Source organism: Eretmochelys imbricata, chromosome 3, assembly GCF_965152235.1.
Source record: "Eretmochelys imbricata isolate rEreImb1 chromosome 3, rEreImb1.hap1, whole genome shotgun sequence".
In the NCBI taxonomy this organism is placed as follows: Eukaryota; Metazoa; Chordata; order Testudines; family Cheloniidae; genus Eretmochelys; species Eretmochelys imbricata.
The window spans coordinates 10,623,842-10,695,186 of NC_135574.1; the positions used below are offsets into that span (position 1 = coordinate 10,623,842).

The following is a 71,345-nucleotide window of genomic DNA, read 5'->3' on the forward strand; positions in this document are numbered from 1 at the left end:
TGGGGGGAAAGGGGGGAGAACGGGAGCTTCCCAGCCGGCTCCGCCAGTGAATGCCTTTCCGTGGGTTCTTTCTTCCCCCTCTTTCTGGGACCGCACACGCCTGCCGGGAAGCAGACCCCTAGAGCCACATGTTAGAAACAAACCGCACCAGGGTTGGCCGCGATCCCTCAAACGTTACGGATGCGGGGCCCGAATCTGAAACCACGTGGAGTTCAGGGACCCCGAGATTTAACTTTCCATTTCCCCTACCTGTGGGCGTGTTTGGGGGATCCCGGTGGAGAAAGGCCCAAACTGCCATTGACCTCTCGGGGCCTGTAGCTCCGAAAGCTTATGCTCAAATAAATTGGTTAGTCTGTAAGGTGCCACAAGTCCTCCTTTTCTTATTGACCTCTCGGGGACCAGGATCGGGCCCGCTACTTTGTCTCTCCCGTCTCCTTTTCATAACCCGTCAGCCCTGGTGGCGTGCGAGGTGTGTCCATCAACCGTACTTTCACGAAGATGGAGTCTGTTATTTAATGTCTCTGTTGATTTCCTGCTTCTTTTTTTTCTTCCCCTAGCTCGTCCTGCCCGATTAGTGTGATTAATTAGCGAATTCGGGCTAATATGGGGAGTTAGGGAAGGGTCCCTTTTTGATTTGTCACATAGTACCATAATAATCCGGTGTAAAGGGCAGCCCTGCATTTATTTGTGTTATAGCTGGTTTCGCAAGGATTCTGCTTTCTTTTTCTTCACCCCTCCTCCCCACACAAAGATTTTAATTCAATAAAGCCCCCTTCCCTCAAGATTCAGATTTCAGAGTCAGGATTTAGCCTCCGCAGAGGGCCCGATTCCGCAGCGGTTCCTCAGACATTTCCACTCGGGACATTAGCTTGGATCAAGTTTCTGTGATCGGACCCCCTATTTTATTACACCCCCGCCCGGCCAGAGAGACGAGTATAATTAAACATGCCTGTGCAACCTCGATTTTTCAGCAGTGCTGCGAAAATTGATCATGTTTAAGAGTCACAGGAGCAAAATCACCTGGAGCTTGGTGTTTCTTCGGATAGGTTTAATGTTTTCCTCCCTTTTGGGGCGTGCAGCGTTTCCTATTTGTTTCGTGTGAAATGCTACGATTTAATACAGAACTTAGCATCGAGTCTATAATCTATAATAGGCATGTATATGATGCATACATTGGGCGTGCATCATAACATTATATTACATACATCTATATTAGAGATGGATGCATCCATTATATATACTATGAATGCACGTAATGGACGTGTATACAACATGTGCTGATGCGCACACACACGGGTATGTAAGGATATAATATGCATGCGTGGAATAATGTATATATGCAGCCACACACATCTGGACAGTGCTTTTGTTGCTAGTCTGTACTGAAATAAGCACCTGATTGCTGGCCTGGTTTTGCAACCTCTTCCTAGTGAAAGACTTTATATCGAGGTCGACTGCATGGTCCAGTCAATGTACCCCGTAACCCTAACCGTTCACAACGTTTAAATACGTTTAAACCTTCTTTTTTTTTCCATTCAGCGGGATCTTAAAAGTTGTCTTCATTGTTCACCAGCACTCAGGAAACCTGGTTTCTTAAGCGTTCTCTCCAAGAGGCGTTGCTGTCCTAATTTCTTCTTTTGGTCCCCTTCCAAAAAGGAATGCAAAGGCCGTGACTTCACCCCCCCCCCCCAAAAAAAAAAAAAAAACTGAACGGGAGTGGCAGACTCATTTGTCGAGTTCGGTTGCAGGAGGTCTCGGCCCCCAGTTTCATTGTGAATGAAAATGTATTTTATCATGGCTAGGGCGTAGCCAAGAGATTCCATCCAGGGAGAAAAGTCATTTCTGTGTTAATCTCCCTTGTAGAGATACAATTGCTAATGAATCATATTTGTCAGCACTTTACAAAAACCTGAGAGGCAACGCTATATTTTATTCATTAACAGGCCGATTGCCCCCTCCGAGATTATCCAGAGAAAACTGCCCACCTTATCGCTGCATTGGATTTCTCTCTCTCGTCAGTATCAGTCGTTCCTGGGATGTAAAGTGCGAGATATTTTATAGGGAATTCTATTTCCCTTGACAGAGCGTTCGAGTCCAGCCCCACACAACTCCTGTAACATTTATTTTTGTTATTATTCCTGAAATACTCCCGAGCACGCATCTGACAGATTGTGAAAGTCCTGGAACAAGTCCGGAGATAAAGCGAATGCAGACAGGTCCTTGAAATTTCCCCCGCTCCTGGCAACCACGGCAAACTCGTTTGTTTAAAAAAGAAAGCATTAGTATTAAACAGAATCTCCATCAGCCTTAATAGACTCAGGTCCCAGTCAGGCTGCGGAGAAAGAAAATACTCGCTTGGGTTTCTGAGAGCAGGGGGGAAAATCCACTGAAAAGGCAACTATGTCTTCGTTAGAAATATATTACATATGGATACACAACTGCTTCAAGAAATACGCACAGATCTATTTGACACACACGTACACATTATCTCTCTCTCTGTGCGTGTGTATGTGTGTATATATATATATATAATATTCTATATGCATAACATATAGTATAAATATTGTATATATTTGTATATATTTCTTTATAATTTATATATATACGCACATATATATTGTATGTATATATACACCACATAGTCAAGCGCATACATATATTTATATAATGTGTGTCCGTGTACATATTATTCTATGCATGTTTGTGTAGCTTATAATATATTTAATATATAATAGTATCGTATAGTATAATAGAGAGAGAGAGTTTAGATTATACAACTCTAGATATGTAGCTGTTAGGTACTTATTATGTGGATTATAAATAATTTCTTCAGATTGTACCTGTAAATAGGAGGAAGGTTGTGTATGTGAGTGGATAATATACACACTTCCATGTACAATTTTAAGACATTATTTCTAACCCACGAAATAAGACTAATTCTGAAAATAGCAAATCGAATCAGCGTCTCCCACGGTAGCTCGCGGCGTAGTTCGAAATGGATCTGAATTTCACCCAAACGCTCTTTATTTTTCCACTAAACTAAACAAACAAAATCACCCATCATCCCAACGAGCGAAGGATCTCCGACTACGGAGTTTTCTCCTGTTCTGCTGCTTGAGACTGGTTTTCAGTTTTAATGGAAAAGGTTGTAGGGTGGCTTCAGAGTGAGATTTCTAGTTTGAATCCGAAATGCGTTAAGATCAGTTTGTTTGTTTATTTTTTTAAAAAATCAGAATTTCTTTGGAATTTAATCCGTTTCGCTGTTTTGTGTTTTTTGGATTTTTAAAAAGTTTCATCCTTTTACAGCTGCCCGACCCGTTTACTTTCTTTAGCGTTCAAACGAAGATGTGTACATCCATTCGCTCCTAAATTAATGTCCCAAGAACTTTTAAAACGTGTGTGTGTCTTTTGCTTTGTTTTGCAATTTAGGAACCATTTCCTGGGTTCTTCGGAGAGGAAGAGCGCAGATCTACCCAGGCTGTGTTCTCCGTGCTTCATACACAAGATTGGATTTCTAAAAAGCAGCCAGCGTGGTAAATTAGATTAAATTAGGCTTGCGCCGTTCTTGACATTGAAAGGAAGAAATTTGTACTTTGTCAAAACTACAAGGCTAAACAAAAGCATAAGCCCGAGAGAGAGAGAGAGAGGAGGGGAAAAAAAAAAAAAAAACCAACAACACCGGGTTGCGTTGTAAAGAAAGGAACAAAGAAAGAAGCAGCCGCGGAAAAAAAAGTCGAAACCCGTCGCGCTTTCTTTTCCGTTGCGCAGCGCTTGGAAGCCGAGCAGAAGCCAGTGGTCAAGCTGAGGCTGGTCGCTCAAATCTAGTCAATTTGCTACTCCGCCAGGTAGCGAGAACACCAGCGACTTCCACCGTTTACTAACGTCTCCCGAAGTCACGTTTTCTTTTCTTGCTCTGAGTCCATCTAGCCGCCGGACCAGACCGAATGGGACGGTCCCGTTTGGCGGCGCGGACCCTTTCGCAGTGGGATCGCGGTTTATCTTCAAGAGATGGACCTCATGTGAAACAAAACCCCCCAACTCAAAGCCTTCTCCCCCACCTGAATGGGATTTTCTGGGCGGTGTGTTGATTATAACCTGCCTGGTGGGGATCAGATCCCTGGCTGGGAGTCTGGTGGTTTGGCTTTAACAGAACCGATGTCACTGAGCTCTCAAGAGGCTGCGGCGGCAGGGGACACAGAAATATGTATGTGCCTGAGGAATTCGCTTACTCACTAATACAGGCTTGGTTTGATATAGCAGGTCTTCCCTTTCGAATAGCAACGCTTCCAGATATTGGAAATCAGTCATTTGGCATGATAAAATGCTAACCGCGTGGAGGCCCGCTTGAGCCAGGATCTATGGCTGCGGCTGTTATCTGAACCCGAAGGCTAGGTGGGAATAGATGGCTATTTTTATGCAACAATATTGTTCTATGATTGCCCTATTAACCTTTAGACCTGCCGGGGAGGCTGACATGTAGCCGTACATCCATTGCATATGTGCATAGGCAGACATGCGGGGCTTGTCCCACGGAGGCCTGGGGAATCAGGGGAAAGGTTTTATTTGCAGAGCAGTTATTAGAAGAGAGGGTGGACCCAGCTCGGACGCTGACACTAACAACCCACTCCTCATGGCTCCCAGACCATCTTTAGAGTTGGAAACATCCCTGCAGAAATGTCACCCTTTGGCCATACCTCCCTTGGGCGTCACTGCTTTATGTGCTGACCCTAAACTGAAAGCATCCCTTCCCTAGGGGCCTGATGAGAAGACTACTGAGTCCAGTTTCCTGTTCTTTGGATCCGGGCCCTAGGACTGTGAACGCCATGGGAAAGTGGAATAAATCCTAGAGTGTTTTTGTGGCAAAGGGGACATTTATGGCTAGCGGGGAAGGTGTTTTCCTGCCCTCTTCTCCCCATTTCCCAGAACCCCGGCCCCCCAACCTGTGTCTGGATCCTTCATCCCATCTACAGGGGCCTGCACAATGACCCCCCATGTTCCACAGCGTCCAGGCATAAACTGGGTCCCCGGGGAGGGCAACTGACCCAGAAAGCTTCATGCCGGGTCAGACCTTTAAAGCCCGTGCCTCCCTTTGGGAGGGATGCGGGGGGTCATAAACTGGCTCCAGCTGAAAGCCCCTTCCTCTGCGGAGTGGAGCTGCCAGGGAAGAGACTGCTGGACTTTGGCTGCTGTGGGTTTTTTTTTTTTTTAAACAGGAATGAAGCCTGGCGCCGGCTGATGGTGCAACAGAGATTGCCTCCCCCGCCACGTGATGTGGGGAAACCAGTCACCAAGTGGGAGAGGAGAAGGCCAGTGGAGAAAGGGGGAAAGAGAGCGAGCGAGCAGGGAAAGGCTGGCAGGGCAGCACTTGGCCTCTGAGCCAGGAGGGGGAGGGGGAAAGCCCCGCTTGCCAGTGGATCTCAAGGAGCTAGAGGTGAAAAGCCAAGCCAGGGGGTGCCCTAGCCCTCCGACATCCCCAAAGGTGGGTAGTTCTTTTCTTGTTACCTTTCCAGGAGTCTCAGCGTCAGATCTGCTCGTTTCTCGCAGCTACAGGGACCCAGATGCGGCGTGATCGCCTCTCAAGACCCTAGAAATCCGGAGCCAGCCTTGATTCTGTTTTTCAGGCTGTTACAAACGTTGTGATGAAAATCGCTCGCCCTCTTAGGGGCCTTTTCCCTGCTGTGGATTCGTTTCGGCTCCTGCCTCTTTGGCCATGACATGGAAACTGTCAAAGCCCCGTCACATATGGATCCCCCCCACCCCCCTAGGTTTCATTTGTTTTTGACACTGGGGAGGGGGCAGCCATCAGTAGATTTGGAGGATCGGGATAAAGGCCGATTGGGGTTGGACATTTTGACAAGCTCCCATTCTCCAGATTTATTCTCCCCTCCTCACGATTTCCAAAATTTCCTTCGTGTTAAGCTTGGGCCACCCTCGTTCATCTCCCTTGTCTCTCTCTGTCTTGCTGCTTATCTGCTCTTATCTAGGACTTATCTCTTTTGATTCTAAATTCACTCCTTGTGAGGTACGGAGAGTTGTTTTAGGGGGGACAGTGACCTGGTTTGGCAAACTGAAATAATATCAGAGAACTGATCCCCTTTCACTAAATCCATTTTTTTTCCAGTGTGTGGTATATTCGCCAGAACCCTAGCGGAAGGAAGAAGGCAAGGAGACATCAGACACAGACATACCATTTGATTATTCTTTTGGATACACTTTGTAATCTCTTTAGGAATATTTCACTTTCTACTAAAGATTAGCAAACTCCCAGGCTCTTCTGCTATTATTTGTGCCTGTCTCCTACCGCTTTAATCACACACAGAAATAAATGACACCACCAGAGAGGAAAGAAAATTAAAAAAAAAAAAGCGACCCACAGGACAGCTCTGAAGATTCATTTTTTATCTATTTAGATCCAAAACTAGATCACAAAAAGAAGACACCGCACTGCTTAATTTTACCGCCAGACTTTATGTCTCCAAAACGAATTCTTGATCTTCTTTTCAGCTAATTAATAACATGTGAAAAACAATATCAAATTCGGGCTCTTTTTACTGCCTGTAATAAAAATATGGGGGAGAGAACTAATTAATTGCCATTCGGCTTCGAGTGTATTCATTTTTCAATATGCCTTAAACGTATTGGTCGTCTTCCCCTCCTCCCCCCCCCCCAAAAAAAACCCAATAACTAATTTCGATTGTATATTTGTTTGTAAAGGCCGGACAGTCTCGTTCACCAGTTTTCCAAGTTCTCCTTTGTTCAGGAGCATAAAGAATATTAGGAACTTCACGAAAGAAGTCGCGGCAGGTTCTGTTCTTCGGAAATCATTTTCAGAAATATCCACCCATCGGATCTGATTTTCTCCATTTTATCCCCCCCCCCCAAAAATACGGTGTCACTTAAACACCCCAACAACCCTGTATCACTTCCCCAGACACTGTAAAGAGGAGACGGCAACGATCCAGGATCCGTACACCATTTCAAGCAACCCAACTCCCAGCAAACCTGCCCTTAGCATCCGAATCATTATTGTGCTGAATAAAAGTGACTTTCCTTGCTGGAAATGAGGCTGGTGTAAAAGGGCCGGTCCTGTGACTTTTTGGAGGCGCAGAAACTTATGTTTTAAACTAGTTTTATGGTAAAGTAGAGAGCACAATCTCTGTGTCTCAGACCGCTTTCGAAACCAAGGCAATGCTGCTATTCTTCCGCTTTCATATTGATTTTTTGTTTTGTTTTTGCGGCAAAATCCAAAGGGGTGCGTTGGGGGAAAATAGCGTTCATTTGCTCGAGGGCTGGCAGGTCTCTGGCAGCGTTGAAATTACTCGAGCTCTCCAGCGACAAAGCGATTAAATATATTTCTTTCCGAGCCGTCAGAACGCCTAGCCGATTTGCGTTTTAAAATCCCAGGGCCTGAGCCAAAGCCTAGAGAAGGCTATGGAAAATCTTCGCATTCTTTTTTCGCTAGAGATTTTTTGTTTCCTTTTACAGCCGATGAGTTCTTAAGCAAAAGTCTCCCCAAGGAGCTGACCGGCAGTTTTGCTTGAGGATTGGGCCCTTTACTAGTAGATGCCTTTAAAAAGTCGTTTTCTTTTAATCTCGATTACTTATTGCCAAATTATTCCGCAGCGCTTCCTATTAGCAGAGCGGTTGCTAGGTCAATACGGAGAACGGTTTCTTTTGTTTAACACGGATTCTCCTGGAAACCAAACCGGATCATTTGCACTTAGATATAACCACTTATTTCATATTCCTACCGTCTCTCCCGCCCGCTCATGTCTGCAAATTCTTGGATTTATGCGCTCGTTTGCACTGCTGCTGTGTGTGGGTCCCTGTAGGTGTCTATGTATGTATGCGTGTGTGTGTTTGTATACATGCATGTGAATATATGTGTCTATATATGTAAGTGTGTGCACGTGTTGTGTATGTATGCCTGGCATGTGTCTATTTCAGTGTCTGCATGTGTCTGTGTGTGTCTCTATCTCGGTGTGTGTGTGTGTCTCTGTGTCTCTATCTCGGTGTGTGTGTGTGTCTCTGTGTGTGTGTCCATGTGTCTCTATCTCGGTGTGTGTGTGTGCGTCTCTGTGTGTCCATGTCTCTCTATCCTCCGGGGTCACGAGCGACCCCCCTCAAGTGTACGCTTCATTTAATTTCTCCCTTGACAGCTTCAGACTCCTGGTCGCCTGCAATCAGCCCCGCTGTGATTTCAGATCAAACACCGGGCTCGGTCACATTAACAACACAATAGGCCCAGTCGTACCTGAGGACAAAGGTTTTTTGCTCCAGGGGCTCCTGGAGGAGCCTTGGGGAATGCTCCGTCTCTCACCTTCCCTCCGTGACCCTCCTCCCCAGCTCTCTCTAACCTCCTTATCTCCGCAGGCACTAGGCTGGGTTTGTGTCCCCCCCCCCCCTCCTTCCTAACCAGCTTCTCCCCGCTGTGCTTTCTCCCTGCTAGGTGTGGGTGTGAGCCGGCCCGCAGGAGAGGGGAGGAGACTCCCAATGTTTAAACTCCCCAGCCCCGGTGGCTTTGGCTTGATGGATGGAGCCAAGGGGGAGCAGCTAAGGCGCTAGACCCGGCTCCTGCCGAGGACAGACAGCTCCGCCTGCGTGGAGAAGCCCGGCGTGGGAAGCCGGACCCCAGGGAGGACTGGGGCTTGCTGGACCGGACTGAGCACTGCATGGTCCCTGGACAGGAGTGGGCAATAACAACCCCCCCCCCCCCAGCAGTAGAGCGTTGCGCTGGAGCTAACGTGGTAACCTGCCGCCCACTCTGGATTGTGTCGGGGCCCGGCCTTGCTGCGCGCCGCGATGTATCAGAGCCTGGCCATGGCCGCGAACCACGGCCCCCCAGCCTACGAGGGGGCCGGCGGGTTCATGCACGGCGGGGCGGCCGCCTCCCCGGTCTACGTGCCCACCACCCGGGTCACCTCCATGCTCCCCAGCCTGCCCTACCTCCAGAGCGGCGGCTCCTCCCAGCAGGCCAGCCCGGCCTCCAGCCACTCCATCTGGACGCAGCCCGGCGCCGAGCCCGCCGCCTACAACCCCGGAGCCTCCCACCCGCCCGTCTCGCCCCGCTTCTCCTTCTCGCCCGGCGCCTCCCGGGAGGCCGCCCCGTACAGCGGCCCGCTGAGCCGGGAGCAGTACGGCCGGGGCTTCGGCGGCTCCTACTCCGGCCCCTACCCCGCCTACGTGAGCCCGGAGATGGGCACCACGTGGAGCGCCTCGCCCTTCGACAGCCCCATGCTGCACAACCTGCCCAACCGGGGCGCCGCGGGGGCCGCCCGGCACGCCAACCTCGGTAAGTGCCGCGCCGCGCCCAGCTGCCCCCCGAGAGCCAGGCTGCTAGCGGGGGGAAGAGGACTCGGACCTGCGCCGCCCGGTTTTGCGGGCTGCGGTCCAGCGGGGGCTGGCCGGGCCACACCTCCCCTTCTGGCTGGCCTGCACCTCTCTGGAGAGACAGGGGTCCTGGGCGGATGGGGGTCGCGGGACTGCTGGGGGAGGTAGAGAAATGAGGTCCGAATTAGGAGCTGGCTGCTTAAGAAAACAAGGAGCGGCCCAAGGCCAACGCTTTCCGGCTTGGGTGCCCCAAGTTGTTGTTGTTACCTATTATTGAGTCCTGATTATTCTGGCAGGGCCTGGAGACTAATCAAGAACAAGGCTCCAACGTGCTAGGGGCTGTACATACACAGTGTCTGCCCTGGAAAGTGTCTAAATAGACCGGACAGACACGGGAGGGAGAATGGGTATAACACCCCAGCAGAGTGAACCATGTCCAGTGGCCCATGGCATGGTACTGCCGCATTTTTGGGGTGTGTGGGTGAGTTAGGAGGGGATAAGCTGAAGGAAAGGGAGAGGGGAGGGCCCCTTGAAGAAAGCGGGGTGAGGAAGATGCGGCAGGGGAGAAGAGAAAGGGGAAAGAGTTGTTATATTCAGATTTACTTTTCTACATAAGTGGAAGGTGATGAGCACCCAGCTAGCTTCCACTGGCTTCTATGCGAGCTGCTGGGTCCTGAGTGCTTTTGAAAACGAAACCACCAATTTAGGTGCCTAATGTAGATTTAGGAGACTAACTTTAGGCCCCCGGTTTTGAAAAGCTTGGTGACTCCTGCTCACTTTTATTTAGGAGCCTAAATGCTGATTTAACATAAAGTGCACAGGTCTTAAAAAATCCACCTAAGAGGCAAACACTGTTGCCTCTTTATTTTATTTTGGAGAGAGAGAAGGGAGGGGAAAAAAGTGAATCTTCTGTGTAATCACAAGTGTATCATCTCTAAATCCAGTTTCCTCTCCATGTTCTCTCTACTGCCCTATTTGGTTTAGCCTCAGCTGAGGGTGGTGTAGTTTAAAAATAAAACACAGTACTAGGAAAAGGATTTGAATTCATGCACAATGTGCCTGTAGATAATAGTGTTTAGCACGAATTTTCCTCCTAGTCTAGTGTGAATTTGTACAATGCTCTATTAAGATTTTTAAAAACTTTTCACAAATAAAGGGAGTTATTGTTTGGGGACTGGGCATCTCAAGCTCTTGGAGCTTTTTGTTGCCGATACAAAAAAAAGTTTAAAAAGTGCCACCTGGTATTTTAAAGACAAAGCTTGCACCAGCCTTGTGGTGTTATCAGACAGTATTGTTAAGATGTGCAATACACAATGTCTGACATATTTCGATAATCTTTTAGACTGTTCCTAAAAAAATCCCATATCTTCCCTGTTGCCCACAAGTAGCGAGTTAATAATAATTTTAAATACCACAACAAAACCAAATCCAGGAATACCTGAAGGCGCTCTAAATTATTCCATTCCCTGCATTTTTCAGCCCATCTTTCTTCTATGCATCTAACTTTCTGGGCCCAATCCTTACTTCTTAGTACTAAGCACCGAGCCTGCTATCACAGGAGTTCCATTGACTTCAAAGCAGCTGTCCCTAGCAGGAAACACCAAACTTGTTCGGGTATGTAGGTTACAAGCTTTGATTCTAAGCTCTTAGAGCGTGGGGTTGAATTGGTCTCTGGGCCTTTGTACAGTACCAATTATATTGTCCAGCCCACCAACCGAACATTAATGATCTTTTACATTCAGTGCTACAGGAAAGAATTTTAAGTTCAAGACCAAGGCCCCAATTCAGCAAATGGATCTGTGCCAGTAGACCGCCTTGCCTATGTAGTGCTGTAATTTACACGGGGGTCTTCCTGGGTGGATCCGATTGCAGGATCAGGGCCTAAGCGAGTAAAAGATATTTGGGTTTTAAAATAAAAAGTACTAAGTACAAGTGACTTTTTATGTTAAAAAAAAACCCCACTTTAAAATATGCATGCGAGCTGGGTATGAAAAATTTAAATTATGTTTTATAACCACATGAAGTTCAACAATGATTGCTTTAAATGTAACCCCCAATCCAGTGATTTAGGGCAGTGGTTCTCAATCTTTCCAGACTACTGTACCCCTTTCAGGAGTCTGATTTGTCTTGCGTACACCCAAATTTCACCTCACTTAAAAACTACTTGCTTACAAAATCAGACATAAAAATGCAAAAGTGTCACAGCCCACTGTTACTGACAAATGGCCTACTTTCTCATTTTTACCATATAATTATAAAATAAATCAACAGGAATATAAACATTGTACTTACATTTCAGTGTATAGTATATAGAGCAGTATAAACAAGCCATTGTCTGTAGGAAATTTTAGTTTGCACTGACTTCGCTCGTGCTTTTCATGCAGCTTGTTGTAAAACTAGGCAGATATCTAGATGAAGACCTCTGCATACCCAAGGGGTATACATACCCCTGGTTGAGAACCACTGATTTAGGGCTCAAACCTCCATCTTTGCTCAAGTTGAATTCCCACTGGATTCCATGGGAGTTTTGCCTGCAGGCCTTAGCCCTTAGTATTTAAATGGAACAAGGATCATTTCCAGCTGGGTGGCTTTTCTAACCTAAGGGGATACTTTGCGGAGACTGTACTTTTCTAGGTGTTGGTATGAAATGTGGAAAAGTTGTAGGAAGGCAGTTAACAAGCAAAGGGAGAGATTCATTACAAGAGGGGAACAGCTGGTTAGAAAGTCCAGGTGAAAGAAATGAAATTATTGCAGGAAATCAGAGTGATAGGCACATATGGAGGGGAAAAAATTCACTTTATGTAGTAAGAAGAAAAGAAGTACTTGTGGCACCTTAGAGACTAACCAATTTATTTGAGCATAAGCTTTTGTGAGCTACAGCTCACTTCATCCAATGTGAGCTGTAGCTCACAAAAGCTTATGCTCAAATAAATTGGTTAGTCTCTAAGGTGCCACAGGTACTCCTTTTCTTTTTGCGAATACAGACTAACACGGCTGCTACTCTGAAACCTGACTTTATGTAGTGTGAAAGGAGATCAAGTCATGTTCAGTTGTCAGTAATAACATGAGTGAAATGCACACAGTCCAGTTCAACCATAGACTTTAGTGGGATGACTGGGTTCTGCTCTGTGTTTTTACAGTGCCTAACACAACAGAGCCCCTAACCCAGCTGGGGTCATTAGGTGCTGGCAGAATACTTGTATTTATTTGTTTAGTTATTTGCAAGGAGCTACACAAGATTGCCAACGTGTAAACGAAACCATGAGCTGAATCCTGAAGTTTACATGTGCACGTCATTTCCATTACAGTCAGATTTGTGGGGAGAACAACACAGGCTTTATGACATTATGATACAGCGTGAGACCAAAACCAAAGAGCCTATATTTGTAGCATTGATTTTGAAAGCTGAACAATGGCAAGTTGGGTGTAAAAATCAATGACGGATTGGGTAAAATGAGTGGTTTAGGATCCTAGTTGGATTTAGGCTCAGGCACTTTTGAAAATGTTACCCAACATGGTCCCAAAGTGCCTAATTCACGACCTTGAAGGGTACCAACCTCAGAGCCTAAAGAGGGAGGATCAGGCCCATCCGAGACGGCCATGAACTTGATCCAAGCCTTGGTTTGATGAGGCTTTAATGAATTCCAGATTTAATGGTGCGTGAAAAGAACCCACTTTTAAGTCTGTTTTCATAGCCCTGTCAAAGCCAAAAGCCATCTCCTCCTTTTGAGCATCTGCTGCTGCTCTCTCCTCCGCAGACTCTGAAATTAGCACAGCCTTGCAACCTGCAGACTAGGAGCTGGGGGAAAGGGTTGTGGATTGGAGGAATCCACATCATTTAAAGTGAGGGAGACATCTACTGGAGTCAGGCCCCAAGATCCATGCAGGGAAAAGGAGAAACAAGGCCTGGAAGGTCTCAGATCTATGTAGCATGCAGGTCTCAGATCTATGTAGCATGCAACAGTTGTTTAAAAGTATGGACAATGGGTCAAATCCTTACCCTCTCTGCAACCTTATGGAGTCAGTTTTCCCTCTCATTTACACTGGCGCAATTCCTTTGGAATCAGTGGAGTCACTCTGGTGTAACTGAAAGGGGAGTATGATTGCACTTGGGCGTTACAGGGATTTGTCCGCTGGAGGGAACATTTATGTTCTTTTCATTGCAAACCAAAGCAGAAGTCTGGGAAGGGGGTTGTCTGAACGGGCAGATATTCAGCACAGCAGCAGCATCTGGAAAGATCAAAGCCCTGAGCAGAAACACAGCTTTGTAGGCAAATGTCTTCTCTGCAGCTGCTGTTTGAGATTTTGAACCAGATCCTAAGCTTTTCAGCAGGGACACTAAGATATTTGCCCTGTAGCATCTCCTGGGTGGTTTCCATGTGACTCATCAGCATTTGTCACAATCTTTTGCCACTGAAAGCACTGTAGTACAGTAACGTTCCCCACACCCCTTCTACAGAGGTGTCTGCTGTGTGTGTTACTGAACTCTAAGTACCCCAGCTTTACATGCAGAAACTGACTTATTAACTTACAGTGCAGACAGTGGAAAAAGGAAATGTATTTGAAATATGTTATTGCCCCGATTCTACAAGGTACATCCTGAAAGGTGTGGTGCATCCTCAACTCTCATTGATTTCCATGGGCTTGGGCCTTATACCTATATATGCATTCATTTATATTGTGTCTGTAATATACAGAATCCAACCCTCATCTTCCAAAATTAGAGCTCCGTCCTGCAACCCTCACTCATGTCCACACTCCTTACAGACAAGCTCCCATCGGCACTGCTTATGTGAAGAAATGATTATGCGCTACAGGGGTACAAAGCAAATTGGAAAATCCCATTGGAGTGAGTGGGCCTGCTTCATTGCTGTGGTATACCAGTTTTATGGTGGCATGACGCCATTGCCCTTAATGGACTTGCACTGTTGTGAAATTGGTACGACGGAGCCATGAACTGAGCGTAATAAAGGACAGAATTGGGCAAAGGGAGAGAAAGATTTAGCCCAGATATATAAATATTCTTTCGTCCCTAAAATCCCAGAACAGTGGTTTTTTACAAACTTTAAATAAGTCAGTAATACATTTGTTGTTATTATTTATTAATATATAGACCAAAATGGTGCATAACATGACACCATAAGGTAGCCTACATTACAAGTTGTAATCAGTTGTTTGTGTAAACCGATAAAGGGTGAAGGGCATTAAATCTAATACTTTAGTTTAAAAGATAAAATTAGCTCGCTCTGGACACAGGTCTTTGTACAGATTACTTTAGTTACAATAATATTGAGAGGCCTTTGAAGAAATGGATCACTGGGACATGAATCTGTTTGTATTTTTATCATTCGTTTCCATCTTTTTGGGAAAAGAAGACAAAATCTTGTGATTGAGCTACTGTTAATTGCAGGCCGTTTATCGAAGGAAATGTCCCAGGCCTGATCCTGTATTCCTAGCGCACTCCCGGTGATGGGGAGGAATCCTGGCTCTGTTGAAATCAATGGAGCCAGGATTTCGCCCGAAGTAAACAGGGACTGTTTGTCCAAGCAGGATCAGATCTTGCACTTGTGAGCTCTTCAGTCATGAAAGATAGTTTCTCTAAGAATACCCTGCTGTTTGCAGGTGCCTCCTCACAGACCTTTGATGCAGCTAATTTGACATTGATCTCCCAACACTTAGGGTACATCTTCACTAGGATAACGGGTATGTTCTTAGCTAACTTGGGGGCCAAGTTGCTGAGCCCTAACCCATGTGGGTGAGCACTTATTATACAAATGCAACTCATGAGCGTAAAGCTACATCTACACTACAGATCCCATGCCTGCATAGTTCCCTAGTGTAGACGCAGCATGCACCTACAGAAGGAGTTTTTGTGCCAGAATAGGAACACCGCCTGCTCAAACACAATTAGCAATGCCACTTGAAGCATTCTTCTGTTTGTATCACTGCATCTACACTGGGGATTTTGCCATCATAGCTATGTCACTAGGGGATGTGAGGTTTTCAGTTTTAAGTGTAGACCAGGCCTAAGTGACAACGGGGAGTAAGGGCTCCATAGTTTGGCCATTGGAATGGATAACATTCTATTCCAGGGTTGGATAAAACATATTAAAGATTGATCGCTGTAAAATTAAGAATCTTTTTTAAGTGGACACCAGTTCACATGAAAATGACAGATTTTTTTAAAAAAATCATCCTCTGTAAGGATAAGAAGAATATAATTATGGTCGTATTCACTGGTCCTGGTCCTGATTAGGACCCCATTGTGCTAGATACTGTAAAAACAGAGATGTTTCACACTGAAGAAATTTAATACATTAAATTAATCGCTCTGAAACCTGTCATTAAATAAATCAATTACTTAAATTGAAGCAATTAAATAAAAATCTTAACAGGCTCCAAATGTAAGCAATCAGATCTGCTAGCACAGAGCCCTGCACCCGTGCAGGGTGCAGCATCTGATTGCAGAAATAGGATTTTAGGGAGAAATAATCCTGCAGACTTCATGCAAGCAGAATTCCCACTGACTCCAAGAAAAGCTTTGCCTGCATACGGCAGGGGAATAATAGCTCATTTCATGGGACGGCACTTAGTTTAATCCCGAAGTCCCCTGCAATCCACACAAATCTGGTGTCCCTTGTCGTTTCATGCTGAGAGTGTGACATGAGAAAAGTAGGATTATTGCTCTGAGGTTAGAGTGTGTTAGTTGCACTGAAGGAAAGAAGCTCACAGCACTGTGTGGGTTCTGCGGGGATAATTTTTTTTTTGCGTCCTTCATTTTGGATCTTTGGACATTTTACGTCCTACATTTGGGCTATGGAAGGTTGAGAAGTGTGTGTGGGCCTGGGCTTGTTCTTTCCTCTCTCACCCTGCTGAAAAACAAAATTAGGGATCTGTATTCCTTGTGCGCACAGTGAAATAGGCTGGAGACTGGGGTGCACTGAGCATACAGCACTGGGCTGCTAGACTAGTCGGTGTCACTCGCTACGCGGGGGTCAGTTTCGCCCTGGTAATCTCTTGTAGGGCGGTGCGTGTGTGACGCTTGCGTGCCTAAAGAACAAAGAAAATGTTTTGAGTGCCGTATATTTTTTTAAAAGGATCACAACGTTCAACTTAAATTGTGGAATTTTAAGACAATACAGAAACATACATCTCAAACTGTGATATTTAAAAAAAAATCACGAAAAATATTTAATCATAGGTTGTGTGTGGGGTTTTTTTTTTATATAGAAAACCTACATTTTGGAACTAAACTCCCTGCCAAAGAGCCATTAAGCATTCAGCATGTTATTTCAGGCATAATGAAACTGACACGGCACTTTCTGTGAGCGAATTTTTATGGAGTGCTAAGGCAGTGTGGCGGCTGGTAGCTGTAAATTTGTCCAGCCTCAAATGACAAATTTAAAAATAATTATTTGTGATCCCATTTAACTAGATGTGTGTTGAAAATGGTTAGATCATGCAAGGTGCAATTGCTCTTAAATACTCTCTGAAATTCCCGATGTTGCCACTAGAAATAGCACTGCGACTTCCATTTGTGCAGCGACACGGTGGAAAATTTTGAAGGCCCAGTGCATTGTAACAAAAGTGAATCGGCATTTACACACAGAGGAACAGCATTTCACGGGCTCCTTGGGTCCACTTAAATCAATGGGAATTTCTTGTAACCCGTGTAAGGAGTATCCGGCCCTTAAAGAAGCCATTCCTGAAACAGGACTGATTTACTGAACTTCTGACAGTTCCTTTGTATCTTAGATTTTGAAACAAGCAGTTCTTTCTGTTATTATTATTCCTTTAAATACAGTTTGGCAGTGTTGGAATTCCTTGTGCATAGAACTCAGACACCAGGGCTTTTAATGGAAGCACACTCCAATAAAGATTTAGGCTGATATTTTCAAAGCGGGGCATCCAGCGCCCGTATCCAGCTTTGACAATTCCAGTCTTCAGAACGTAAGAATTCTTTGTTTTTAAAGTGCTGTTTTAGGCAGCGTCTGAGGGCAGTGAAGACGTATTTTGCAGAAATTTGCACTGAGGTTTTTAAAGATGGTTGACTCTGCAGTGTAGTTCTGTATCCATTCACATAGGCTTGATCTACACACAAAAGTCTAGGCAGAGATCTGCGTTAAAAGAAAATGGAACCAGCTTTGTTTGAGATGAAATGGTTCCCATTAAAATCAAAGAAGGGTTTGTTATGGACTAGAAGAGAAGCAGGATCAGGGCCATATAAGATAGTCGGGGGAGAGGGAACTGGGATGCAGAAGAAAACAATCCATTGCAAAATGAATGGAGACCTAAACTTAGTTGAGTCTCAGCACACAAATCCCAAGACTAAAGGTAATGGAACTTTCGGTAATTTCTAATCAAGTTGATTGGTTGCCACATAGAGGGGTTTGGGGTGTTGGTTTTTTGGTGGGATATAATCAATATGTGATCAGGATGGTCCCTCCCCTTATTGGGACGAAGTGGATCTGATGTTGCTCTTTGTGGGGGTGGGAAAGTAAGTCTGTTAGAAAATCTTTTACAGAAAGGAACAGTTAAGGTTTCCCCTTTACACATAATGGCCAGACACGATCAGAGGTGGGGTCCAATATTCTATCTCCACCAGGGGTCAGTGCCAGATGGTGCAATAGAATAAACTGCCCCCAAGGAATCTTTCCTCCTAACCCCTAGCAATTAGAGGTTGGCGTCACCCCTGAAGCTCTCTAGGGAAGATCACACAACTGCTCGTAAAAAGCAATCGGTTGCTCTTTTACCTCATTCATCTCCCCCTTGCATTTGACCGGCACAAACCTCTTCTCTGATGTGTCTTATTAATTATTATTATTATTATTAGTGGTAGTAGTATTTGTTTTGCGGCAGCCCCTAGGAGCCCTAGTCATGGACCAGGACCCCACGGTGCTAGGTGCTGTACAAACATATACCAAAAGATGGTCCCTGGCCCAAAGAGCTTCCAATCTAAGTATAAGACAAGAGACGACAAATAGATACAGCCAGACTGATGGGGGAGCACAAGGAAGCAATGGGACAATATCATTATCTTATCTCAATCTTAACTCCCAGTGCACAGCTCTTCTTGCAGCTCATGTGTATCTCATGTGCTCATCACCTCTCCATGTATTTTCCAATATCATTTGAAATGGATCTCCCCCTTGACTGCCTCGTCACTTCCCTCCCCTATGCTGCTGCCAACTCTTTGTGAGATTTGATGATGTTTCTGAAAGCCCCAGCTCCTGGAGTCATGTTATTGTGTGAGACTCTCCAAGCTTTCACTGGGAAAAAAAATCAGTAAGTTTCTAGCTCTCCCGGAGGTGGAGGAAAGCTTGAAAACGAGCCCTAAACCCTCAAAACTCAAAAGACAAATTAAAAAGAACCCAACATTTATTATTATTTTTAAATGTCATGATTTTTAGGAGGCTGGGCTTATGATTTTTTGAATGTTCAGGGCTGGCAATTCTGAAAAAAACCCACTCTGAAAGAAGCCCCAAACCTTGAGCCCAGGGGCATGTAAGGTGCTAAATGTGTTCCTACTATGCAAGGAGCCAGTTCTGCCCCCACCTGTTTGGGGGGAGGCTCCCTCTGCACAGGAGGGACCGTGGATGCTCAGTGAGGACATGCATGAGGGGAGCAGGGCCGAATGTGGGTACCGCTCCTCCCTATGCCCTGCAGCAGCTGCTGCAGCCTGGCTGCCTTGATACCCAGGTTGGTTAGTGCGGGGATTTTGCTCCAGCAAACCCATGCACAGAGCAGAGCCCTTCACTGTGGGCCTTGCCCGGGCGCTCAGCATTCGGCTCTTGCGCTCTGTGTTTTAAAAGATATGGGGCAGATCTTCAGACGCTGTCGGTTAGCTCCGTGCCAACGCACGTCAGGTTACTCTCATGGACGGAGTTATTGCACCACGGGAGGCTCAAATGGACAGAGGCCGCTCAAGACAATGGGATGCCCAGTCTGGCAGCCCAGCCCAATGTACGTAGCACCCGAGGTTGCAGCATTGCTCAGGTTTGGCCCAGCTGCCCCTGGCAGAATCTCCCACCCGAGGCAACCGCCTGCTTTGCCTTTGCTCAAGCCAGTGGAGCTAGGAAGATTTACACCTGCTGTGGATCCAGGGAAGCTATAGAGATGAATAGCAATTGAGGATCTGGCCCTAAAGCTTGGTGTGATTCCCTGAATGGTTATGGCCCCACGTGAATGGAAAAGTCAGTCCATTTGCCTGGCATTGAGAGCAGTCCCAATCTCCCACTCCCTCCGCAGTCAGCCCTCCCTGCTGAACTCCTGAGCTGGGATCAGCCTCCATTCTCTGCTCTTTCAGTCATCCCCAGCCATTTACATTTCTGAGCCATCCAGTCAAACTTTGTCACCTCCAGTCAGGCCTAATCAATAGCGAGTGGGGAGCAGGTTAATTATAATCGCAGAATAAACGCCGAAGTCTCAAAGTTCACCGACTTTAGCAGCATTTCAAAACCAGAGAGGACAATGCCAAGAAACTTTCATTGATCCATCCAAGGCAGGTGTGGGAGTGTGAACCTGTCCGCAGTCCGATCTGATTCAAGACTACTCGATTTTGTTCCTTATCTCAAGCTATTTCCTATCTTATAATGTCTGTTATTTTAGATAAAAGTCCAATCAATTGGGTTAGAAAACCTGCAAGTTATATTTTCCTCTGATAAGTTTTGGTACCTGCAGGTCTGTCAGCTGGGTGCTTGTCAAGGTCTGAATTGACCTGTTCAGATATTTAATCAGTTACTGTGAAAATCTCTCTCTCTCTCTCTCTCTCTTCCCCACCCCGCTCCCAATGCAAGGGAGTGACCCAATGTTCAGAACAACAAATACTGCCGGAAAAGAAAATTATTAGAGGTCATCCAGTAAACAGGGAACAGGGGGCAAAAAGCACAAACCGGGCATATTTGGGATGATGAAAAAAATTAGAAAAAACAAAGATATATATATATAGGCTAGAGACTGACCTGAGTTGTCCTGGGCTGTTTTCTGAATTCCTTCCTTTAAAGATATTCACCATTGTAACAGAAACTAGAATCCGGCTCAATAAGTGCATAATGATCCTGCAGGCCTGACATGGGTGCCTCGCTGAGGTCAGTAAGATTTTTCACTTGAGCAAGGATTCGTCAGCTGAGTAAGTGTTGCAGGGTTGGACCCTTAGAGAGATACCGTCAAGGGGTTGAAGCCCCAAGAGTGAGTTTCATAAAACAAACAACAAAGAAAGGTATGCTCCATCCCAATGGTTTTAAGATCTTTGCATAGAAACTTTCCCCTGCAGGGGTTGGAAGCCAAACAGCACTTGAGTCACTTGAGTGAAACTCATGAAAAAATCCCTGGCTAGCTGCATTGTCCAAGCTGAGCAGCAGACAAGAAAGGAAAGAAACGGCACAAACGGTGAAAAGGGAATTCAGTTTCCAGCAATGTAAGGGGTCATTAGTGACAGAAGCCAATCACTTTCTGTGTTTGGACAATACGACCTGTCTCACAACAGCGTCATTTTGGTAATGGAATAATATAGAAAGAATACAACCGTTGTAATTCCCATTATTTATCAGATCTTCCATCCAGAGATTTCAGAGTGCTATTTTACACACGTGAACCCTGATTTTGCAAAGTTTTAAAACACATGCTTATCTTTACGCATTGTGAATAATCCCATTAAACTAAATGGACGAAATCAAGTCAATGGCAAAACTCCTATGGACTTCAGTGGGGCTAAAATTTCACCCCGGGGGGGTACTACCTATTGTGCATAAATCTAAGCACATGCTTAATTATGTCTTTGCAGGATCAGGGCCAACAGTTAAAAAGCCATTAAATATGTGTGGGTCCAACCAGTGGTTTGGGACCAGATCTGGCTTGCTTTACTCACGTGCGTAGTCCCAGTGATGTTCTAATAATGATGGTGAGATACTCCAGCCAGTTGCGTAATAACTGGAGCCTGAGTCTGCTTGCCCTGATGGTGTCCACAGACACTGGGAGAAGCCCTTAGTACTGCCTGAAGACGGGGGTGCGTGTGCTGAGAGAGGGAGTAGGTCATATGATTACTTGGTTTACAGTCCCCAAAGGACTCTGTGTGCGACCCCTGTGCTGAATTCTAGAGGTAAGAGTGGAAGGAGTAATAGTCACAGCAGGGGAGAGCATAACATGCGAGGGGCACAATGGGCCTGGTTCTCACTTACTCTAGGGTCCCTTGATGCCACTCTGTCAGAGTAAAGGAGCCACACAGTGGGTGCAAACAGCCCTCTCTCCCCAACAATCCTCACCGGGCAGAAGGCCTCCCCTGCTCTCAGAGAGCTGGCACAAAGGCTGCCAGCTTGGGTGTGGGCAGACACCCCCACTAGCTGGGCTTGAGCTGGCATGTTAAGAATAGCACTGTGGCTGGCTTGGGCAGCAGCTCGGGCTCTCATGCCAACCTGGCCCCCAAGGTGCGAGCTTGGCTGGCTAGCCTGAGTCCATGCCAGAGCCGCAACGTCCACACTGCTCTTTTCAGTACCCTAGCTCGAGCGCGACTAGTCTAAGTCTGTCCATCCAATCTGGGAAGCTTGCTCTCAGTTGCCGTATAGATGTACCCAGGCAGTTAGAGCAGCCCTGAGGCTGCTCTGACTTACACTGGGACCAAGGCAGGTCCCTGCACAGTCCCAGAATACAGGGAGTGCAGAGGTAATTTTAAAGCCACCTTTCCCTCTTCTTTCCATCCCTGCCCAAGTGCAGGAACTGAGGAACTGAGCCTCAGGCCAGATATATTTAGAAGGGCCCTCAGCCATATAGATAACAGTGTGAATAGGGTCAGTGATAATATGCTAGGAGTTCCCGGCAAGGTCATTCCTGGGGGTTCCCCAGCCCTTCAGCTCTATTGGCCTCACAAGTCCCTTCAATCTTTTCCTCCCCTCCTTTCTGTTTGTACTCACCCATCTCTCTGAGGCCTGAAATGCCTGGAGGGGAGATAGCAGATCCTCCCTCTTCACCCCACCCCAGAGAGCAGAACTATCCAGCTAATCTAATCACAGATTGGCAACAGCCCTTTCCGGGGACACTGCAGAGTATGGCCCGTGAAGGCTGGGAGTCAGTGGGGCAGCCAAGGAAATCATTGGTGGTGCCCCGACTTTCTTTCTTTCTTTCTTTCTTTCTTTCTTTCTTTCTTTCTTTCCCTGACAGTTTCGACACACTTGCAGAGTGGTGTAGGACCTACCTCTTTACCTGGGTACTAATAGCCATGGGGTCTGAGCTCTTCTGTGATCTCTCCCATCTTTCTTTTGCCCCGTCCCCTTGCCCTGTCTGTGTCAGGAGTGGCTCTGTTCACAGCGCTATGTCTTGGTTTGGCGCCATGGACCCCATCTCACCCCGCATGACCACAGGAGCTGGTGCCTGGCTTATAGAATCAGGGCATTTAGGATGATACGGTCACAGACCGTACAGAGGAAAAACACCCAACAAGCCGAAGTTTGGTCTTGTGGTTAAGACACTGTGCAGGGACTCCGGAGGTCTGGATTTCTTTCCTGGACTGTGCTGCAGACTCCCTGTCTGACCTTGGGCAAGTCTCTTAACCTCTCTGTGCCTCAGTTCCTCATCTGTAGAGGTCGTGTGCCCGCTAATGATCCCTCAGGGCCACTGACAGCTGGCAGTGTTTAGAACAGCCGTTAGGCGGCTCTGGATTGCTCTGGGGATGAGGCTGGCACTGAACTGGTCCAGTGATCAAGGGGCTGTAAATGCCTCCATTGTGCATCCCTCCACAAAGCTGCACCCAGCACATCTGCTGACTGTGTAACTTGATACACAGGATGACTCGAGCAATAGTTTGACTGTGGGAAGGTGTGGAGGTCTCTTTGGCTAGGAGACAAATGTACAAAGGGTTGGCAACCTGTAGGAAGATGAAAGCTGTTTTTGCCCTCCGATCCCAACAGGGGGTGCGGTCGCCTGGTTGAGGGAGCGGGAGGAGCTAGCTAATCCCATTCTCCCTTTCTATTTCAAATGGAATGTGGATGCTCTTTTGTGCTGACTTACTCGTTACAATTTCCCGTTCCTGGGTGCCTTTTTCAGGGTGAAATCCCGCTCCCCTTCCCCCCCACCCACCAGGCAGAGGACTAGCACGGGGCCTACGCACCACTGAAATCCCACCTAAGCCTTCTAAACAGGACATAACCATGAGCAGTGAGTAGGCCTTGAACTGGCTGTTAGCATCGGGGTGGATTTAATCCATAGCATCTTAATTCTTTTGTAAAGGAATAATGCATAGCACCCCTCACTCAGTGATCCCAGCTTCAAATGATTTGTCCAGGCTTGTTCCTGGGTCGAGGAACACAGCACCAGAGAGGATTAGAAATCCCACATTTCCTGGCCATCACTCTCTGTACCTCTCACTGCAGATTGGGGTCTTAGGCATTGTTTTGCTGTTTCACCCCGACTTTAAATCTCTGGACCAAATGACACTTAAGCCAAGCGGAACCTCCGACAGCCCGTTTCCATTTATAACATGGACATAATTCAGGGAGGAAAATGGTGCCAATGTTGTTTCCTGTCGGATGGAAGAAAACCATTTCTAGGAACATTGCTGTGAAGCTCACCCCTGCACTCTGATGTCATGGCTCTGACCCCATTTCCTGCGCAGGTTCTGGCAAAGCAGCAATCAGCTTAATCCAGGATTTGTTTGAAAAGCGTGTAAACCGGCAAAAAACATCGTATTGGCTGCAAGGATCCTACATGTGTAACAGATTAAGGATCATCTATATAAATAATAAAGATGAAGCTAAATCTATGAGCAGGTTCAGAAACGTCTAGAAAAGTGTTGTAGGTTACATCTCCACTACCACTTATGTCGGTATAACTTATGTCGCTCAGGGGTGTGAATTAGCCAGCCCCCGAGTGATGTAAATTACACTAACCTAAGTGCCGGTGTGGACAGCGCTCTCCCGCCGACATAGCTTCTGCTGCTCATTGGGGGAGGATTAATTAAGTCAACAGGAGAGCTCTCTCCTGTCGGCTTAGAGTGGCTACACTAAAGAGCTTATAGCGGCATACCTGCATCGGTGCAGCTGCGCTGCTGTAAGATCGCTAGTGTAGACATTGCCTTAAGGGTAGGGTGTTCCCCAGGACATATAACTGGGGTTGTAAACTTGGAGAAGGATTGATACAGCAGTTACTTGTATACTTAGGACCGTATCTTTCACTGATGTAAATTAGCATCGCGCCATTGTCGGCGGTGTATTTATTTCAGAATCTGGCCCTTAGCTGCTTTCCATTTCCTGTCCAGGTAGAGCAAGAAACCTTCATCTGACCATAATTAGCCCTGGAGCCAAGCCGTGAAGTTCAGGTCCAGATCCAAACACAGCCAAAGCTCATAAGGGTTTGGATCTGGTGACCCAGTGCAGGAACTAGGGACTATTCCAAAGTACTGACCTCTTAGGTTTGTAACCATGGTTGATTCCACGACAATGTTGCCAGCATTTACCCAGGACTGCAACTTATGCATGTGAGTAGTCTCACTGAGGGGGGCAGTGGGGCTACTCGCCCATGTCAAATTGCTCATCTGCGTTTGGCCGGGTCTGCACTAGAAAATAGAACCAGCACGGCTGTGTTGGCTAGGAATGTGAACAAATTAACCCCTCGCAAAAAGTGCCAGAGCAGACGCAGTCATACCAGCCAAAATAGTCCCTTTGCTGATATAGTTTATTCCATTTGGGGAACTGGTTTGAGCCAGACTGGCCACAGCACTCTTTTGCTGGTATAAACTGCGTCTCCACTCGGCAGATTTGCCAATATAGCCCTACCGGTTTATCATTCCTGGCAAGCGTAGGCAAGGCCTAAGTGTTAGCAGGAGCGACACCCAAAGTGGTAACACATGGTCCCTTCCTCCCCCACGCCTTCCCCAAGAGACCCTCCCAAAGAGCACTGCATTCAGAGGAAAGCACCCACGCGCCTTTGCCCCTGACATCGGCAGCTGTGCAGTTTTGCCCAGAATGCCCTGCTGGGAGCACAGCAGGTGTAGACGGGCCTGGTGGGGGAAATGCTGCGGGGCAGCCATGCCACCGCACGCGTGAGCAAGGCGAACTGGTTGGACCACTATCACCAATATGGGACGTGGGAGAGCCATGCTCACGTCCCTGCTCTGCAGGCAGCAGAGCGAGCTGCGATGAAGAGCTCTGCTCCAAATCCGGGCAGGCAGGGACGTCCGGCTGGGTCGCCTTCAGGCTGGTGCCCTCACCGCTGAGCTAACACGCAATTGCTGAAAGGGAGGGTTAAACCTTGAAAGTTGCTGCAAAATGGACTTGTCGTCCTCCAGCCTGCGCTAGCTGTAACCACTCTGGATACGGTGTTTTAAAAGAGCTCGAGTGGTTGGGGCATTCCACCCACTAATTGTCTCTTCACACTTCTCTGTCTACATGGATCCATCTCCACAGCATCTGAGCACATGGGCGGTGCCTCGGACAGGCTGGGGGAGGCTGTGTCTCCCCAAACAGCCCGGCGTGGCCCCACCCATGCTCCTCCCCGAAGTCCCCTCCTGCTTGCCCTTCGCCCCAGCCCAGGTAGGCTGCTCTTTAGGGAGGCGTGCTGCGGCTGGGGCTAGGGTGGCCGGGACTTGGGGTGGCTGGGGCTACCCGTTGCTGGGGGATGGGGGTAGAGGCTGCCGGCCCTGCTCTTGGGGAGACTGGGGGCACTGAGGCTGGGGGAGGGGGGCAATACGTCGCCCTCCCACCCAGTGCTCCAGGGCGGGGGAGGGGGCGCGTCCTCGGGGGGCAGGGCTGGCTGGGGCCTAGCCTCCCGCAACCAGTGGTTCACCCACCGCCCACGTCTGAGCCCCTCACAGACATTAGTTTTCACAACACTGCTGCAAGACCAGAGGAATGCTAGTATCCCCATATTACAGGAGCGGGGGGAAACTGAGTCACAGAGAGATTTAAATGACTTAACCCGTTAGCAGAAAGGCTCTGGTAGAACCAGACATTGAACTAATGTCTCCTGAATCCCAAACAATCCTGCCCTCTTTAGCACACCACCTTGCAAGTAGATTTCAATGATCTAATCCCCATCCCTTGATTGAGTGCTTCATCCTCCATTTTCTGTTGCACTGTGGCAATGTCCAGTATTGAAAAGAAGTGTGTGTGTGTGTGTGTGTACCATTGCCCTGTGTGTGTGTGTGTGTGTGTGTGTACCATTGCCCTCTTCTGGATGTAATCAGTACTGCTCACGGGTGTGTTTGCAGATAAAGGTCAGGTTGCAAAGATCTGTGCTTTGTGGAGCTGGGGATCCAAGTTTTAGGCCGTGAAGTTCAGCATAAGAACTGTGAAGCTTTAGGTAGCCACAGATTTGCTGTAGCATTTTGAAACTTGTGATACTGAGTGAAACGGTGATTTTAAAAAAGCCTCTTATAAAGTGATTTAATGTTAGAACCAGATCATAGTCTGAATATTTTATAAGCAAATATGTAGGTTCTTTGTCTCCTTATCAGACCGAATAAATCACATGCCAGAGTCTGGGTCAGACATATTTCCAATGCAAATGAGTGAAATGACAAAAAAACACAACATATTTTCAGGACAGCGGTTCAAACATTTTTTTAAAAATCATTTGTAACAAGGCCTTACACATGCGATTAAATCCCCAGATATTGACAGGGATTCTAATTGACAAGGAACACCACTCTGCAACTGGATCTGCTAGCTCAGATCCCATGCAGGCCGACTGCAGAACGAGGACAATGTTCATGTTTGCTAACAATTTTTCAAAACAAAACAAATGGGGCAATAAATCCATGTGATATATTTATAACTATTCCCCTGCTATTCCGAGAACAGCACACAGGCCCGGGGATCACGTATGTTCCATTTATGCTCACAAAAGCATGATGCCCGGGTGTGAATTGTCAAAGTGCCATCGACTACACAAAGTAAATACATGGAAACCATGGAGAAAAATGTTACTTTCTTGAGTCGCTTTCAGTTCTAATCGCTTTAGGGGCACTTTTTCAGATGGAAATGGGATTTTCAAATTGACAGCGGCCCTTTAAAAATAAATCCTCGGGACATTTCTATTGGTCATAAGTCTTGCTGAATCGTATTTTGTGGGTTGCCTGTGGCCCTTTAAATGTTAAAGAAAATAAAATCTAAACAGAAAAGAGTGGAGGAAGGAGGGTGGGAATGGAGTCTGATCAGCCGTGTTCTACTGCCCTCATTCCTACTTAAAACAAAAATAATCCTACCACCATGTTCTACTTCCCAGCTCAGAGCTGTGCTGCGGCATTGCTAGAGCAAGTCTGCTTGTAACATTACAGAAATCCCCCTGCTTTCCTATCGGTGAATTCTCCAGCATTACAAGAGCTCCCGGCTTTCCCACCTATCCTCTGGTGTGCTCCGCAGCTCAGCTCTGTAGCATTAGAGGGATGACCAATGCTTCCAACTTCTTGTGATTTTTATCATGTGACCCATGCTATTTGGTGTTTTTTCTTTAAGCCCCAGCTCCTGGAGTCATGTGATTACGTGAGACTCTCAGCTCTTATGTCAAGAAACAAAGTGAGTCTTGAGCCCTTGTGGTTGCAGTGAAAAGCTTGAAAACATGAACCCAAAGGTTCAGACGCAAGAAGGCAAATATAAAGAACTCCAAATGTATTAGTTTTTTAAAAAAATAATCATGATTTTTAAGCTAATCATGATTTGTGGGGCATGGCTCATAATTTTTGAATGCGATCCTGGAGTTTGCCTGCTTTCCCAGCTGTCCCTGTGCTCTGCTCCCCAGCTCAGATCTCCTCCGCTATGTGGCGGGAGTCCCCTGCCTTTCTTAATTCCCATGCGGAGTATTCTGGGTCTGCTTTTAAAGCCAATGTGCACTTGTGCAAAGTGAGACTCCTCTAAGAGTCCATCTGGGATGCGTATACACGAGTGTGCCGCTCTCACCTCTTATCATAACAAATTGGTTTAGGAAAGGCAGTTTCTCGGGGGAAGAACTGCTCTCACGCTCTGTTTAAAGCCGGTAAGTGCCCGGCTGGGCGTGACGGATGGTGTCTCCTTTGTGGAGGTGCTTCAGTGAACTGACAAGACACTTTTTTAGGGGGAAATGTTGATATTAAATTTCCCTCCATCTGTAAACAAAACTCCAGGGCTGTATTAATGGAAACCCATTTCCACTGGGCAAATCAAAGGGGGTGAAGATAACAGGCAGAAGGGGAGGGTAAGAGCTGTCAGAGTTGAATAAACTGCCTCAAGTATGTCCCATCCAAAATAATACAGTGAGGCTCTTTGTCCCCCTCTAGTGGCTGGCCCATGTATAGTAGCTTATAAATCTCCTACTGCGTTTGAGCTAATGGACCTTTTCTCTCTCTCTTAGGTACTTGTATTACTACACTATCTGAGCACCTCACCATCTTTAACACAGTTATAGATGTGTTGTTATCTCCATTGTACTGATGGGGAAACTGATGAGTTACACAAAGACTAAGTCACTTGCCCAAGGTCACACAGGAAGTGTGTGGTGGAACACAGCATTGAATCCCAGGTCCTGGGCTAGTCTCACTAGCCACCCCTGGCTCTGGTTCTTTAGCTCACGCTTTTAGATCCAGAGATCTCCTGTTCAATACCCAAAGACAACCCCTTCAAGGCCCAAAATGAAGGTTTTTTTAAACTTAAAAGAAACAAAAGGATTGGTTTGGGAATGATTGTAACATTGGACAGAAATATGTAGCTTCCTGGATTATTATTTGTCTCTATTTCAAAGAAGTCCTTCCTTTAAATGGTAATAGTCCGCCACAATAAAATATACACCTGTGCAGTCACCCACCACCACTCAGGACCTCCCAGGGACCACTGACACCCCTGTCACTAGATGTGCATGGGACCTCCTGCCCAACCACTGCACTGAGTCCATTTTGCCTGGTGAGTAGCACCTTACTCTGTGAGCAGTGCTCTTGATATCGGTGGAACCACGTGCTGGTAAGGTACCGCTCTCTGAGACCATGGACCCTAAGTGAGCTGTATCTTAGCAATGACTTTTCCTTCTAAATCCACCCCCTCCCCCCCCAAAAAAAAATTGAAAAAATGATGTTAGATCAGTGGTTTTCAGTCTGTGGTCCATGGACCCCTGGGGGTCTGCAGACTATGACTAAGATTTCCAAAAGAGTCTGCACCTCCATTTGAAATTTTTTAGGGGTCCGCAAACGAAAAAATGTTGAAAACCACGGAGATAGATTGTGGAAGCATGCATAGGCTCCAGCCGAGACTGGGGGCCCATTGCGTCACCCAGGTTAGCGAAAGGCATTTCCCAGCCTGAGAACCGTGTAGTCTGGCTAAACAACAGCCAAGAGGGGAAGGACTCATCCAAGGTCATGCAGCAGCTCATTGTTCAAGCCAGGACCAGCCCCCAGGTCACCTGGTTCTTAGACCAGCTCCTTAACCACTAGACCATGCTGTTTCATGTTAAAATCTGCCCCGGCCCCGAGCAGTTTACACTCTCAAGACCGAGTGCTGAGGTACTGGGAGCCTCAGCACAGGGGCTGCGGGGTGCCCTCGACTCCTTGAGACCTTGATGGGAATTCAAAGTCCTCAGCACCAGTCAGGTTCAGGTCCAAGTCAGACCTAACACAATGGCCAAAGAGCAGGGGAAGGGGTACAGGTGTAATGGATGATGATGATGATGCAGTGGAGCTGCTGAGTCAGGGAGGCGGGTGGTGGAAGCAGTAAGTTCTGCGGGGAGAGGGAGGCCATTCCAGTCAGAGGCTTCTGCGTTTGTTTCCCACATAAATGGTGGCCCGAACCCTTTCCTGGCAAACGTAATTCCCTCCCAAGCTGCCACTTGCTGTGCCTGGCTCTGGGCAGGGCGTAAATCTCCACAGAGGGACCTGGTGTGAAGGGTAATAAAGAGGTCACATTATGGACCCATAAATCTTCGCCGTCCAGCGGCTCCGTGAAAGGGAAATTGTTGCCCTGAGTGTGACTGGAGGAGCCCTTCCCTCCGCTCCCATTGTTCTGGCTCCCTGCGGGAGCTGTTCAGGCAATTTGCTGCCTGAATAAATGTTTCCTTTCCAGGCTGCTAGTACAAGGCTGGGGGGAAGAATAAGTGTCAAAAGGGCTCATAATGACTGGATTTAAAGCCATGGAAGCACTTACTCAGGCGCCTTCCACAGGGAGCCTCCAGAGGCTGACGCTACTTAATCTTCGTTATTAATGAAAAGGGAAAACTGAACGAGCAGAACACTGGAAAAACCAAACCAGACCAAATCCGTGTGGCGCTGCGACCGTGGTGTCCTGGAGAACCTGGCCGTCCAGTCAGCGAGCACAGGCTTTTAGCATGGTGAATAGGCTTTTCTCTGGCACGCAGTAGTGTCTGAGCAGATCTCTCCAACGCCAATGGCTACCTCCTCACAAGCAGCCCCGCTAGGAGCGGAGGTATTATCCCCTTTGGGGAGGGGGCGGGCATTGAGGCAGAAAGAGATGAAGGCCCAACTCTTCCCAGAGGGCTTCATATAGCTCATCAGGCCAGAACGGAGCATTATGATCATCGAATCTGACCTGCTGCAGAGCACAGAACAAAGGACTCCATCCAGCCTTTCCTCCAATGTTCCTGAGCAGAGCAAGAGGAGCACTGGGAGGACCTGAGAGCAGAGATGAGGCCGAGGGCGCTGTCACAGTACGTAGGGCCTGGAGGGGAAGGAGACAAAGCTTTGTTCAATGTGATAAGAACCGGGAAGCCAGTGAAGAGCTCCCATGGAGGGAAGGGGTAAGAAGGCTGGAGTCGTGAAGAAATTTGCTGCTCGTTCTTTTGTAGATTCACGGATTGTTATGGGCAGAAGGGTCCATTATGTTATCCAGCCTGTCCCCAGTACAACACAAGCCAGAGAACTCCCCACAGTCATTCCTGCATCAAGCTCAGCTGGATGTGGTTGAACTAGGCCTTGTTTATAAAGACATCCATTCTCTTGCCTTCTAATTCACCACTATAGAGACGATAAAGGGACAGTGCCAAAGACTAAACTACACATATCAGAGCTCAAGACTCCTGTTCTATTCAGTTTATATTGTGGGAAGAAGTCCTCCTAGGGAGCATTCCTGTTAAAAGGATTTCAGCAACATAAAGTATGCCCTGGAGAAGAAGGAGGAACATTCCTGATGAGGAACATTAGCAGTCTCTCCTCAGACAGGTCTGTAGTGCTGTATGAGATTGTGATGAGATTACACCTTGCAAACATCATCTTCAACTCCTGGCTCCGCATTTCCTCCATCATGGGCAGTGTGATCTTGTCACACTCACCTTGGAGATCAGCATGCTGGGGATATTATTGCTGATAGAGACATCTGCATGCCCCCAAAGCAGCTGGGTAATATTAATGGTCTGATTTTCAAAAGTAATGAACATCTGCAACTGCCATTAAAGTCACTAGGAGCTATGGATGATCAACATTCTGAGACACCGAAATGATGGATTTAGAGCTGAATGGGAAATGGTTTGGGATTTTTTCTCCCCGAGGAAGATTTAGATGAAAACAAAACATGTTTGTCAAAATTTTCAGTGGAAAATTTCAATTTTTCATCAAACTGAAAATCTCCAAAGTGAACCTATTCAGCCAAAAATTGATGGAAACTGAAAATGTTTTGGTTTTCTGATGAGAAATTGAATTCTTTTGTGGCGAGCAGACAGGAGGGAATGAAAAACTCCAGTGGGGGGAAAAGAAAGGTGGAAAAACAGCTAGGCATGGGTTGAATGAGAAATGAATACAGAGAAGATGGGGACTAGGAAGGGAGAGAATCTAGTGAAAAGAAGTTTCCCAAGTTGTGCCTGACAACAGACCTCAGGCCGATAGTAATCAGGGACACTTGACTGTAGAGCTGGGTGGAAAATGTTGTTTTTTCCTCCAGAAAATTCTGACAAAAATTATTAAAAAAATATTTGTTGTCAAAGATTTTAGCAGAAAATGTTGACTTTTTCTCAGAAAACCAAAACCCTGAAAATTTGGTTTTCAGCCAGTTCCTCCTTCTTCTCCCCCCCCCCCCCCCGAGTTTTGGCTGAAAACAAACAAAAAAAGTCCTCAGACAAAATCTTTTTGACTTTTGGCCAAAAACTTTCAATTTTTTGATTAAAAAATAATTAATAATTTCTAGGACAGCAGACACTTCCCACGCACATTTTCATTATGTTGAAAACATAAGTTTTCCACTGGAAAAAGTTTTGAGTTTCAATTTTAGTCCAGCCTGATTTTACCAATTGTTTTTTTGGAGTGTGTTGAAAATGTATTACTGAAACTTGTTTTCAAAGCAAATTGGCCTTTTGACAAAATAAAACTTTGGGTGCAAATATTTTAATGTTTTTTTGAAAATTTTGGGGCTTTCATTGAAACCCCCCCAAAAATCAGAGGACATTTTTTATAAGTTCATTGAAATTTTTGATTTTGTTCAGATTTTTCACAGGAAGGACTCGTTTCCTAACCAGCTGCGCTAGTGCCTTTCCTTTTCAAACGACACTTTTTGATCTGTGGTTTGGTTGAGACTCAAATAATTGTAAGGAGACAAGGAAGGCGTTATAATCACAATATTGCCAGCATGGGCAGGAATGGTGTCCCTAGCCTCTGTTTGCCAGAAGCTGGGAATGGGTGACAGGGGATGGGTCACTTGATGATGACCCTGTTCTGTTCATTCCCTCTGGGGCACCTGGCACTGGCCACTGTCGGCAGACAGGATACTGGGCTAGATGGACCTTTGGTCTGACCCAGGATGGCCATTCTTATGTTCTGATGGCTACCCTGTGCATTCCAGAATCATGAGTCAGGCCTAGAAAATGATGAGATTGGCATAAAAATCAGGATGGTTTTTAAAAAATAAAAGATGCCTCTTTTTCTCTGTCTTCTGGTTTCTGGGCCTTTACGTGCATTCGCTTCACAGTTTCAAGCTTTTCTGCACAAGCCTGTGGGTTAGAACCTTTCTGTTTTTTTTTCCGAAGGACTGATGAGATTCTTAGCTAATAACATGTCTCCAGGAGTTGGGGATTGAAATAAAACACCAAATTTCACAAGACTCAACATGAAATTGCAAAATCCGTAAGGCTCTCAAGCGTCCACGGCCTACTGAAATCCCCGGAACGACGTCTGTTGATCTTCATGTGCTTTGGATCAGGTCTTTACGGCAAAATCTCATTTGCCCCTGACTTCAGTGTAGATGCTGCAACCGGGATCTGCAGTGAAAGGAGTCGGGACACCAACGAATCCGCTGTGGGCGTGGAGTGGAAAACAGGTTCCCCTGATCAAAACTGTTTGTCTCAATGGGCTTGTCTCTGAGCTGTCTGTGGAGAGATCTGTTAGGGTCCCAGAGATCACGCCGCTATAACAAAGCCCGGGTTGCATGGCAAGGTTCCTAGGATCTGCGGTACAGTGTTGAACAGGCCACTTCTTCAGCAGCTTCTGTTTGGCATGGCCTAAGCCTAAACAGCTTCCAAAAATGTGCTTTTATCAACACTGGCCTGGCCGTTATGTATATTCTGTCCCCATACTGTGGTACACACCATGTAACGTGTTTCGGCCTGAGAAACCCAGGAAGGCTGACACCTCCAAGGGTGGCTGAGATGTGTGTTGCAAACCCAGGACACACTGAGCTGCACTGTTCCCCCCCACCATCTCCTTTGTAATGCTGCATCTGCATTCTACGGTAGTTTCTGTGTTTAGACTGAGAGCCAAGCAATCTTGTTCCTTCGGTTATAATCGGGGAAGTGAGTCTGCAGGAATGATTTTGTAACAACTCCCCCACCCCTCGTGTCGTCAGCTGGGGCTGCACCAAAGCAGTGTGAAAGAGGATAGTCCGCTCGCTAAAGGAGTAACTCCGCAAACTGACAGCGGTCGTAGGCTGTTATCCTCTGTCTGGGTTAACATCAGGGATGCGTTGCAGTCTCAGAGGTTTAGATATTTATGGCCCACAGATGCTCACATCAGGTGTTCTCATTTTACCAAGCCAAAGGGAATTGCGCTGAGTTTGTCCATGATTTCAATGGAATTGCACCTCTTTATGCTGAGGATGGGTTTGCACTGTTGCTTGTTATCTGCACATGTACCTCTCTAGTTCCCCTCTATGCCTGACCCAAGGACAGGGTGACCAGACGTCCCAATATTACCAGGACTGTCCTGATTAGGGGCTTTGTCTTATATGCAACTATGTCCCTCCATTCCCCCCAAAAAGTGCCCTGATTTTTCACACTTGCTATTTGTGACTCTATCCAAGGATGAGTTTCAGAGTAGACCTGGGTCTGTTAGACCCACTAGCTGCAAAGCCCATCTTTTGAGCTCAAGCTGAATTTAACTCTGGAGAGCGCCGGTCAAATAGCAGCACATGGCCACTGGTGTAACCGCTGTAATCGTGGTCCACTGTAGAGACTGAACTGGGGGGACTTCATTCTGGAGCTGAAAGCTTTGGTCTCTCGAGCTCGCACTAAAGAGCTCTGACAGATGCTGCTCCTCTGTGGATCAGGCCCAGAGCGGAAGGTGCAACACACGTAGCCCAGCACTGCAAGCTCATCCTGCGATCTGAAAATCAGGGTGTGATCCATCTCTTTCTCCATTATTAGAGCGATGATGTTTTGCATGAAGCATGTAACTGCCAAGGCAGAATAGAGTCCAGCTTACTCTCCCGTAGCTGTCTTAGGGCTGCAGTGCTTGAGGAAGAGTCTCTTTAGCATCTCCAAATTCCCAGGAACGTATTTTGTAAGCAGACGTCATGGGCCAGATTTGTCCATGTGGGTACTTCTGTGAAACTGGCTAAAAAGCGCCCTGTGCAGTACGCTGGCAGAATGCATGGGATCACGTCGCCCTCTAGTGGCTCACCCCAGTCACGCTAGCAGCCTGCTCTTTTCTTGTCCCTGGAGAAGGTCTCCTTTACTCCAAGTGGTAGAGGCCTATTTTTCTATGCTGAGAGTCACAGGATCGATTCCTGATGATGAGTGTGGTGTCAACAAACAGATAGTGTGTTACCTGGGCATCCGTTGTGCATGTGGATCTAGTGCTTGCATGCAGAGCTAGATGTTTGCTTGTGCAAGTGTCTTTCTGATTTACAAGTGACAGTGAGGACTTTGCACCCTCCATAGGTGCATGTTGTTTTCATGGGTAGCTTTGACGAGCCCAGTCCAGCATCCATGGGATTCTTTACATTGACTTCAGTGGGCTTCAGATCTGGGCCTGCATGAACAGCGTGGTTTTGATGAAAAGAGAGGGCCCCAGTTTGCACCTCAAAAGGCAGTTTTACAGCCCTCACCACTGTACTACTGTGGTTTTCAACCTGTGGTCTGTGGGCCCCTGGGGGTCCACAGACTGTGTCTTAAGATTTCCACACCTCCATTTGAAATGTTTTAGGGGTCTGCAAACGAAAAAGGTTGAGAACCACTGGGCTAATCTCTGAGAGGCTCATAATCATTAAAGGGTTTTATCCTCACAACACCGTGTGAGGTGGGGAAGTATTATCCTCATTTGATAGAAGAGGCACAGAGTAGATTAAGTAACTTGTCCAAGGTGCTAGAGAATACGTGTAGCAGAGGCAGGATTCCTGAATCCCAAGCCAGGGGCCTTGCCACTTGGCCAGCCTGCCTTTAATAAGACCTGCCTTTCCTAAGGAAAGTCATAACACAACCTCTCCCTCCCCCCCCCCCCGCCCCTGTTTTTCTGCTCTCTGCAGATAGCCAGGTACTGCTTGAGTATTTAGGACCAAGAGTGGAGAGTTTTAAAAATGTTTTATTTACCTCAACCTGTCCACCCTCTTTTCTTGTCTTGTTTACTGTCATGCCTGCAGAGTTCTTTGACGACTACTCTGAGGGGCGAGAATGCGTCAACTGCGGAGCCATGTCCACCCCACTCTGGAGGAGAGACGGCACGGGACACTACCTGTGCAACGCATGTGGGCTCTACCACAAGATGAACGGCATCAACCGACCGCTGATCAAACCCCAGAGGCGGCTGGTAAGGAAAGGCGTGTGCCGTTCGCCTGCAGCCTGCACACAACTACACACTAGACTCCAGAACAGGAAACACTCACTCAATCCAAGCTGCCCAGAGGCACCTGGGCACTCTGCAATGACGAGGCTTAGAATCCTAGGCAAAAGTTGGGAGATCATCTGGTGTCTCCCAGCAGCCTCCTGGGCCTCTCTCTGTGCCTCCAAAATAGCATCCTGGCTTCAGCTGAGTTGTCTGTGCCTGCAAAACTCTGTGATCTGTTGTACTGGCTGCAGCGGCTCCTCAATGGAGGTCCCATGGCAAATGGTGCAAAGGACTGTGGGACACATGGGAGACCCGAAGTGCCTGCCTGCTGCTCACAGCTGAGCAGAAGGCCAGCCCTTGGGTTTACAGGGTCCTACACAAAATAACATCTACAGAGCTCTGCCCTTGACCCCCAGCTCCCTTTCCACCTCCAGCCTGGTCCCCTCCACCTCTCTCTACATTTCTGTTCACATTTATATACATGTGATGCCCACCCCTTGGCTACTTCCTGCCTGCCTGTGACCTCCCTCAGCCTCTGGTGACCCCACCATCTCCATAGCCTCTGGTGGCTTCCTGTCTGAGCAAGCCAGGAGGTAGAACTGAAATGCTGGGGGTACATGCTGTACCATACATACATACATACAGCATACAAGCCTGTCTGTCGCTCTCCAGCATCTTCAGAGAGGCAGAAGGCAAAAATCATGCTACTGCCTGGATTTCTTTGGCTTTGCCTTCTGCGGATGACGCTCAGCCGGCCATAATCCGCTGGCTCTGGCGCCCTCTGCTGGCTAAAGTGCTTCATAGTGACGTGCTTCTGGTTTGTCCTCCCAAAGTCACTTGAGCTGTTCCGTGCTTTGCTAGGCCCTAGGCTGGCTTGAAAGAGCACTAGGGTTTGTAAGGAACCGGTGCACTTTGAGCCTGGCAGAGGTGCTCGCTCAGCAGGCCTTTGGGGCACGTAACATCAGAAGCTGCTAGTTCCCCTCGGAAACTGACTCTTCTCCAGAGTCAACACAGCCTGAATTTGTTGCTGTTCTGGTCACACTTCAAAGCTCCCCAGTGTTTGGGGAGGGCTGAGATGGCTGGGATGGGGTTTCTTCCACGAATTTGTGTGTGGAAGGAGATTTTGAATTGCTTTGTAATAGGGTTTGGCCCCAAATCCCCATTTGCTGCTTCAGTTCTGCCGTATATTTTTAAGAGAAGGCGAGGGAAGCTTAGCGCCTGGGGCAGGTGCCCAGTGTGTATGCCTAGGTAACCCATTGATGAGAGTTGTGGGTTCCTCGCTGGGCCCAGTCCACAGTGGCTATGTGTCTGGTACAGCCCATGGTTGCAGAGAGTGATGCTTTAGCTCAGGATGTCCTGGTTTCAATCCCTGGTCTTGGTGAAGATGGCGTACATATTCAGATAGATACGTTCACTACAAAAAGATGCGTGTTAAAAATCAACTGACTCTGTAAAGCCATTCCCTCGTCTCAGTGTGTGCCAGGTCAGACATTGCCACGTGATAACTGCTGATCTTTCCACAGTGCCTGCAGTGCTTGTGTTTTGAGCCAGAAACATCTCCCCATGTGTTTGCAGGATCTTCTCCCTAGCGTGCAGACACACACAGTGTTTACCTGCATTGCATGGTCCCTCCAAGGCTCTCACTCCACTGATGGATGTTAATGAACGAAGCCATGGTTTCCCAAAGGGTGTGGGGTCACATCCCAAAGGACTAGCGGGGCTGAGGTGCACAGGAGATGTCTACAGTAAGGTGGGTGGGCCACTAGTGAGGTTGTAGGGAGAGAGGACTAATTTCTGAAGAGGAGCTCAGTGTTCCAAACCTTGGGAAAGACTGAATTAAACATCATCCCACCCTTGTGGGGTAGGTGTTCTTATCCCCATTTCACAGCTGGTGAAAACAAGCTAGAGAGAGAGGACATGATGACACCGCAAATCACTGGGAGATGTGGGACTGGAATCCAGATTCCTGACTCCTAACACTGTGCTGTCACCACTAGACTCGGGGGCACGGATCAGCGGTCACGTCACACTCCCCGTCAGTACATGGCCCGAGGCCGGAAAGCAAATGATCCAAGCCCTGGACCAAATTCAGTGATGAATCCTGGTCATGTGCCAACTGAGGCACGTTGTGCATACGCTAAGAAGAAGACGGCTAGACCACATGCATGTACACGAGCTAACTAAGCTGCTTTGCTCTACAAAATTGGGTGGAAACTTCAGGCCAGTGGGCTTTCTTGTGTTTCAGTATTTCTCCCTTCAAGTACGACAAGAACGGTCTTTCTCATGTGGTTTCAGCACATCAGTTTCCAGTCTCCCCATGCTCCCCGTTAATCAGGAAGTGCAAAGGGCTGCACTAAAATCTGAAACAAACAAACCAATGCACACAGATTTTTCCCCCCATCCTCTAAAAAGCTGTGGGACAGGCTGGCTTTTATTGTACCTGTGCTGATCCCTTCGTTTCTAGATTGACTTGCTGGAGCAGCAGCAGTAGTTTGGATCTGGGTTTTGAACACCCTGCCGTCGGGGTGAGTTTGGATCCCAGTTTTGCTTCCGCCTATTAGGTCCCTGATCCAGGTTTCAGTTTAGAACGCCCACAAAGTCTGGGTGTGTTCGGCTACATAATTTTGTTCCAGGCCTACATATAGCAAAGGAAGCTCAGCGAGTGAAGCGCACAGCAGTTGTACTAGGTCAGTGCCAGGTTCCCCGACCTTCGTGCCACAATGCCAGTAAGTGCAAACAGGGAGGTAAACAAAGGGCGGCCATGTTGCCATCTGCAGAAAAGGCAAGACAAGGAAATGGCAGCCATATGGGCAAACCTGACAGGAACAGAAGATACCGTTTTGTGGGTTACAGACTCTGGGCAGTTAAAAATGAAGCAAGAGGGAGAAGCAGGGGCTGGTTTCATAGCATTTTACACGCTGACCATTTTGACTGACGCACTAGGGATTGAACTGGGGACTTCCAGAGTTAAATACACAAGTAGCAACACCTGGAGCTAAAGCTTCATAAGCAGGCCTCTAACAGCCACCTACCCTCTGTGGATCAGGCCCAGCAGGGGACCAGTTGCACATACTGACAGTTGCTTACATGTTTTCATCACAATTTCCAGAATGAGTCTTTCCTGAATTTTAAATATTGGTTGTTGTTGTTGTTTGTTTTTTTTTTGAAGGAAAATATGATTGAAAACCTCACATGTGGAAGCCTCTGCTATGATCATTTATTTGATGTCAAAAGAGGGTCAGGAGCTGTACAGGTTAGAAGGCAAGAGCCCAGCCCAGGAGAGCTTACATTATACACCACTGACATCAAGGGGTCTTTGCCATTGACTTTAGTGGCAGCAGGATTGTGATTTCCTCGCAGAAGAAATCCAGTCCAGGCAGCCCAGCAGGAGCCTCCGTCTTGTGTTTTGCCAGAGACTCTAAGTGGCAGACTGCTTCAGCACTGGTTTTTTTTTTTTCCCCCGATTAAAAACAAAATCAAAGTCCATCCATTTGGCTCTCCTGAGCAACCCTACAATAATAAAGCAATGTGACCAGGTGGTGGATAGGCAGCAGGTTGGGGAGGAAGGAGAGTTACAGTTCCAGACAGAGTTATTATAAGGAACACAGTAATGATGGCAGGACATCTCAACAATGTCCCTTTAAACACATGCATCTAGGGATGGCCCCCCAAGCCAAACATCCAGGTCTAAACACCCTCTAATATGGGGGGTGGTTGCGTTAGGATCCAGATCTTTATTTCCCAGCTGGCCCCTCTTGCTGTGATGGAACAAACCAAACGCCTGGATCAAAAACGCCACCAAATTTCATAGCATTCAAAACCTGGCTCCAGATTTCATACCTTGGGCCCAGTTCCAGACTCGGCCTTTGTCAGGCGGAGTCTCACTTGAAGTTGGAAACAAATTAGATTTTCCTGCTTCGGCTTTGACCGTTGTCAAATCTCCCTTCACTTACAGAGAAGGCGCGAGTGTTGGGAGGAGGAGCCAGGAGCCCGTGGGTCTCTGCCCACTTGTGCCACTGACCCCGTTGGTTGGCTTGGCCCATCGTTGTCTGGCCAGAGCAGGAGGCAGTGCTTAATGTGCTGCCTCAGGACCATGGTGGGGACCTAACGGTGACCGAGAGTCACGGTTCTGGAGGCAGACAGAAGGCGGGGGGCAAGCAGGGGCAACCCCCCCTGCCCCCCAATAATCAGCAGGGGCACAGAACTCCTCTGGCTCCAGCGCTGGGGCAGGGAGAGCGAGCTCCTCCAGCTGCAGGGGACACAAAATGTGCTCCCCCCCCCCCCCCCAAAGCCATCAAATTTTTATTCCTGCGTACGCCCCTGCATGGCTCACTCCAGGGGAGAAGTAAGCCATGCCAGCCCAGTACCTAGTGTATCTTGCTTCCCGCTCTGTGCCATCTCAGCTGGCTGGCATGTTGAGTGGAGCAAAGGCCCCACCCATTTTCCACTCCTGCCTGCCCACGCCCTGCCCACCTGCATGGGAGGTGAATTAGCAGCAGCTCCCTCCCGCCCTGCCCCGCTCATGCAGGGTCTGGTGATGTGGGTCTCCTACACAGGGAAGTACTATATTCTGTCACGTCCCCTTTCTCACCCACAGGGCTGCACAACTGGGCTAATGGTTAAGCCCGGCGTGACTTTGGGCAGGTCACTTTACCCCGCTGTGCCTTGGTTTATAAATCTGTAAAATGGGTAAAAAACCCACTGACCGTACTGCCAGGGGTGTTGTGACGCTGAATCCGTGTAATGTCTGTAACGTGCACTGAGATTCTTCGGTGCTAGTTACTGTCCATTGTACAAAATATTATTAGTACATCCGCAAACCCCTGCAACAGTTGCCATGCATCAGGGAAAGCTGGGTGGGGTCTGCTCCAACCTAGAAACCGCTTGTGCAAATGGTAACGCTAGCGACTTGTTGACATTGCTGTTGCTTTTGTCTCTTGTTGCAGTCCGCCTCCCGCCGTGTTGGGCTCTCTTGTGCCAACTGTCACACGACCACGACCACGCTGTGGCGCAGAAACGCTGAAGGCGAGCCAGTCTGTAACGCCTGCGGATTGTACATGAAGCTCCACGGGGTAATGACAATGAGACGCTGAGAACAAATAACCCGGGCCAGACGTGTAGTCAGGTTGCTTAATGCACGGCTGGAGGGCACTCAGCTAGCAGGGTGGGAGGGTGGTATGAGAACCTGTGTAAAATAGAATAGACTTGTGTGCCCGCTCTTTAGACTGCAGATGGACTGTTTACTCTCACAGGATGTGAGACAGGGTTAGTTCAAGTGGTGCCAGGTGGGAATCTGCTTTATCTTACACGGTCTTACTTTTTTCTTTTGGCTGATCTCCCCTCTACAACCCCAGTCTTTGGCCCCCCCAAAACATGAATCACACTCGCACTCACTGAAAATGATTTAGCAGGGTGATTTAGCACAGTGTAACTTACCCTGCCATTTATGCCCTCCAGACAAAGGCATAACACGATCCAACGGCTGGAAGGTGAAGCTGACAAATGCAGACTAAAAATGAAGGGCCAGTTTTTAACAGTGAGGGGAATCAGCCATTGGAACAACTTACCAAGGGTGGGGGTGGATTCGCCATCAATGTCAATCTTTAAAACCAAATTGGATGTTTTTCTCCAAAATACATACTCTTGTTCAAACAGGAATTAATTCGGGGAAGTCCTGTGGCCTGGGCTATGTGGGAGGTCAGCCTAGATGATCACAATGGTTCTCTCGAGCCTCAGAATCCATGAATCTAAGAAAGCAGTATAATGTAATAACCCTTCTCTCGATCCTAGTCTTGTCATGGTGACAGGAATTGGCTATGTTTGAGAGGGTCCCACAACTGCTGAGACCAGCCTGATGGCTAATAAGCCTGAAAGAGTCTGTTTGAATGAGATCTGGGCAAGTCACACAGGCCCCATGGCCGATCTGAAGTTTAAGGTGTTACAAGCCAGTTCCACACTCCTGCTCCGCACTGAAGTCAGAAACAAACTCCCTTCACAAACTCACTACAGTGGTGTGGGATGAGGCTCTGTATTCCGAACGCCAGATGTGGACACAGATGTGTACAATGCCCAGGCAGTCCTAGTCGTGAACCACTGTGTATCCACCTCTCGCTCCCTGCACCAGGTGAAGGCAAATTAGGGAAGATTGTCCCCGCTCTCTGTGGCCTAGATGGTCAGAGTGACCCCGTCTGACCTTAAAATCTGTGAATCTTCTCTGTGTCCAATGAGACACAGTGAAAACAAACAGCAAACCCTCACCGGCTGAACTGCAAACCCGAACAGCTCTTCCCATTGCTGATCACAGGGGTGGGGGTTTGTTGGTTTTAGACACAAATTCATTTATGCCGTTAATGATCTCCGTTCCCTGAGAGTGTATGCTGTAGTGTTCATTTACAGATGGGCCTAGGCCAAAGAGCAATGGCTGGGCTCTACTTAAAATTAGGGCTGTGAAAAGTTTTGTGCTCTGAGTGCCGTGGCTGGGTCAGCCTAACCCTGGTGTAGACACAACCAGGTCGATGGAAGAATTCTTCCATTGTCCTCGCTAAAGCCTCACGGAGAGGTGGATTAACTACACAGATGGAAACCCCCCTTCCGTCAATATAGGAGTCACCTTGTTACCCCCCTGCCTCCAGTGAGAGAGAGAGAGTTGTTTGTGCTTCGTGGGGTGTCAGAGGACACAGCCAGCCTGGTAGCTATGCAAACAACTTCCTCTGAGCTCTGCCAGCCCTTACTTTGCCTTGCAGGTTAACAATAGGTGCAGGCCAGTCTCCGAGCCCCTTTGAAGCATCCCCTGTTGTACCCAGTCCCTTCTCCATTGAATGCCACAGAAATACCCAGTCTGCTGTGCCCAAGGAAACAGTGCAACACTAGCTTGTATGAGTCAACTCAGGATCAGCACCTAGCTTTGTGTGACAGCACTTAGATATATTTAGAATGAAATCAAGGATAAGTTTATTACCAAAGATTCAAGAGCTAGTGAGTGAGGAGAATGAAAACAAAAGGGTTCCGTATAATACAAAATCACAACACGCTTTATAGAGACTAAGCTTAACTGGCTACCTCCTCTCTAAAGGAGTTTTATTTCTCCCAAAATCTGTTGCAGCATCTTCCAGCAAGGTGGGCAAAGATCCCGTTTTCATGAATGTAAAGACACTGTCCATTTACTTCCAAGGTGCAGGATGAAGGGGTGTCTTTTTGCCTTCTACTTATATCCCCAGAGTTCATTGTCTGTGCTCTGAGTCAGGATAAACCCTGTGGTTTATTCTCCTGTGTGCTGCTGTCCTCTTGATTGCACATCCCCATGTGCAGCGGTTGTGTTAGCTTACAATGCTTAATTTACATGCTGTGGCAGGGACAGGTGCATAAACATCTTGTGTCTGACAGAAAACCTGTTTGTCCAATCGGCCTTGACACAGACTTTAAAACCCATTTTCAGTATACACACCTGATTCCTTACAGCATATCTGATCATGCCTTTCACAATGATATTAGTGACCAGTAAAAAGAACGAGGCGTCCTTGTGGCACCTTAGAGCGTAACAAATTTATTTGGGCATAAGCTTTCGTGGGTTAAACTGTCAGATGCATCTGATGAAGTGGGTTTAACCCACGAAAGCTTATGCCCAAATAAATTTGTTAGTCTCTAAAGTGCCACAAGTACTCCTTCTTTTTGCTGATACAGACTAACACGGCTGCCCCTCTGAAATTAACGACCAGTGTGACCCTGGTTTTCATTTAAGACCTCACCTGATAGTCTTTGGACAGAATGGATAGACCAGAATCAGAATTTTCTTGTAGCCCCCTTGCCCGTTGGAATTGAGGGGTTTGGGGGTCACAGATGTAACCAGCACCTGTGGCTGGAAGTCAAAGCCAGACAAATTCAAGTTAGAAATAAGGCATAATTTTTAACAGTGCGGGTGGTTAACCAATGGAACAAACTAGCAAGGGAAGTGGTAGAGTCTCCATCTCTCGAAGTCTTCAGAGGAAGCGTGGATACCTTTCCAGAAGGTATGTGCTAGGCTTGGTCTGCACTTAAAGCTTACACTGGCATAGCTATGTTGGTCAGCGTGTGAACTCACCCCCTTTCTTCCCCCCACTGTAGATGCAGGGATGCTGTCAGAAGAATACTTCTGTCAGCCAAGATAACTTTGTTCAGGGACGTGGTGTTCCTACCCTGGGAGAAAAACTTCTGTCAGCATATGCTGCATCTGAGCTATGTCAACACAGGCTCTGGAGTGTAGACATAGATTTAGTCATGATAAAATTCTCTGGCCTGAGTTATGCAGGAGGTCTGAGTAGAGGATCTGATAATCCCTTCTGGCTTTATAGTTGGTGACTCAAAGCCCTGGATGCAAACACGCTATTATTTCCAAAAAATTCAGATCCAGATCTGGAGCCAAACTTTGCAGCCAGGGCCTGTCTCTAGTCTCAATTCAATCACTGCTGGTCAGTAACTTTTGGCTTCATGTCTTTTTAGTTAAATCTACTGATTACCTGAAATCCTAGGAGGCAAAGATGTAATCCCAGTACGTTAGGTTGTATTGCGTACATACTGAAAACAGTATGCTTTGCATTTGGGTTCCTAGGTCCCAAGGCCTTTAGCCATGAGAAAAGAGGGGATTCAAACGAGGAAACGTAAGCCGAAGAACCTTAACAAATCCAAGACACCAGCAGGTGAGCGTTAAACAAGATGTGTGTGTATGTCTGTGTGTGCGTGTGCGTAGGAGGAGCATAGTATCAGAAACTCACCCTTTAGAACTAAATTAAGAATTCTGCCCTCTGAACCAGACATCCCCGGATTTAGCAAACAGGTAGCTGATCACTGTTGGATTGCTGTTTGGTGACCTATGTGAAATGAGTGCGCTTGGTCCGGTTCCCAGTGGACAGGCATCCCCATCATCACTGGCACTAATTAGCACCTGTAATGTCCTGGTGACACCCCTTCCAGGTTCCCAACCAGGCTATGGAACAATCACAGAAGCCACTTCCCACAGAGAATCATTCGGAGGTTTTACACCAAGCCCTGTTTATGCTGACACAGGACTTTGGGAGATTTTCCATCCTGCCCTGCCAGGGATAAAGAGTACATGGAATGAGAGGCAGGAACACTGTAAGTGGGGGGACAAGGGTAATTTACCAAACGAGCAAATCTCCCAACATCCTTTTCTTCTTCTCTCCAAACCTGGTTAAGATTTTTGAAGGTCTCTCAATGGCAGCAAAACCCGGCCTACGAACAGAGTTCTCTTTCCCCAAACCACAAATGCTTTGCTATGTTTTTTGTACGTAAAGCTCCTCTGATGGGAAGCCTGGTTTAACTGCTGTTTTCTCCTAGGACCGTCCAGTAGTGAGAGTCTTACCCCCACCACCAGCTCCGCCAGTAACACCAACACCACCACCACCACCGAGGAAATGCGCCCCATAAAGACGGAACCGGGGCTTTCATCTCATTATGGGCACCCGAGCCCTATTTCTCAGGTAATGAAGCAGGAAAGGTCAAGAGGTATGACAAAGGTGTGAACTTTAATATAGGTAACTTGAGGAGAAAAGACACCCTCAGAACCTTCTCTGAAGGCAAACGACAGCCATTTGCTCAACCCAAGGATCTGAAAGGTCACAGGGGGCGAAACTTGCAACACTAAGGGCATTTTTACGTTGGGAAATATACCAAAGCGGTGTAAGCTAAATCATAAACGGGACTGTAATTCTGGACTAGGAGTCCCCACACAGAGGCTTATGCTAATTATTCTGGACTAGTTATTTGCATAAATATCCAAGTGTAGATAAGCCCTTAGCTGTGCTGTTTGGTTTTGACCTGAAACCAGGCAAAATTTGGCAGTTTTGGCTTAGTTTCTTTATGAATTCGTGGGCTTGCTTAAACCTGAAGCTCAGTGCAGTGAGCACAAGTCCATGTAAAACAAAACTGAAAAAGCTGAGCTGAACCACCTGAGAATTAAAATCACCAGAATCACACAGCTCTACGCTATATGCCAGACTTGTAACAATAAGTTTATTTGCAGTATATTATTCAGCCACTAGATGTCTCTATGTGCCTTATACAGTTCCAGGCAGGCTGACGCCCCTGGTGAACAAGACGGACAAATCTGGAACCTGATCTGTGTGGAAGCCTGTTTATTTGTAGCTGTTGTTTCTTGGTTAAGAAGATATTTGATTCCCTATATCATAACGAGACTAATATTCAAGACTGAGTTAGCTTAGCCTCTGTTAAACTCATCCAAAGAACGCCAATGTTTAAATAAAAGGCTCAGTGTAATATTTGAGCATTCTGACTATAAAACCAATATTAAATAATAAATCAAATAATATTAAATCATCATAATAAAAATTCATATGCTTACGGGCTTTGCTGGATTGATCCAATGCTTGCAGTATCGAGCCCAGAGAAATGTAGCGCTGATTACACTCTGCATGAGCAAGCTATTAATCAAAAGGTAATTGGTGGTCAAATCTTATACCTCAGGGTATAAAATGGTCACCTGTAGAGTTCAGAAAAGAACTCAGTGCACTCTCTGCAGTGTTATAAATGGCGTGGGTTCAGAGGAAAAGGGAAACTGTCTTTCTCTGAAGCATCACAAATCAGGCATTGAAGCAGGATACCAGATACAGTGAACCGATGGTTTAATTCAATATTGCAAATCTCATGTCTCTGCATGTACATATTAATGTAACATTAGACCTGTGGAAAGTGAAATGCTTTCTCCTTGCTGTAATGTTGTTAGTCTGAAGCAATTAAAAAAAAATCTTTTCACTTTTACATTGTTTGTAGGCATTCTCAGTCACCGCGATGTCTGGGCACGGATCTTCTATTCACCCTGCTATTTCAGCCCTGAAGCTTTCCCCACAGGGCTACCAATCAGCTATCAGCCAACCTCCACAGGCCAGCTCCAAACAGGACTCCTGGAATAGCCTGGTCTTAGCCGAAAGCCATGGAGACATCATAACTGCATAACCTCTTCCTCCTCCCATGAACTTCAGGCTCACCCACGTGAGATACAAAGACGCCACCATAATAATCAAGCAAAAGTGTTTGCTTTTCCCCCTCTCTCCTCGAGGGAAGTATGATGTAATTCTGGAAGAACAATTCCGTACGGTATTATAAAGAGGACTTCCAGGAACAGCTAATACTAAGTAAGCAGAGAAGACCCAGTTTCATCATAACAGTGGCTGATCTGAATCTTTCCCTTTAAACAGACCAGATTGTAACCACTTTCTATGAAACAGCCAGAAACAAAGACAGGACTCAGGTGTTTTTTAAACTTCTGGCTTTGACATCTCGGATAGTGATGGCACGGAGCCACTTTCTTCTTCTCACCATCCATTCGTTTCCTGACCAGGTCAGCCCAGGAGAAAATGCCATTGCCTTGTTATCGCCCAAAGGCAGAGAGTTGATGACCTTCCATTCAGCAAAGCTGGCTCCAGGACAATTTGTTACGTAGACTTAATTTGACACAACTTTGGCTGCTTTTGTGGATTTCAATACCATGATTTGGTTTAAGAAGAAAGAAGAACTCAGCTCACATATGTACCAAAACATCCAAAGCTTTGTTTTCATGTTACCAAGGAGTCAGAGAACCGAACCATTGTACTTATTTAACAGGAACAATTTTGTCTTTCCTAATTATGGGATCGTGTTTCCAAAAGGCTGGAGAAGGTCTCGCAATCAGGCCTAATGCTTCAGTGAAAGTCTTTGCGAGTTGCGGGGGAAGAGACCCAGAGAGTTTATGAAAAACATGATGGAAAATGCTGGATTCTGCCCTTTGAGATAGCAAGGAGCCTGGCTCGAGGATCTCTAGAGCAGGGCAACACTGTGATTACCGCCGTGACATGGTGCTGCAATTGTGTATGATCCTGTGGCCTATCACAATTAATTATTCTACATTCTTTCTGATGTTTTCCGTTGCCATTGATAAATCTGATTATCTTTTTTCCATGGCAGTATCTGCCTTTTAACCCAAACACAGACCTGTTTCCCTCCCCCACATCCAACTAAAGCCAATTAGCAATTCAGCTTTCCTAAAGGCATCACTGTGGGCAGAAAGCGGCCTTGTGATCATCCACTGTGTAACTGAATATCATAGGCAGGGAAAAATCTAGTCGCCAGCTAAGCATGAGCACACAGCTGTGATATCCATGGGACAAGCTTAATTACATGTATTTTTTAAATATGAAGAGACTAGTAGTATCTCCCCACAAGGCCCAGAAGAGTGGCTGCCCCATGGAGGGCTAGCCCTATTTGTGTAGGCAGAGAATTTCTTGGGGCCCTTTTGATCAACCAAACAGGTTTCCCGATCTCCTTCTCCCCCCCATCCCAATTCTCAGGCACCCATCTCTCCTCTTGTCTGCCCAACTTTTCTCTGTCCTCCTTAGAGTCAAAACTTGACTGTGTAAAGCACTAAAAGAAAATATAGAGAGGGGAGGGATTGTGCCCCCCAGATCCATATACGAAGGTGTCCACGGTGTGTGAGTCTCTCCTGAACAGATGGGGTGGAGGAGGCCCCTAAGCTGACGCCATGGAAACATTCCACATTTCCCTCCAACCCTGCAAAAGCCTCTCTGTAGGTCTGAAGTCAACACAGGGGTGAGTGGGTGAGAACGCAATGGTCAGAGATGGGGCTGTGGAGAGACAAAGGGCTGTTTTGTCTCCCCACTGCAACTTCCCTGGGTGGTGGGATGCCCCTTTAAGGGGATGTTGCTCAGGCAGGCGCAGCTGGGGAGATGTTAATGGAGCTGCACAGACAGGGGCTGGGAGCAAGGGGTGCAGCGTTGCAATGGAAGCATGGACCCTTCCAGTACTCCTGGGATCTGAATAGATCCTTGGAGATCCAGAGGGTTTCTGGATGGGTTCCACAGCTGGTTGCAGGCGGGAGGTAACTGCACCCCCTGGTGGCGAAACAATGTGGGGCAGGAGATCCTTGTGGTGTTTTACACCATAGGGTATCCTGCAGTAGGGGGGGCATAATCCAGCCAGTAATAAGGAACAATCCTGCAAAGGCCCATGGGAATGGATTCCATGACCTGCTAGGTCTTTTCCATCTCTAACTTCTAAGATTCCCAGAATCTCTAGCTCCATCACCCCTCAACCTCTTACCTTGCAAGGACCGATATCAAGGCTGATCTTATTAACATCTTCATTAATGATCTAGAAGAGGCAGTACATGAGGTATTAATAAAATCTGCAGATGATACCAAATGATCTACAGATCATAGTAAGTTGTGAATGCTAGTGAGGAGAGAAAAACAATACAGACGGTACTAGGCCCATTGAAATACATGGGCGTTTTTCTGTTGACTTCAGTGGGCTTTGAATCAGGCCCGTAGCGAGGTTAAAAATGTGGTCAGAAAAGAACAACAGGGCATTCAGGCTGGAAAAATACAAGCTCATACAGCTGGGGGGAAAATAACACAAAAGACAATATGATTTTGAGAAAAGAAAAGGAGTACTTATGGCACCTTAGAGACTAACAAATTTATTTGAGCATAAGCTTTTGTGAGCTACAGCTCACTTCATCGGATGCATTCAGTGGAAAATACAGTGGGGAGATTTATATACATAGAGAACATGAAACAGTGGGTGTTACCATACACACTGTAATGAGAGTGATTACTTAAGGTGAGCTATTACCAGCAGGAGAGCTGGGTGGGACGGGGGAGGGGACCTTTTGTAGTGATAATCAAGGTGGGCCATTTCCAGCAGTTGACAAGAACGTCTGAGGAACTGCTGGAAATGGCCCACCTTGATTATCACTACAAAAGGTTTCCCGCCCCCGCCCTTAAGTGATCACTCTCCTTACAGTAAAAAGAAAAGGAGGACTTGTGGCACCTTAGAGACTAACCAATTTATTTGAGCATGAGCTTTCGTGAGCTACAGCTCACTTCATCGGATGCAGTGTGTATGGTAACACCCATTGTTTCATGTTCTCTATGTATATAAATGTCCCCACTGTATTTTCCACTGAATGCATCCAATGAAGTGAGCTGTAGCTCACGAAAGCTTATGCTCAAATAAATTTGTTCGTCTCTAAGGTGCCACAAGTCCTCCTTTTTGCGAATACAGACTAACACGGCTGCTACTCTGAAACCTGTCAATATAATTTTGAGATGAATGCACAGAGGCAGCAGATTGCTGACAGCATCTCCCTGGGCATGAGTGTGGTTCTTCTGGCTAGGCAGCTCCTTCTTTCACTGGATCCTTCAGCCAGCCTTCTCCCTGAGTAACAGCACCTCTTTAAATCTGGTGAACTCGCTGTCCACCTGTGCCTGAAACTGCCCTATACTTTCCTTTCCCTTAGAGAGATGCACACTCACACACACCTTGAACTTGACCTAAAGTAATGCCAACATCTGGGGACACTTCAAAGTAGGTTGGACAAAACGCTAGTAAATGTAGAAATTCAAGTATCGTACCTTGATGGGGATCCCGCAGGGCTAGATGGTCTTCTAGCTGCTTGCCATCTCTGGAATCTAGGACCCAAAGCAAACAGAATGTTCCTTTCTCTCTGTGAGTCCATTCAGTGGTTTGCCCCTGCCCATCCTTCAGGCCTGGGGAGATATGGAGCTAGGGCTCTTCAATGCATAAGGGGGTTTTTGAGAGTCTTTGCACCACGAGACATAGCCACCTCTGAAGCAGGGAGCTTTGGAGGCCTGAGGAAAGCAGTTTTGCTACGTTTAGCAGAAAAATGAATTGTTTCAATATTCTTCATGTAGCCTTATTTCTCTCTCCGTTGTACACAGCAGAAGTACAGATGAGTCAAGAGACCTTCTTGTTCTACTGCTCTTTTAATTCATCCAACGCTGCTCTCAGATATTTTAGATCCACAACCCTAGTCTACTTCCTACCCAATAGTGTTGTTATTAATCAAGTTTATTATGGTAGTGCCTAAGGAGCCACTGAGAATGGGGCCTCATTGTGCTAGGTGCTGCATAAACCCAGAGTAGCAGACAGTTCCTGCCCAAAGAGCTTACAATCTAAATAGCTGTTAGACATTAGCTAGAGACTAAGCTAATTATTATTCTTATTTATTATTTGTAGTATTTTAGCTCCTCAGAGCCCCAGTCATGGACAAGGACCTGGTTGTGCTAGGTGCTCGACAAACACAGGATGGGAAATGGACATATTAATTCAAACACAAGGCTTCCAAGCAATTAGTCTGCGAAGGCCAGCGGTGGGCTGAAAGTCAGTTGCAAGACCTAGGAGCATGTACAGATCCTTCTGCAGGTCAGAGACAGTTTAGAAGGGGGTGATGTTGAGAAAGGAGATCATGTTTATTAGGCTGATGAATTCTAGAAATGGGGGAGATCTGAGAAACCTCCTAAAACAGTGGCTCTCAAACTTTTTTACTGATGACCCCTTTCACATAGCAAGCCTCTGAGTGTGACCCCCCCCTTATAAGTTAAAAACACTTTTAAATATATTTAACACTATTTTAAATGCAGGAGGCAAAGCGGGGTTTGGGGTGGAGGCTGACAGCTCGTAACCCCCCCATGTAATAACCTTGCGACCCCCTGAAGGGTCCCGACCCCCAGTTTGAGAACCCCTGGCCTAAGAAGTATTATGAAGCGATGAGGTCTGAACACAACAGCCTTCGGGGGTTTGGTACAGCCCATTGTAAAGCGAGGGTCCATTTATAAATTTGGGGGGTTATATTTTAGCCACTCCCTTCTTTAGTTTGGAGGGGAAGGGCTTGGATCCGGGGGAAGGGGGGATTTGTTTTGGTTTCGGTTCTGGCCCATCTCTAATAAAATAAGATGAGCAGGTTATTGAAATCTTATAAAGACAAGATTATTTATTATTTGTATTACAGTATGACCAGTGGCCTCAATCAGGGCCCCATTGTGTTAGGCGCTGTGCAAAAACAGAGCATTCTGTCCTGCCCTAAAGAGCTTAAAATTGAAGGCCCTGATCTTGCAAACACATAAGCACGTGCACAAATTCAGTCATGTGAGGAGTCCCATAAAAATCAGTTAGGTTCCTCACATGAGTAAATTTATACGTGTATTTAAATATTTGCAGGATCAGGGTCTAAGCTGCAAATACCAGTCAAATCAGACCTCCGTTATGGGCCCTTTGGTAATATAGGGACATGCGGAGAAGGTAGCCATGGTGGATACTGGTGGGTTAGAAAGGTCATTTACCAGTACTGATTGTCTTTCATCTTTGTGAAAGTGCAATATCTTTAATCACTGATACATTTTTTGATCAGAAAAGATCTGTATTTAGATTGCAGTCTTACTGGCTGATTGGAACGTATCTGATCAGGAAACATTAAGGAAATTTGAAGGGGAATTGTAATGCTGATCAACAATTCTTAATGTAACTCTGAAGCTGTGACTATGTTGTGGGGTTTTTTGTTTTTCTTTTTCCTTTGGTAAAGTTTGGTGCTTTCCAAACTCATCGGGAAGGTCCCATGAAAACAGACACTTATTTGTAAGGGGGGGGGGTGGAATGAACAAGCTGTAATTATTTAAAGATGTAAAAAAATATATATTATGAATTAGTATGGCTACCAATCCACATAACTTCTACACCTTTCGAACTAATGGAAATAAAACAATGGTAATAAAACTTATAATAATAAAGCTTCTTTCTTATGGGAATTTGCATGCTGAGTTCTTGCAATGAATTGATTGGATGTATGTATAAGTGTACAGTTTATGTAGAGTGTCAATGACCCATTAGCCTGAGCCTGGCATGTCTTGTGAAAAATAATAGCATGTGACCATGTAAGACTGCAACTTAATGCGTATGTACAAGGGGGTTGAATTATGGTTCTGACATTTCCTAACTGTTGGGTGCTTGACTTTGCAGCATTAACGTTCTTTCACATTTTTCTTCGTATACTATTGATTTAGTTTAGGCTGACCAGGAACTGCTTTAAATTAAACTGAAACAAACCACTTTTAAAACAAAGGACTTAACAAAGCTGCACACGTGTTCGAGCACCTGAGTAGTTTTGGGAACTCAATGGGCTACTCACATGCCCGAAGTGAAGCTTCTGTGTGAGTCATTTTGCAGGATCAGGGCCTTTTATTCTGGTGACACCAGGCCTGTGTAACCCCCAGCTTTTGGCTGGAGGCACAAGCTGCCAGACCTGTATTCTCCCCAGCTGAGCCTTAGGATTGTGATCAGCTGCTGCGGTGGGTGTGGCCAGTGTGTGAAATCCCACCCTTCCTTCGCCACCCAGCCAATTAGGCTGCCTCTCTACATTTAGCTCCTCCCCGCTCCAATGAAAGAGCCACTGATGGGCCGGAGCAGGGGCAGTGGTGAGCAGCTGGCAGGGAGAAGCAGATGGGCTGAGACATAGCTATGGTACTTCAGCTGCTGATCAAGGAGCCCAAACCAGTCTCTGAGGCACAGAGGAGGGCTGGGGGTTGGGAGAAGAAAGAGCAAGGGAACTGATGGGATGAGGAAGCTGGGGGAAGAGGAGGAGGAGCTGGGAGAGGATGAGGCAAGGGGAGAATGGACTGAGGGGACTGGGAGAAGGTGTGGGGAGGAGGAAGACTAAAGAACTGCTGGGGGTGAAGAATAGGGTGGAGTATGAGGATAGGTTGGAAAACAATGGAAGACCAGGCTGGGATTAGGGTGGGAGGGGGGTGAAAAAGACGAAAGAGGAGGACAGGGGAGAACAGAAGAGACTTGGACAAGGACTAAAGGACAGGGGCACAATTGGGATATGAAAGGGGAGTTGATGGGCTGGGTGTGGATCAGAAGGGAGGGCCTGGGATGGGAACGGAAGGAGGGAGAGTGAGTCCCGCACTGGGGAAGGAGAAGAGAGATGGAGAAGGGGGAGAGGTGATAGGATATGGGGATGGGCTGATTTTTGTGTTCCAGATGGGTGATGGATTGAGGGGACTGTGCAGTAGGGTGCCCACTTGGGAGCTGGAAAATTTGCAGATGCTTTTTGCAAGGCCAGCATAGGCTGGGCTGCCACACAATTTCCCTGAAAGGGCCTGATCATCTAATGCACCCAGGAACTGATTTGTAAAGGTATTTAGGTGCCTAGTGGGATTTTCAAAAGCATCTAAGTGCCTAAAAGTCATTGATTTCAATGGGGGTTAGGTGGCTAGATGCTTAAAAAAACCCACTGTTTTCATGCAGGACCAAGAGGGACATGCAGACAACATCTGTTTCGCTATCTTTTAAATGAGGCGAAAGGTATTTATTTCCTTTGTAAAGCATCTACTGATGAAACACCCTGTACAAGAGCCAGGTATTACTACATTTATTATCTGGACCGTTAGCTTTTCCCTTGTTTCTCCCCCGTTTTGTGTTGCTCTTCGTGGGAGCACAACGGATTGAAACCAAAATGAAGGCTAATGCAATTGGCACAGACTCGGCACAGGAGGGCACCCTCTGCTCTCCTAGAGCTGTCGCTGTATGTCAAACCCAACCTCAGCAACCGATTGAGAGGCACATCTGATCTTCTGCAGTGTGGCGTACTCTCAGCTCTCATTGATGTCGCAAGATTGGGCCCCCAGTGAGGCTCTGAGTGACCGAAGCAGGGGCAGTTCACAGGGTACAGCTCTGCAAACAAGGTTGCGTGTTTGCTTCCTTGCTGTCACTGTTGAGATGAGCTGCATGATCCATCCTTCTCATGCCAATGGGTTTGAAGAGGGAAACACAGACGAGTTTAGGAGGAAGGACTGGACGGCTCCAGGGGTCTGGGCATGGTATATAGGGCACTTCACGTCTAGTTCACTGGCCTGAATGTATTGCCCGAAAGCCGTGACTGCTGAATGGTTGGTATCTCAGTGCAGTTCCTAAGTGTCCACATCACACACAAAAATACCACCCCAGCCGGCAACCAAATTCCTGGCTCTGAACATGCCTCAACTCTGGAGAGTCAGAGAGTTTAAGGCCAGACTGGACCACTAGATCATCTCGTGTGACCTTCTGTCTGTCACAGGCCACCCAGCCCCTGCCCACTAGAACCAACAACCAAAATGAGACCCAAGCATTTCAGCCCACAGCAGACGAGACTACAATGTGCCACAGGAAGAAAACAGGATGAACCAAGGTGCAGTGTCCGAGGATCCTGCAATGGCAGGGAGATGATTAAAATATACTCAGATAATCCTGGTAAGTAACCTGCAACTATTAGCTGCAGAGGAAGGAAAAAAAAAACCCAAAAACCACATGGTCACTGCCAATCTGAGCTGGGGGAAAATTCCTAACCCCACATTTTGTGATCAGCTACAGCCTGAGCACATGAGGAAGAATCAGCCAGCCAAGCCCCTGAGAGCAACTGCTCAGTACTACCTCAGAGCCCTGGCCCTTCCCACCGAATCTCCAGTTGTGGCCAGTCCTGATGCTTCCGAGGAAGGCAATTTTAAAAAAAAAAAAAACCATAACCCAGAATACATTGAGGAGAAGGGGCTAATCCCTTCCTGATCCCTGCAGATGGCCGGCTGAAACCCTGAAGCATGAGCATTTAGAAACATGAAATATAAACCAGAAGTGACCCCCCCCAGCCTGATGAGCCCTGCCCCTTACCAGCACAAGCAGCCCTGTCATGCAATCACTCTCATAAATTTGCAGAACCTCATCCCTCTGATGGTTAGAAACTGTCTTTTAATTTCCAACCTGAATTTATTCATGGCCAGTTTATAGCCATTTGTTCTTGTGCCAACATTGTCCTTTAGCTTAAGTAGCTCTTCACCCTCCCTGGTGTTTACCCCCCTAATGTATTTGCAGAGAGCTGTCATATGCCTGCTCAGCCGTCTTTTTGCTAGACTTAACAAGCCAAGCTCTTCTAGTCTCCCCTCACAAGACCGGTTCTCCATTCCCTGATCATTTCAGTAGCCCTTCTCTGCACCTGTTCCAAGTTAAATTCATCTTTCTTAGCTTCTGGTCCAGAGCCAAACTTTATGACTGGCTTCTGTTCTGCAACTGGCTGCACCAAAACCACAAAGTGGAAGACCCCCCAAATCTGGGAGAGAGTCAGACCCAAACCCTGCAATTTGAGGACTAGTTAGAAAAAGAATTAGATAAATTCATGGAGGAGAGGTCCATCAATGGCTGTTAGCCAGGATGGGCAGGGATGGTGTCCCTATCCTCTGTTTGCCAGAAGGTGGGAATGGGCGACAGGGGATGGATAACTTGAGGATTACCTGTTCTATTCATTCCCTGTGGGGCACCTGGCATTGGCCACTGTGGGACAACAGGATACTGGGCTAAATGGACCTTTGGTCTGACCCAGTATGGCCATTCTTATGTACCTCTAGAGTAGAGGAAAACTATATTAAGTGAGGACGGCTCCTTGGGACACTAACAAACCTTCCATTGTCGTACCCTCCCGGAGAGAAAAATTCTATCAACATCTAGATGAGTTGATGTACCCCCTGGAAGACCTCTGCGTACCCCCAGGTGTGCGCATACCCCTGGTTGAGAACCACTACGCTAAGGCACCCAGAGGCTGGGTCCAGTCACAGCAGTCTGGAGAGCAGGGATTGGCTTAGAAATGTCAATAGGTGGGGAAATAATCCTGTATAAAATGCACTGTTACAAACACTGCTGCTGCTGATGATTTTTAGAGTTTGAATGCCCACCTTTCTCTCGGTGCCCCCCCTCATTTGGCACATTTGCACTGGACACGTCAGACTCTGGCATGTGATTTATTTGGTCTGTTACAAGACAAAACATACAGTATTTGCTTATAAACAATTCAGACCCTGATCTGGTTTTAACAATGTCACAATACGGGTTCTTTTTAAATCAGTGCTTTCCTTAGCATCTCGGGTTTCCAAATGCTACAGCAACTCTCTGACTACCCAGCACTGCACAGTTCTTCTGCTGCACACCATATCCATTCAGAGCCCCTTGCTCCCTCCAGCACAGATCCTTAGCCCTGGAGATTTCCCTGCAAATAGCACCTCTGACACAGGTGAGCGATTCTGATTCCATCCAGCAGAGGGCAGTGGTGTGCGCACACAAACAAATTATTTTCGATACCGGACACTGGCAGCGTGCAAGGGTCAGCTAGACAAAGGTGTTTACCTAACTGCCTCTGAGGCACCTACAGCCAATATTTAGGTGCCAATGACATTCTCAAAACCACCGCCTACTCCCATAGGTGCCTCAGTTTCCACCCACGGGCATGTACAGAGGGTTCCCTGAAGCGTCTCAGAGCCTTCGCTAAAGCCAAAGCCCCAGGGCCCCCAAAGCAGGCTTCTCAAACCAGATGTTCCACCACTTAGCTTACCAGCGGGGCCCTGATCCCATAGGCTTCCCAGAGCACACCTAAGACCTGTCGCCAGACAGAAGGGGTGGGGTTGCCTATCTCAGCCCGTAGCCAGGTGGCACTTACCTGGGATGTGGGAGACTCAAATCAAATCCCTATTCTTCTTATTTTGGAGCAGGGGTTTGAATACAGCTCTCCCACAACAGGAGTGAGAGCTTTAACCCCCAGGCAACTGCTTGTTGTGGGATGGGTCTCTCTCCATCTCCCCTGTTGGAGCTGTCACAGCTGCAGGTGCAGCGTGGGGGAGTTGGCGTTACCCCTGCCTATACTGCAAGCTCTCTGAGGTACTTATCTGTGTCCCATTCCTGTAGTATCTGAGTGCCTCCCGCACTAACATGTTTCGCCTCAACACCGCTGGGAGGTGGAGACGTGCTATTATCCCCATTGACAGGCGGGGACATGAGGCCCAGACAGGCAAAAAGTGCCCTGCCCAAAGTCATCCAATGTTTGTGGCAGAGCGAGACCCAGGCTAGCGCCCTAATCATTGCTCCATCCCCCTTCCCTCCCACCAAGCTCTCCTGGGGGACATCTCCTGCTTCAGTAGCCCCCCGCCCCCACCACCCCCGGTGGTAGACTGGCCCACAGCATGGGAGGGCGGTGTGTGACCATATCCGTGTGTCACAAACGTATCCGTGACCAGCTCCTACTCAAGATTCCCCTGTTTATGCATCCCAGGATGACAATTAGCTCTTTTGGCCAGAGCATCACACTGGGATCTCATGTTCAACTGATTATCCACCATGAGACCCAAATGTTTTTCAGAGTCCCTGCTTCCCAGGATAGAATCCCCCATCCTGCAAGTATGGCCCACATTCTTTGTTCCTAGATTTAGCAATATTAAAATGCAGATGGTTTGCTTGTGCCCAGTGAACCAAGCGATCCAGATTACTCTAAATCAGTGATGTGTCCTTTTCATGATTTACCACTCCTCCAATTTTTGTGTCATCTGCAAACTTTATCAGTGATGATGTTGTGGTCTCTTCCAGGTCACTGATAAAAAAAATGTTAAATAGCATAGGGCAGAGGTTCTCAAACTTATCTGATCATGTCCCCTTCTTTGTGTCTGTAGTAGTTTACTCCCCACTCCGTCCCACCACACAAGTACATATACTGATATATACGACAGCAGTGCCTCCCTTGAATCAGTTTTGGCGTCTTTGTTTTTCACTGGAGTTGTTTTTTGTTTTTGTTTTTTTTTGTTCGGCGAGTGAGCCAATGATTGATTACAATAGGGCAAAAGCAAAAGGTGCTTACAATGAAATGTGCACACCGCATCGTAGCAAACGGATTAACGTATAGATGGCAACGAGGCTGTATAATGTGAGGCAAGCTTAACAGAAATCTGTCAAAATGCAGAGCGCCATCTAGAGTCAAAGGCACAGCGCCATCTAGAGTCAAGCGCCATCTAGAGTCAAAGGCACAGCGCCATCCGAGGACCTGATCTGTCTGGAGGAATCAGCTTTGCTAGTAATTCATTGCTGGGGGTAAAATGTGCGCAGTACGTTTTTTTCCCATAAAGCTTCTCCCGCCTCCCCCCCACAATACTTTCCGCATCCCCCAAGGGGGCCTGCCCTCCAGTTTGAGAACCTCTGGCATAAGGCTCTGTGACAGAGCACCCTGGTCATTGAGCTTGATGCAGCCTGGAGAAGGCTGTAGGTTCACTGGCTGGGGATCGACTGGCTAAGCAGCAGTTCTGCAGAAAAGGACCTGGGGTTTACAGTGGACGAGAAGCAGGTTATCAGTCAGCAGTGTGCCCTTGTTGCCAAGAAGGCTCATGGCATATTGGGCTGCATTAGTAGGAGTATTGCCAGCAGATCGAGGGAAGTGACTATTCCCTTCTGTTCGGCACTGATGAGGCCACACCTGGAGTATTGCGTCCAGTTTTGGTCCCTCCACTATAGAAGGTATGTGGACAAATTGGAGAGAGTCCAGCAGAGGGCAACGAAAATGATTAGGGGGCTGGGGCACATGACTTACAAGGAGAGGCTGAGGGAACTGGGGTTATTTAGTCTGCAGAAGAGAAGAGTGAGGTGGGATTTGATAGCAGCCTTCAACTACCTGCAGGGGGGTTCCAATGAGGATGGAGCTCGGCTGTTCTCAGTGATGGCAGATAACAGAACAAGGAGCAATGGTCTGAAGTTGCAGTGGGGGAGGTCTAGGTTGGATATTAGGAAACACTATGTCCGCAGGAGGGTGGTGAAGCACTGGAATGGGTTACCTAGGGAGGTGGTGGAATCTCCATCCTTAGAGGTTTTTAAGGCCTGTCTTGGCAAAGCCCTGGCTGGGATGATTTAGTTGGTGTTGGTCCTGCTTTGAGCAGGGGATTGGACTAGATGACCTCCTGAGGTCTCTTCCAACCCTAATCTTCTATGATTCTATGATTCTGCTGGAAGCAGGGAGGAGTTGCTCAGAGGGTGAGTGCTGCAGAGGCGAGAAGCTACGTAGAAGGCTCCTCCTGCAGTATATCTGTGTCATGGTCTGTTTGCTGAAGAACGGAGAAATAAGGGTACATGTGGTGAAAGGGAAACAACTCAGGCATGTTCATGACTGCGGCGCCATGGAAACCAGCAAGACAATGCAACACACAGGGTAGCTGAGGGAGCACCCTGTGACACTTGGGGTCTTGTCCGAGATCCTAACCCTCTTGGTTTGGAGAAGGAGCCTGGAGGGGTGACCTGAGCTAGGGCAGGGGGCTCTGGACACAGTGGAGGAGATGCTGCACTGGCTAGTGGAGCAACAGACAGAGATTCAGAAGACCCAGCAGGTGGAGAGATGAGCTCTCCTGAATTGGCAGGCAGAGCAGCAGCAGATGCTACAGGAGTTTATTAAAGAGAGGTCTCAAACAGCAGTTGCTCCTGCAGCTGTTAGTAATTTTCAGTGAGGGAACTGGAAACTGGGCAGTGGGCCAGGGACATAAAATGGCCCTGCGAGATGCCCCCAGTGCCTTTTTAGTGGGTGGCTGCCCGTGCTGGATGGTACTTGGGTAGTTGGGTGCTACGACTGGCCCCTTATCTCACCTGCAAGGCTCAAACGGCCTATACGGCCCTGAGTGAACCCCAAAACAGAGACTGTGACCCTCTGAAAGCCACTATTCTGGACAGGGTGGGCCTGTCAGCGGAGAGGGACCACCAGAAATGTAGAGCGGCTAGGTGGAATGGTGGAATGCATCTCAGGGTGTTCTCACGGAAGAGGTTAGACTGGGCCACTCAGTGGTTGAGGCCAGATTGGCAGAACGTAGAGACCTTGGTGGACTCAATTATCCTTGAGCAGTTTATGCAGAGCCTCCCGAAGGCTTCTAGGGTCTGGGTCTGGAGGCATCAGCCAGAGTCACTAGATGCTGCAGTAAAAGTAATGGAGGAGTATGTGGAAGTAGATTTCCCACGGAGAGAACTGCATCCCCCTACAAGCCAGGAAGGAGGAAAGAAGATTAAGGATCTTCCTTCATCAAAACCCAGGAAAGAGATGCAAGAGGTGAATACAAGTGCTCCAACTGCTGGCGCAGTAATTTGTTACCAGTGTGGGAGCAAAGGACACAAAAAGCAAGACTGCCCGTACATGGACTGCGGGTTCATGGAACTCTGTGGGTTGGCCGGAGTAAAAGGTGAGTCTGGGATAAAGACAGTTCCCATCAGAATAGGCGAGAAAGCCACAAGGGGAGTCATAGACCCAGCAGCTGTGTATTCCTGAGTCTGAAGCACCTTGGTTAGGCCGCAGGGGCAACAGAAAGGGGTGACAATAACCCTTCTTTGTGTGCTTGAATACTTGCTCCATGACTGTCATCCCACTGCCTGTCAACAACATGCCTGAGTTCTTTCCCTTTCACCACATGTACCCTTATTTCTCCGTTCTTCAGCAAACAGAACATGACACAGATATACTGCAGTAGGAAGAAGGATTCAGTGGCAAAGAGTGGGTATGGTAAAGTCATTATCCTTTGTGTCATGATAGGGCCGGACCAGACTCCATTTCCCTTGAATAAGAAGGACAAAAGACGGAGGGGGAGACCCATGGTAAGACTGCTACAGTGACTCAGGAGTTCACATTTGTTACTGGGTGGGTGAAATGTAATGATAGAACATACCCCCCCGAACGGGGGGGTCTGCCCTGCTTTTGTCAGTCTGCCCTGAAGCTGGGACTCACGGTGGTGAACCACACCGGACAGCGTGACAAGCAGAGACAACGACGTTTTCCCCCAGAGGATCCGTTGGGTCGCACCACGTTGCTGATCGAACCGGGGAGATGGCAGTTGGGTTCAGGCAGTTGGTCCAGCAGCAGGATCAGGGCCAGGGAGGGGTCTCTGCAGGGCGCAGAGCAGGGAGGGAGCTCGCCAGGATACACACAGGTAACACAAGGTGATGGGATACAATAAGCGACAGCGGCGGTGCCAGGCACAGGGACCATCACAGCGACTGTGCCATCCCTACATGGAAACTGGGCTTCTGAGGGCTGGCGCTGGGTCGTCAGAGCAGTTTATCGGTATAGGAGTCGGGAACAGCAGTGGGAATTGGGTAGAAGGATAATGTATCTGTATAGGGGCGGGAAAAAGCACAGGGTGATGGGGCAGTGCCCGGGGGGGGGGGCAGTGCCTGGGCAGTGGGGGTGGTGTCTGGTGGGGGTGGGGCAGTGTTGGGCGTGGCTGTATGTGGCGGGGGGGGGCATGTCATGTGGGGAGACAGTGACAGGCAGTGGGGCCAGGGCAGTGGGGCAGTTGGGATGTGGGGGGGGTCCCTGTCTGGTGGGGGCAGTGTCAGGCAGAGGGACTGGTGAGGACTTATTTGGCTGGGGGAGCGATGAGGCAGTTGGGGTGAGGGGGGTCAATGTTTGATGGGGGCAGTGTGGGGCAGTGGGGGTGGGGCAGTTGGGATGTGGGGGAGGTCCCTGTCTGGTGGGGGCAGTGTCAGGCAGTGGGGCCAGGGCAGTGTCTGGCAGGGCAGGCGCCGTCAGGCAGAGGGGCTGGTGAGGATGTATGTGGCTGGGGGCGCGAAGAGGCAGTTGGGGTGGGGTGGGGTCAATGTCTGGCAGGGGGCAGTGTCGGGCAGGGGGTGCAATGGGTGCGGGGCAGTGTTTGGCAGGGAGCACAATGGGGCAGTTGGGGTCAATGGGGCAGTGTCAGGCAGTGGGGGCAGGGCAGTGGGGCAGTTAAGATGTGGGGGGGGGGGGTCCCTGTCTGGTGGGGGCAGTGTCAGGAAGTGGGGCCGGGACAGTGTCTTGCAGGGCAGGAGGTGCTGCCCCTGGGGTGGGTTTTGCTCAGGCCGTTGGATGCCCCCTCCCCCCCAGGGTCCCTGGGGGGCCGCACACAGGGCTGGACCCTACAGCCTCTCTGACTCCGAAATGAGCTGCAGCCCCTTTGAGCATCCGGTAGAAATTCTATGCCCATGTCACTTGTCCCCAGGTGCGCGCGGCTGCCCATGGAGCGGGTGGGGAAGTGGCTGGGCCGCCCCCGGGAGCTCTACAACCTGCTGTGGTTTAAGATGGGCGGCGGCACGGCGGTGATGCCCCCGCTGGACCAGGTGAGCAGAGTGGGCGGGGTGTGGGCTGAGGGTGCTGGCCACGGGGCATCTCGTCTGACCCGTGAAACCAGTGTCCAGCCTTGATACTGTCTTGTTAACAAGTACATGCCTACAGATGTTTGGTGCTCCCAGCTAGCCCTGTGGCAGTGTGCCGAACGCTATCTCCCTGAAGTGGAGGCCTTAGTGGGACTACATGGGGCTCTTGCTGCTTGAGGGCAACACTATTGTTCCCAGACCAAAGTTTTATCGAATGTTTCCAGCTGAATGGAAAAGGTCTTGACATGTGCCAGCTGGCCAAGGCAAGACCCTGACCTGGAGTCTGTGGCGCAGTATTTATTGTGAGGTCAGAGTGAAGGGCACTGGATCAAGGTAAGACAATGGGTGGAGGGACACAAAGTTAATCTTCAGTCAGCAGTTAATTTCACATAGGGCCATGGTAACAGCTACTGAAGTCCAACCCTGCTCCTATTGAATTCTGTGCCAAAACTCCCACTGACTTCAGTGGGAACAGGTCACTTCTTTCTGGGGCAGGATCAGACTCAAGTCCTAGAGGTGAAAGACTCCGTCACCACTGTACTTATCCCATGAATCACCCGCAGTAAAGCTGGCTGTACTGGCTAAGACACCGATCCTGCGAGTCACCCTGACTGGATGCAGAGGTCTGCCTGGGCACCGTGAGTTGCTGGAGCAGTGGCGTATGTAGCCTGGACGACACTACAAAGTTAGGGCCACCTAAGCCACCTTGCATTGACCTAGTTGGGCATGTGTCTACACTTAAATTTGTCTCCCGCCAATGTAAGTGCCCCATTACAGTGACACAGTAGCACCATCTCCCCGAGTGGCACTGAGCCAGGGTCGATATACCAATGTTGACAGAGCATGAGTGTAGACATTGCATGACTTATGTCAACCCTAACAGCCCTCCAGCAGCTGTCCCACAATGCCAGACACTGACTGCTCTGGTCACAGTTGTGAACTCTACTGCCGTCAGGTCACAGAGACTGGAAGGCCCCCCTCTCCTTTAAAAAGAAAAGGAGGACTTGTGGCACCTTGGAGACTAACACATTTATTTGAGCATAAGCTACAGCTCACTTCATCGGATGCATCTAAGGTGCCGCAAGTCCTCCTTTTCTTTTTGCGGATACAGACTAACATGGCTGCTACTCTGAAACCTCTCCTTTAAAGTTACACGAATTTTTGAAATGCCTTTTCCTCATGGTCCAGCTCGGCAAGCACACCTAGCAGCTCTCCCTTGTTGTGTGCCACTGCCCAGCTGACCGTGCCGGCTACACACTCCAGACGCGCTCTGGCTGGGAGTGGACAGGAGATACTGGATCTCCTGGGCCTGCGGGGAGAAGAGGCTGTGCAGACACAACTCCAGACCAGCCAGAGAAAGGTGGACATCTATGAGCATATTACACGGGGGATGCAGAAGAAGGGATACTGTCGTGTCTCCCACTGAATCAATTCTTCTTATGGCTCTGCAAATCCCAGAGGATCATGCCCCTTGTGCTTGTAACGCCTGTGACAAAAGTGCAGCGCTGTGCAGGCTCTATGCTTCGTCAGAGATGGCAGACCAGGAGAAGGGCAATGCGGGTTTGTGGGATTTTAAAAAAAGGGGGGGGAATTATGCGATAGAGATGACATTATGGAATGGAGACAGTGGCACACTGGGAAGTTGACCCCTTGCTCCCGTCACCCCTGGTTTCTGCTCCATCATGCATTGCCAACACTTCCCAAAGGGCGGTGGGCTGGAGGTGGAGAGTTGCACACTGATATACCTACCCATGGCGCACTGCACTCACAAGTGCTCCTGGTGAGTATCCGCAGCGCCAACGCAAGGAGCCAAGTATGTGTAACTCCTGGGTGTGGGGTCTGTTCCCTCTAGTGATTAGGGGTATAGAACGGCTGCTGTATGAGTCTGCTACGTCCCTAGGGCCATGTGGCTTTTAGCTCATGCAGTAGAGACCCGTGCATTTAGCTCCAGAGGTCCCAGGTTCAATCCCGCCTGCTGACAACCAGGGTTTGTTGGTGTTACATATGCACAACCACAAGCAATATACTAACTGCGGCAGCTGTACGCCGATGTAACTTGTGTCAGTCAAAGTTTGCCATGTAGCTGTGGCTTAAGACCCAGGTCCTGCAAGTTGATCTATGTGGGTGTGATCAGTGAGTGACAATGGGGCTCAGTGCGAACAGATGTTGTCTGTTTTGCAGCCCAATGGGGCACACCAGTGTTGATCAGCTAGTAGGACTGAGGCATCACTTTGTGTTCCCAAGCTGGTGACTGCTAGCAGTCACTGTTCAGAAGGATGGTAAGTGCCATTTTGAATCAACTATTTTCACATTGATACAACATTAGTGAGGCAAGTCATTCCACTTGGAGAAAACACTTTCAAAATATGTCCCCCCTCTCCCTCCAAACAATCTCTATTACAGTTAGGGCTCATCATCTCCCCTGGGTTTAATTATCCCGTTTCCAGCTGAGATGAGATGGGGAATGGTCTGTCTAAAAATATGGATGGATATAGGGAATTCAATATGGAAAGATCCCTCTTGGTCTGAAAGTTTTTGTATTATAAAATTCTCTGTTGGTTCAATAAAAGATACTAAACCAACACTTTCACTTTATATCATGCTCCTGTCTAAAAAATGTTTTACCTATTTAGCATTACAAGTGATACCAAAGAGTACTGTAACAGACAGAGATCAGAGGAAAACCCATTTATTCTGGGGGTTTCCTCCCTAGCTGTGCTCATTGCGTATGACAGCATTTCATATCAAGTTACTGTAACCCGGACACCTCCAGGGTGTGGTGCTCTGTCCTATCTAGTGGCACCGAGACCACTTAGAGAGAGATTATGAATCTGCTCTACAGCCTTAGCTAGCAGCCAGCTGGCTTTTAGCTCGTGCGGTAGAAGCTCATGCACTAACCTCCAGAGATCCCAGGTTCAATCCTGCCTACTGACAACCGGGATTTGTTGATGTTACATTACTTTCAGCATTTCTCCTGCATTAGCCAATCAGTTTGCCCCTGTTTGTACTGTGCTTCCACATGAGGTTAGGGGAGTGAAAAATACAGGGAAAAGAAGGAAAATGTGAATGTGAAACCATAAAGCACCAGAGCCCAGGAAAGTGTAGTACATGGAACTAATTTAAACTTAAAAAATCAACTAGATTTCATAATGACTGTGTTCTTTTCTTAGCGATGCATGTTTATATTCCATAAAGCCTTGCAGTGCACTAGTGGACAGGCAAATAACTAGCCTATAGATTTTAAATCAATATTTACCATCTAGCAGTACAGAGAAGGTGCTATGCATTGAACATATGTATTGAGGTTGCAAGACATCCTGGTAGGTGACACCACGGGGACCATTTCACATAGAGTTAAGTCACGGGTTGCTCCAGGGTGCATGGAATTGATGGGAAGGGACTCTTCTTGGGGGCCCAGTATCAATGGTTGGGGTTCAGTGTCTCTGGGGCACACAGGGTTAGCAGATGGGTGCTCCCTCTAGGCCCCCCGGAGCTCTGCTAGGAGGCACAGCAGACCGTGCTGTTCCCCCTGTGGGAGGGTGGCCAAGGGCGGTGGGGTTTCCGGCGGGTGTTCCCCCTTGCCACTGGGCCGGCTCTGGAGGGGCAGCCGGCTTTTGCACCAAGGCTTCCCCTCTGGGATCTGCCTGGCCTTGCCCACTTCCAGCAGCCCGTGTCCCCTCTGCTCTGCCCACAGGATGCGCTCAGCGACAGACTCAAGATCTGCTACCGGTACCTGAACCAGACCAGCCGGAGCTTCGCTGCTGTCATCCAGGCCCTGGATGGGGAGCTGCGGTGAGTGCCCACAGCGGGGAGCTGGACATGAGGGAGTTCATAGGCATAGGCTGTGCTGCAGGGGCCAGTCACTTCCTCACCTTAACATCATAGGAAAGGGTTAATTAAGCAAGTTCCATGCAGTGGGAGTGGCTGGGGACATTGGACATGGGAAGGTCACTAGGGCAACTGTGCTGGCCAGGACAGGGTTAATGTAAATATATCCATACCAGGGGAGCACCTAGCTTAGCTGGTCCGTAGAGGGTTAACAAGTAGAGGGTTATGCAAGCAGCAAGAGCCCAGCAGAAGCACCTGGCTGAGTGGGAGTGGGGGGGGGGGGGTTAATCAAGTGTCCTGGCCATAAATAGGCGTTGTCAGTGGGAGATAGGTACCTGACAAGCTTTGGAGCCTGGTGGCATTTTCAAAAGTGCCTATCTGCATCATTAGGAGCCTAAATACCTTTGAAAATCTGGCCCCACGGTCTTCATGTTGGTAGAATTTTGAGATCTCGTCCTTTCACTCTGGGGTTTTATTCATAGATTGGAAGAAGAAAACAGCTTTCCTGTTTTTTCAACTCTGGCTTGGTTTCTCCTCTTCGAATGATCTGGTCCAAATGAAGAAAATACCCTCTCTGCACCTTCTAGCTAAACTGAAATCAAAAGTAACTAAGATTTGGTCTACACTAAAAAGTTAGGTCGACCCGGCAACATCACTGAGGGTTGTCAAAAATCCACCCCCTAGAGTGGTGTAGTTAAGCCGACCTAACCCCCAGTGTAGACCGCAGAAGAATTCTTCCTCAACCTAGCTACTGCCACTTGGGGAGGTGGATTACCTACCCTGACAGGAGAACCCCTCCTGTCGGCGTAGGTAGTGTCTACACTGAAGCAGTACAGCAAATGCTGCTGTGGCATTTCAGATTTAGACAAGCCCTAAGGCAAAATCTTTTCTGCACAATAGAAACTGATTGTACTTACTGAATACCATGATTCGCTCCATTGTAAAGACTGAACATAATATAGACACTGACTTATCTATTCCTTTTCTAATGGTTCTGAACATTCTGTTAGCTTTTCTGACTGCCACTGTGCATTGATCAGATGTTTTCAGAGAACTCCAAGAGCTCTTTCTTGAGTGGTAAGAGCTAATTAAGACACCATCATTTTGTATGTAGAGTTGGGATTATGTTTTCCAGGATGCATTACCTTGCATTAATCAAGACTTAATTTCATCTGCCATTTTGTTACTCACTCACCCAGTTTTGTGAGATCCCTTTGTAATTCTTCTCAGCAATTTTGTATCATCTGCAAACTCTGCCCCTCACTGTTTACCCGCTTTTCCCCAGATCACTTATGAATATTTTGAACAGCACTGGTCCCTGTACAGATCCCTGGAGGACACTGCTATTTATCTCTCTCCATTCTGAAAACTGACCATTTATCCTATCCTTTGTTTCCTATCTTTTCACCAGTTACTGATCCATGAGAGGACCTTCCCTCTTATCCCATAACTGATTACTTTGCTTAAGAGCCTTTTAGTGAGGGACCTAGTCAAAGGATTTCTGAAAGTCTAAGAACACTATATCCACTGGATGACCCTTGTCCACATATTTGTTGATGCCCTGTCAAAGAATTCTAGTAGATTGGTGAGACACGATTTTCCTTTTACAAAAGCCATGTTGACTCTTCCCCAACAAATCGCATTCATCTATGTGTCTGATAATTCCATTCTTTACTATAGTTTCAACCAATTTGTCTGGTACTGAAGGAAGGCTTACCAGCTAGTAACTGCAAGGATCACCTCTGGAGCCCTTTAAATAAAATTGGTGTCACATTAGCTATCCACCAGTCATCTGGTACAGAAGCTGATTTAAGTGATAGGTTATGTACCACAGTTAGTAGTTCTGCAATTTCATATCTGAGTTCCTTCAGAACTCTTGAGTGAATACCATCTGCTCCTGATGGCTTGTAACTGTTTAACTGATCAATTTGTTCCAAAACTTCCTCTACTGATACCTCAGTCTGGGACTGTTCCTCACATTTGCCACCTAAAAAGAATGGCTCAAGGTGTGGGAATCTCCCTCATATCCTCTGCAGTGAAGATCGATGCAAAGAATTAATTTAGCTTCTCTGCAATGGCCTGGTATTCCTTGAGTGCACCTTTAGCACCTTGATAGTCCAGTGTTCCACTGATTGTTTGGCAGGTTTCCTGCTTGTCATGTACTTAATTTTGTTTTTTATTAGTTTTTGAATGTTTTGTTAGTTGCTCTTCAAATTCTTTTTTGGCTTGCCTAATTATACATTGACACTTGACATGCCAGAATTTATGCTCCTTTCTATTTTCTTCAGTCGGATTTGACCTCAGATTTTTAAAGAATGCCTTGTTGATTCGAACCTTCTTTTTTATTCTGTTTAGCTCTGGTGGGACTTTTTTGATCCTTGTACTATTTTTTTAAAATTTGGGGTATATATTTAATTTGAGCTTCTATTATGATGTTTTTAAATGTTTCCATGCAGCTTGCAGGCATTTCACTCGTGACTGTTCCTTTTAATTTCTGTTTAACTAGCCTCCTCAGTTTTGTGCAGCTCCCCCTTTTGAAGTAAAATGCTAATGTGTTGGGCTTCTTTGGTATTTTCCGTCTCACAAGGATGTTAACTTTAATTATATTATGGTCACTATTACTGAGCGGTTCAGCTATATTCACTTCTTGGACCAATCCTGTGCTCCATTTGGGACTAAATCAAGAATTGCCTTTCCCCTTGTGGGTTCCAGGACTAGCTGCACCAAGAAGCAGTCATTAAAAATGTCTAGAAATTTTATCTCTGCATCCTGTCCTGAGGTGACATGTACCCAGTCAATATGGGGATAATTGAAATCCCCCATTATTGCTGGGATGTCTGTTTAATCCACCATTAATATTGAGTTTTCTATTTTTATAGCCTTTCTGATCTTTCTGAGCATTTCACAGTCACCATAACCAGTCTAGTCAGGTGGTCTGCAGAATATTCCTAATACACTGTTATTATTCAAGCATAGAGTTTCTATCCAGAGAGATTCTATGGTACAATTTGATTCTTTAAAGATTTTTACTATACTTTGTTTCCTTTCACACATAGTGCCAATCCCCCACCAGCACAACCTACGCTGTCATTCCTATATATTTTGTACACTGGTATTACTGTGTGCCATTTTTTTCACAGTTCCACCAAGTTTCTGTGATTCTTATTATATCAATATCCTCATTTAATATCGGGCAGTCAAGTTCACCCGTCTTAGTATTCAGACTTCTTGCATTTGTATAAGAGCACTTTTAAAATCTGTCCCTTTTTAGTTGTTGGCCTTCATCTGATGTAATTGAACGGGACTCTTTTTCATTTGACTGTTTTTCTTCAGCTTCCACGTGTACTTTATCAACTTGTATCCTCTCCTATTTACTAGGTGTAATGGTGTGGCAGTCACTTCTCACGAGTGCCCCCTTCTGGTCAGGTGTGTCTGGAGTCTTTAAACAGTCCGGGCCCTGGTTTCAGGTTGTACCCGCAGGGCTTCCTAGCTGGAGACAATGGTTTTGCCCTTTCTCCAGCTGGGCCACTAAGTAGTTCAGAGCCCCTTCTGGGGGGTTCTCGCTGTCCAGTTGTAGGCCCGCCCACTGCTCCCACTGTCCCAACCCAGGAACCCTAAGAATAGCAGCCACATGCTGCCATGTCCCTTTAGCAAAACTGCCCTCAATTCCCTGGGCTACTTCCCCTTGGCCTCAGCCTTCACCAAAGCTTCAACCTTACCTGATGGGGTCTAAATTAGCTGTTACCACTCAACAAAGAGATCTTGGAGTCATTGTGGATAGTTCCCTGAAAATATCCACTCAATGTGCCACGGCAGTCAAAAAAGCGAACAGAATGTTGGGAATCATTAAGAAAGGGATAAATAAGAAGACAGAAAATATCCTATTGCCTCTATATAAATCCATAGCACGCCCACACCTTGAATACTGCGTGCAGATGTGGTCGCCCCATCTCAAAAAAGATATATTGGAATTGGAAAAGGTTCAGAGAAGGGCAACAAAAATGATTAGGGGTATAGAACGGTTGCCGTATGAGGAGAGATTAATAGGACTTTTCAGCTTGGAAAAGAGATGACAAAGGGGGATAGAGGTCTATAAAATCATGACTGGTGTGGAGAAAGTAAATAAGGAAGTGTTATTTACTCCTTCTCATGCCACAAGAACTAGGGGCCACCAAATGAAATTAAAAGGCAGCAGGTTTAAAACAAACAAAAGGAAGTATTTTTTCACACAATGCACAGTCAACCTGTGGAACTCCTTGCCAGATGATGTTGTGAAGGCCAAGACTATAAAAGGGTTCAAAAAAGAAATAGATAAATTTGTGGAGGCTAGGTCCATCAGTGGCTATTAGCCACGATGGGAATGGTGTTCCTAGCCGCTGTTTGCCAAAAGCTGGGAATGGGTGACAGGGGATGGACCACTTGATGATTAGCTGTTTTGTTCATTCCCTCTGGGCACCTGGCACTGGCC

General features: G+C 47.4%; 2 protein-coding genes across 4 annotated transcripts in view; both read left to right on the top strand.

The window, feature by feature from the left end:
* The first annotated feature begins 8,802 nt into the window (after window positions 1-8,802).
* On the top strand, window positions 8,803-47,215 carry GATA4 (GATA binding protein 4). 3 transcript variants are annotated; one of them, XM_077811506.1, is made up of 7 exons: window positions 8,803-9,292; window positions 12,044-12,046; window positions 36,066-36,232; window positions 41,197-41,322; window positions 44,835-44,922; window positions 45,581-45,723; window positions 47,033-47,215. In XM_077811506.1, the coding sequence occupies exons 1-7, from the start codon at window positions 8,803-8,805 to the stop codon at window positions 47,213-47,215; spliced, it is 1,200 nt and encodes a 399-aa protein (XP_077667632.1). The 3 variants fall into 3 exon arrangements, with proteins under 3 accessions (XP_077667632.1, XP_077667633.1, XP_077667634.1); XM_077811507.1 differs by lacking the exon at window positions 12,044-12,046 and adding an exon at window positions 16,302-16,304; XM_077811508.1 differs by lacking the exon at window positions 12,044-12,046.
* Window positions 47,216-62,911: 15,696 nt separating this feature from the next.
* LOC144261933 (squalene synthase-like) overlaps window positions 62,912-71,345 on the top strand; it is a 17,054-nt gene continuing 8,620 nt past the window's right edge. The window contains exons 1-2 of the mRNA XM_077811509.1: window positions 62,912-63,013; window positions 66,744-66,841. Of these exons, the coding sequence (XP_077667635.1) occupies window positions 62,912-63,013; window positions 66,744-66,841 (200 nt within the window). The remainder of the gene's footprint in view (window positions 63,014-66,743; window positions 66,842-71,345) is intronic.

Excerpts from the sequence above, each read along its gene's own strand:
- GATA4 (XM_077811506.1), top strand. The coding sequence starts at position 8,803 with ATGTATCAGAGCCTGGCCATGGCCGCGAACCACGGCCCCCCAGCCTAC. Across the intron at positions 36,233-41,196 it reads TCAAACCCCAGAGGCGGCTG|TCCGCCTCCCGCCGTGTTGG; the intron begins GTAAGGAAAGGC and ends CTCTTGTTGCAG. Across the intron at positions 45,724-47,032 it reads ACCCGAGCCCTATTTCTCAG|GCATTCTCAGTCACCGCGAT; the intron begins GTAATGAAGCAG and ends CATTGTTTGTAG.